The 72089-nt window shown below is 48.7% G+C and overlaps 2 long non-coding RNA genes across 4 annotated transcripts; both read right to left on the bottom strand.

Moving 5' to 3' along the window:
- Window positions 1-36361: 36361 nt before the first annotated feature.
- LOC131086514 (uncharacterized) lies at window positions 36362-37034 on the bottom strand. Its single transcript, XR_009114762.1, has 3 exons — window positions 36730-37034; window positions 36591-36634; window positions 36362-36489 (listed from the first exon to the last, which is right to left on the bottom strand). It is a non-coding gene; the product is annotated as an uncharacterized LOC131086514 (long non-coding RNA).
- A 22200-nt stretch (window positions 37035-59234) lies between these two features.
- Window positions 59235-70637, bottom strand: LOC131086258 (uncharacterized). 3 transcript variants are annotated; one of them, XR_009114744.1, is made up of 4 exons: window positions 60986-61055; window positions 60312-60375; window positions 59558-59633; window positions 59235-59435 (listed from the first exon to the last, which is right to left on the bottom strand). It is a non-coding gene; the product is annotated as an uncharacterized LOC131086258 (long non-coding RNA). The 3 variants fall into 3 exon arrangements; XR_009114743.1 differs by lacking the exons at window positions 59558-59633; window positions 60312-60375; window positions 60986-61055 and adding exons at window positions 68274-68349; window positions 68499-69442; window positions 70053-70637 and having other exon boundaries at window positions 59238-59435; XR_009114742.1 differs by lacking the exons at window positions 59235-59435; window positions 59558-59633; window positions 60312-60375; window positions 60986-61055 and adding exons at window positions 68198-68349; window positions 68499-69442; window positions 70053-70637.
- Between the last annotated feature and the right edge of the window lie 1452 nt (window positions 70638-72089).

The following is a 72089-nucleotide window of genomic DNA, read 5'->3' as shown; positions in this document are numbered from 1 at the left end:
AACCCTAACCCTAACCCTAACCCTAACCCTAACCCTAACCCTAACCCTAACCCTAACCCTAACCCTAACCCTAACCCTAACCCTAACCCTAACCCTAACCCTAACCCTAACCCTAACCCTAACCCTAACCCTAACCCTAACCCTAACCCTAACCCTAACCCTAACCCTAACCCTAACCCTAACCCTAACCCTAACCCTAACCCTAACCCTAACCCTAACCCTAACCCTAACCCTAACCCTAACCCTAACCCTAACCCTAACCCTAACCCTAACCCTAACCCTAACCCTAACCCTAACCCTAACCCTAACCCTAACCCTAACCCTAACCCTAACCCTAACCCTAACCCTAACCCTAACCCTAACCCTAACCCTAACCCTAACCCTAACCCTAACCCTAACCCTAACCCTAACCCTAACCCTAACCCTAACCCTAACCCTAACCCTAACCCTAACCCTAACCCTAACCCTAACCCTAACCCTAACCCTAACCCTAACCCTAACCCTAACCCTAACCCTAACCCTAACCCTAACCCTAACCCTAACCCTAACCCTAACCCTAACCCTAACCCTAACCCTAACCCTAACCCTAACCCTAACCCTAACCCTAACCCTAACCCTAACCCTAACCCTAACCCTAACCCTAACCCTAACCCTAACCCTAACCCTAACCCTAACCCTAACCCTAACCCTAACCCTAACCCTAACCCTAACCCTAACCCTAACCCTAACCCTAACCCTAACCCTAACCCTAACCCTAACCCTAACCCTAACCCTAACCCTAACCCTAACCCTAACCCTAACCCTAACCCTAACCCTAACCCTAACCCTAACCCTAACCCTAACCCTAACCCTAACCCTAACCCTAACCCTAACCCTAACCCTAACCCTAACCCTAACCCTAACCCTAACCCTAACCCTTAATCCCTTAATCCCTTAATCCCTTAATCCCTTAATCCCTTAATCCCTTAATCCCCTAATCCCCTAATCCCCTAATCCCTTAATCCCTTAATCCCTTAATCCCTTAATCCCTTAATCCCTTAATCCCCTAATCCCTTAATCCCTTAATCCCTTAATCCCTTAATCCCTTAATCCCTAATCCCTTAATCCCTTAATCCCTTAATCCCTTAATCCCTAACCTCTAACCCTAGTTAAAGGAGACCCTAATTGGTAAAATTAATCGGTAAAACTAACCCTAATCCAAGATGGCGGCCCCCAGTGGTCACGTGATTTATTTTCAACATGGCGGCGGTCACGTGATGTGGGACAAAATGGCGGCGCCCGGCGGAATGACGTCACTTCCGGTAAAATGGCGGCCGTCCGGGGCCGGCCTGCTCTTTCGGGTTTCGGGGGGTTTTTGGGGGTTGCCGAGGGTCCCGGCGGCTGCGGACGGGTGTTCCGGCTGGCGTGCGGCCGGCGGCACGGCGGGGAGCGGCTTCTGGGGCGCGGGGCGGGTGCTGGGTTTCCAGTCGGGCGGTGGGTAGGGACGGCAGTGCCCTGGGGGCGGGCCTTCCCGGGGGTGTGTCGCTCTCCTGACGTCAGGTGGTACTCGCACTGTGTGTACATGCAGTGCGGCGCAGTGGACGGCAGGGGGCGCTGTTTCAGTGCTGTGCGGGCGTGGGTGCCTGCTAGCGGTAGGCGGCGCGCAGGGCAGGGGGGCGTGGCAGCTAGGGCTGGGCGGGGACAACAGGGGGTGGGTGCTTGGTTACGGGGGGTGGTGCATTGCTCGTGGTGGGGGTGGCCTCTGGGGAGTGGGTGGCCGCTGGGGTGGGGGAGTAATTAGTGGGTGGGTGCTTGGGTATGGTGTCTAGTGACAGGTGTGACTCATCAGGCTTGATTGGCAGCAGCTGGGGGTATGGTTCCTATATACTATATATAAAAAGAAGAAAAACTATATGTCTGGTGCAGCAGTAGAAAATTTCAGGCTCCCGGGGAGTAAAGGCTTTGTTTTATAATTTTTTTTTTTTTTTTTTTTTGCTTTACTCCTAGGGAGCCTGAAATTTTCTACTGCTGCTTTTTTTAAACTAAAGCTAGAAAGGAAAACAAAGTTAGAAATAGAGAGAGAGAGAAAAAAAAAAGAGAGAAGAGAGAGAGAGAGAGAAGAGAAAGAGAAGAGACAGAAAAAAAAGATTAAGAGAGACAAGAAAAAAGTCAGAGAGAAGACAGAAAAGAAAGAGAGAAAAATAGAGAGACAAAAGAGAAAATCAGACAAAAGAGAGAAAAGAGAAAGAGAGAGAAAAGAAAGGAGATGGAGAAAAAGGAGAGAATAAAGAAAATAGAGAAGAGAGAGGCACAAAAGAAGACAGAGAAAGACAAACAGACAGAAGAAAAGACAAAGAAAAAAGAACACAGAGGAAAAAAAAGAAGACAGAGAGACAGAGGAGAAGAAAACAGAGAGAGAGAAACCAAGACAGAGACAGAAAAGAAAAGGAGGGTGGAAAAACTGAAGAACAGGAGTTAAAAGGGAAAAAAAGTGGTTAGTATTAGAGTTACAGCAAAAACTCAGGCTAGAGTGAAAAAGGAAAAGACTAAGAGCAAAAAAAGACAAACCAAGGAAAAGGAGAATGCAGACAGAAAAAGAAGCAAGGAGAGCACAGGTGAAAGATATAAAGGAAAAGAAATAAGGTCCAAAGTAAAGAGACAAAGAGAACAGAGTTAGAGGAGCAAGACAGCATGAGAAAGAGTGAGATACAGAAACAGAGGGTGGGAGACAGATGGAAGTTAAGTGAAAAATAGAAAAGGAAAGTAAGGAGCAAAAGGAAGAAACACAGAGCAAAAAAAATGACAAACCACACCAAAAAAAAACAGGAGCCGTGGGGGAAAGGGGGGGGTTTAGGGAAGGGCAGGGGGTATCTTTATTAGGGGTGATTCAACTTTATTACATGAAATCAGCAAAAGACATAGACATAGAAACAGTGCATACAAATGCAAGCACAGACACAATCCATAGACACAACGATAAAATCTAATTCACGTACAAAGCAGTACAAAGCAGTACAAAGCAGTACAAAGCAGTACAAAGCAGTACAAAGCAGTACAAAGCAGTACAAAGCAGTACAAAGCAGTACAAAGCAGTACAAAGCAGTACAAAGCAGTACAAAGCAGTACAAAGCAGTACAAAGCAGTACAAAGCAGTACAAAGCAGTACAAAGCAGTACAAAGCAGTACAAAGCAGTACAAAGCAGTACAAAGCAGTACAAAGCAGTACAAATATTAACACAAACATATAACCTTTTCCTATTTCCATTACATGTTAATCTATGGTTACAGGAAACCCAAAACAACAAAACCACAGAGAAAACAACAACACTCACCCACCACAGACGCTCGCTTCAAATAGCACACAAACCCACCAGCCCTCTCACCAAAACTACTAAATTAAACCCCAGCAATCATTGGTCCACGGGAACGTGGTTCCCGGGAGCCCCCAAAAAATCCTCCTGCCTGACAAAAACCCCGGTCCCTGGCCATTCCGTGCCCAAACTTTGGCGATGAACGTCGCCTCGCGGACCGACCGGGACCGAGGAAAAAAAAACCCAGCCGGGGGGAAAAAAAAAAAAACCCCCCCAGCTGGGGATTTTTTATTCTAATTTTAAAAATGAGTTGAAAAACCTGAAAAGCAAACAGCATACAAGGTTACAACCCTACAGATCTTCAACAGGCACACACACACACATACACACACTTCAGCTTACACACAAACACACACTACCTCCCACATCAACCGCTCACCTAACCCTCAGCACACATTCACACCGCTCCTCGGGAACGTGGTTCCCGGGAGCCCCCAAAAAATCCTCCTGCCTGACGAAAACCCTGGTCCCTGGCCGTTCCGTGCCCAAACTTTGGCGATGAACGTCGCCTCGCGGACCGACCGGGACCGAGGAAAAAAAAACCCAGCCGGGGGGAAAAAAAAAAAAAAACCCCCCGGCTGGGGATTTTTTATTCTAATTTTAAAAATGAGTTGAAAAACCTGAAAAGCAAACAGCATACAAGGTTACAACCCTACAGACCTTCAACAGACACACACACACACATACACACACTTCAGCTTACACACAAACCCACACTACCTCCCACATCAACCGCTCCGCTAACCCTCAGCACACATTCATACCGCTCCTCGGGAACGTGGTTCCCGGGAGCCCCCAAAAAATCCTCCTGCCTGACGAAAACCCCGGTCCCTGGCCGTTCCGTGCCCAAACTTTGGCGATGAACGTCGCCTCGCGGACCGACCGGGACCGAGGAAAAAAAAACCCAGCCGGGGGGAAAAAAAAAAAAACCCCCCGGCTGGGGATTTTTTATTCTAATTTTAAAAATGAGTTGAAAAACCTGAAAAGCAAACAGCATACAAGGTTACAACCCTACAGACCTTCAACAGGCACACATGCACACACTTCAGCTTACACACAAACCCACACTACCTCCCACATCAACCACTCAGCTAACCCTCAGCACACATTCACACCGCTCCTCGGGAACGTGGTTCCCGGGAGCCCCCAAAAAATCCTCCTGCCTGACAAAAACCCCGGTCCCTGGTCGTTCCGTGCCCAAACTTTGGCGATGAACGTCGCCTCGCGGACCGACCGGGACCGAGGAAAAAAAAACCCAGCCGGGGGGAAAAAAAAAACCCCCCAGCTGGGGATTTTTTATTCTAATTTTAAAAATGAGTTGAAAAACCTGAAAAGCAAACGTCACACACACAAGGTTAAATCCACTCACCCTGTGCTCACACACACAGAGACAAGCACACACAGACAAACACAGCCACAGGCTCTCACACATGCTCACACGCTCTGCCCGCTTACACGCTCGCTGCAGCCCTTACCTGAGACGCTGAAGAACATGCTTCGACGCATCTTCTGGCTGCCCCTCCCTGACATCAAATGGTAGATTAGGGAAATCGGTAGCCTCGGGGACCTGTGAGACAACAGAAAGTGGTCAGCAAGTGCCAATCTGACAGCCGGGAATTGTCCCTGCTCTGAACCGATAAGTTTTCTACCCAAAACCCCACAAAACACAAAGCAACAGGAAAATTTCTATAACTGTTCCACCTAACTATGACTAGCTGCCAGGGCAGGGCAGCTCCGACCATAAGTGGTACAACATAGGTACGCATAATATAAGCCAATGCACAAAGTGCCAGTACGGACAATAAAATGCAATGCACTTACATACATTATAAGTACATACAGTATAAGCCAACACAGGTACACACAATATAATCCAAGACAGGTACAAGCAAGATAAGTACATACAGTATAAGCCAACACCAGTACATGCTAGATAAGCCAACAGAGACATGCAACATAAGTACATACAGTATAAGCCAACACAGGTACATGCAACCTAGAGTGCATACAGTAAAAGCTGACACAAGTACATGCAATATAAGCCAACACAGGTACATACAATATAAGTACATACAGTATAAGCCAACACAGGTACATGCAAGATAAATACATAGACTATAAGCCAACACAGGTACATGCAAGATAAACCAACACATGTACATGCAACATAGAATACATACAGTATAAGCCGACACAGGTACACGCAACCTAAGTGCATACAGTAAAAGCTGACACAAGTACATACAGTATAAGCCAACACAAGTACATACAATATAAGTACATACAGTATAAGCCAACACAAGTACATACAATATAAGTACATACAGTATAAGCCAACACAGGTACATGCAACATAAGTACATACAGTATAAGCCGACACAGGTACACGCAACCTAAGTGCATACAGTAAAAGCTGACACAAGTACATACAGTATAAGCCAACACAGGTACATACCATATAATTACATACAATATATGCCAACACAGGTACATACAATATAGGTAGATAGATACAATACAAACAGGACTTAAGATCACTCTGGAAGATGAATTGCTGAGACCTATACCCTTTCAGAAGATGGAACCCATAGAACTACTGCAGTCACGTCAGGAGGGTATAAGACACTGCTCTAGAAGTCAAAGAAAATGTCATTGGGAAAAAAGGCACTACCGAAGCTGGTAGTGAGAAGGAAGACGGATGAGAACATCTTCACTAATCCTACCTGGCTCAGAGTAAAAAGATAAAGAGGGCAGAATAAGAAAGATCCAGAAAGGCACATGAGTAGAATATAGGCAATATAGCACACATTAGTGCCGACAAAGCGTCGAGACGTAAGAAAGGCCTTAGGCGTGAAAGACAATGGACGCACACAACATAACACGGACGCAGATGACCTAACGCAAAGGCAAGCGGGAACTTTCCCCTTAGGGATCTGATATTGCAAACACAAGATGAGCCACAGGAAAGGAAGACCTGTGATGATGGCACGTGATGATGAAATGTAGCTCGCAAAAAGAAGTTAGTGTCAAAGCAGTTAGGAAGACCCTCCAGACGCTCGGCCGGCCGACGGAAGGAAGCGGACTGCCGGATGACCGTGGCGAGAGCTGCGGACCCGAAGGCGAGCCCCTCGGGGGAAACGGCCGTGACTATGCCTAGTCGAGGAAAGCTGACGACGCAAAGTCCACGAGAACGTGGAGATGGGTCGGAACTGCCCTGCCCGGCAAAGGCTCTCGTGAGGCTGAGGACAAACCCTCTCTCTTTAATTGCAAAGAGCCCATCCCACTACAGACCTCTCAGCTAAGCTGACGTGAAACTGCCCCCTGTGATAGTAAAGGCTTTTCCCCTTCTCCCGACCGCCGCCCCGACACTTAGCTTTTGAAAGACGAGCGGACAAAATCCATCCTCGGTCGGACGTGCGCGTTGAGATGTTCTCGATGTGTGTGATTCGGTGCTGCCGCTTCCCAGCTGTGGCTACGAGCCTGCTCAGGGTACCTAAGATACAACAGAAAATGTGACTATTGCCCTCAAAAACAGTAATCCCTGCAACTCCTCCGCACCGCAGGCCCAGCTCACCTCAAAACTTGATTTGACTCAGGAGGCATCCCAGAAGACACCTGCAAAAAGAAAATGTACACACTTAGGGTGCTGCTGCATAACCCTCCACTATGACTCACCCTGCCTAAACACCAACTCACCTGCCCTCCTCTGTTCCTTGGTCATGCTTAGGGCAGCGACAGCACCTGCAAGGAAACAAAGCAAAAAACCATGCTGAAATACTGGGAAAACACAACCTCCCTACCGTGACAAGTATGCCACACCGATACCTTAGGCTTGCACCCGCCTCGCATGAGCATCCTCGGCCGGGATAGATCACAAGTGGACCACCTAAAAGAATAAAAAAAAAGAAAAAAAACAAGAGGAGACAGTTAGAGCTGCGCCAGAAACTGAGACCTCAGCAATAAAACTGCGTGTGTACGCTACGCAATGCTCACCTTGCCCGCTGGCCTGGACTGCAGCTCTCTGCCTTGACTTCCTAAAAGGAAAGGCAAAAGAGCTGTGACAGCCATAATTTATGCTTCCTCTACAGAGAAAACAGTGACTGACCTGCTTGGGGGAAGCCCCTCACCCTAGATGCAGGGCTCGGCCCTGGATTTGATCCTTCTGCATCTGAAAGACAGTTAGGAGAAAAGTCAAAGGGCTGCAGGATAACTTAGAGGCTCCAGACATGTCATGTCCATTTACAAATCCCATCTAGAGGCCAACTAGACCCCACATTACAAATTACAAGCCCCCGAGACGCCTCCGATTGCACCCGGCTACGGGGCAGGGCAGAGCAGCTCCGGCACAAATGTGTGCGGACACCCGTGACACGGGACAGGACGAGACAAACAACGAGGACAAAACACACACAGAAACCTGTAGGCAAGGAAAATGACTGCAAGGACTGATAAGATGAAAAATGAGATGACCAAAGTTAGACTGATGGTGAGCTGATGAGCCTCAGAGATGCCTGGCAAAAGAAAATGCTAAACTTAATGATTCAGTCCAAGAACTGCAAAGATGAATGCCCAGGAGCCCTAGAGTCACAATGCTCTAACTCAGCTCACATGCTCACAAGTGCTAATCAGCCATAACGGAACCTTGCAGGGTGCAAGTGTCCATACAGCTGAGAACAAGACCTGAAAAGACCTCTGACAGACTGCTTCTAAAAAGAGATGCAATTCTGATGCCTGTCTGGGCTCCCGGGTGAAGAGTTCCGTGGCACGGCTGCCAGGGCAAAGAACGCTGAGATCACGGATGCTAGGAAAGGTTACTGAGAGGCCCCTCATAGTGCTAAGATAAAGAGACATGACATATCCAGACAGACAACACACAAAAGACAAGGGACACAAGACACACCGGGACTGCTCTGCCCTGCTGCCAGCCTCAGCACCATAACCAAAACTGAGGCTTTGCTTTTGTGAGGCCTAAGGGGGCACATGTTGGCTACCCTCATCTCCAGAGCCAATTCAAACCCCCCACCCTGGGAGTCTGACCTAGCATCCCACTTTCATCCCCTCTGTGGTTCATAGCCCTCTACTTATCTCACAGACATCTGGCGATACTGCTCTGTATCGGGTGCGAAGGAAGGCGGCCTCAGCAGCTGCGGAGTTCCTGCTGCCACCGGGCTGGTGTCTCTCAGACACCTAGATTAAAGAAAACCAAACATCAGTGCCTGATCTTGGCACCGCATGGGCCAAAAGCCACAAGTCTGCTACTCACTGTTGTCCTACCAATGGCCGATCGCCTGGAGTCACACACATCACCATGCTGAGACACCGATGCCACCATCACAGAGTACACCTGCATGAAGAGGACAGGAGATGATGTGGGATTGCTCAAAACTGCATGGACCCACGCTCCTCATCCCTACTTGCCCGACTTACCGGAATTCCTCAGTGGATCCAGACACCTACCCAGAAGACAGGGCTGACAAAGTCAGCAAACCCAGTCCTTCATCTGGTGGGGGATGGCAGCTTGACGTGCTCAGAGCGGCTTGACTAAGGCACAAAAACAAGAATGGAGACTTAGACTGGCCCCGGAAAGTGAGACCTCAGCAACAAGGAAGGCTACTGGTCACTGCTCACCTTGCCTTCTTGAACTTGAGTGCTGAGATCCAGCTTTGCATCCTAAAAATAAAGACAAAGAACAGACCTGTAACAGGGTCACACTTAGCACACACCCTGCACAGACAACTGTTGACTAACCTGATTTCAGGAACCCCCTCACCCAGGATGGGATGCGCAGCCATGGATGCAATGCACCTGCACCTGAAAGAAAGTAAGAACATAGGTCAAATACCAGGAGGATAACTCAAAATCTGCAAAAACCTTCCATCAACCTAGGAATATCATCTAGAGTCGAAGTACACCCAACATTACAAATTCCAAGTCCGCAGGATTCATCCAATTACACCAGGCTAGGCAACAGGGCAGAGCAGCTCCGGCACAAATGTGTGCAGACACCCGTGACACAGGACAGGCAGGACAGGACAGACAACGGGGACACAACAAGAACAGAAATCTCTTGGCAAGGAAAATGGCTGCAAGGACTGAGAGAATGCAAAAGGAGATGACTGAGTTCAAACTGACGGTCAGCTGATGAGGCTCAGAGAACCCTGGAGGAAGAAGATGCTAACTGAAGGATTTATTCCAAGAACAGCAAAGATCGATGCCTAGGAATCCTATGGTCAGAATCCTCTGCCTGCCCTCACATTGTTACAAGTCCTAATCCACCACAATGGATCCAGGTGGGGCATAGCTGTCCGGACAGCTCAGAACAAGACCTGACAAGACACCTGACTGGATGCTTCCAAAGAGAGAACTTTTGACCAGGGAGCTCAGACAGGTATCAGAATCGCATCTATGGCCTGGGTGCCAGGCCACGGAATGCAAAGATCACAGATGCTAACAAGGATGCCAGGGTTTCTGACAGGCCCCCCTAAGGTAAAAGACATGGCATACACAAACAACACATAATGCACAACAGACAAAGGACACGAGACACACCGGGACTGCTCTGCCCTGCGCTCCTCAGCACTGGGACCAAAAGTGAGACGTCGCTTCTATGGTGCCTAAGGGGCCACTTCATGAACACCCCCCACCTCCAAATCAGACACAAAAACCCCTCCCAGTAATTCCCAAACCAGCACCATGCCTTCATCCCCTCTGTGGGTCACAGCCCTCTACTTATCTCTCAGACATCTGGGGATGCCGGTCTGTCTCAGGTGCAGAGAAAGGCCACCTCGTCACCTGGGAAGGTCCTGCTGGCAACGGGCTGGTGTCTCTCAGACAGCTAGATTAAAGAGAACCAAACATCAGTGCCTGACCTTGGCACCGCATCGGCCAAAACCCCACGACTCTGCTACTCACCGCGCTCCTAAGGAGGCCCGGCACCTCCTAACCCTGACCCTCTGCCACACCCGGAATGCATCTGCACCTGAAAGAAAGTTAGAACATATATCAAACACCACCAGGATAACTCAAAAGCAGCAAACACCTTATGTCAATCCAGGAAGAGCATCTAGAGCCCAAGTACAGGCCACATTACAAATTCCAACTCCCCATGGTTTCTCCTATTGCAGCAGGCCAGGCAGCAGGGCAAAAGAGCTCCGGCACAAATATGTGCAGACACCCGTGACACAGAACGTGACAAACAGGGGGACGTGAAACACGACACATCATGCTTGCGGTGAGGGCCTCCAGGGAAGAGGGAAAAAGGGACCCCAAAGACACACCAGGTAACAGGCACACGGCACAACACCAGACAAACCGGAGCTGTTCTGCACTGCCCGCCTAAAAGCTGCCATTAAAAGTAGAGTCTCTCCCTTCACTTGTCCTAACATGCCCTTGGACATGATTGCTTCTGCCTCCACTATTTGTTAAATCTGGCCCAAAAACTCCCAATCTCCTACACTCCCATCTCCAGGCCAAGGCCCCCGACTTATCTTTTGGATGATGAGTGATGGCAATCCACATTGGTCCTGAAATGAGTCTACATCGGAGGGCCCATGATAGCCTGTTAGCCTCTTGGTCAGCTACAAGAAAGAAAACCAAAACCAAAGTGTGAGTCCAGAATTATGGGGGACATACCCCAGCCAGTCAGCTACTTGCCCGTTCCTGAGTGTGCCTGGCTCCCTCAGGCTCCAGCTTCATCCTGATTCCAAGGCTGTGGCCTTCATTAGGGGTGGCACCTGGGTAAGAGAAAGGCAAAGTTAAAAGGCATTGCTGTGAGTGCAGTGGATGACCTTGGTGCTGCGAGACATGGGAATGCCTCTGCTAGGCTTCTGAACAGCCTTGTGTAGGGGGCCCTCAAATAAACACCCTTTCTCACCCTCCTGCCTGCAAACCCCCTCCCAACAACTCCTAACTCAATACCTGATCACCCACCCTCTCCCAGTCACAATCCTCAACTCACCTGAAGCCTCCATCTCAAACATCATCCTTGACACTGGGCAGATCTCTCTTGTGACATGATCCATCCGCTGAAATATTGTTGTTCTTGAGAGCTGAGCAATAACAAGCACTTCTCTCCGCTGCTCACCTAGGCTGCCGGTATCCAGATTTATTTCCTAAAAAGAAAGACAAAGAACAGTGCTGTAACACAGTCACCATACACACTTCTGCTGCAGAGACAAATGGGGCCTCACCTGCTCGGGGCAATCCCCTCAACGGGATGGGGCCCTCTGGCACAGATTTAATCCATCTGAATCTGAAAAAAAAGGTAGGACAAGAGTCAAACTGTTGCAGGATAACTGAGGAGCTCCAGATATCCTGTGTCCATCTACAAATCCCACCTAGAGTCCAACTACACCCCACATTACACATTCCAAGTCCCCGGGCCCTCTCCTATCGCACCAGGCTGTGCGGCAGGGCAGAGCAGCTGCGGCACATACGTGTGCTGACACCCGTGACACAGGACAGGCAGGACAGGACAGACAACGGGGACACAACAGGAACAGAAATCTCTTGGCAAGGAAAATGGCTGCAAGGACTGAGAGAATGCAAAAGGAGATGACTGAGTTCAAACTGACGGTCAGCTGATGAGGCTCACAGAACCCTGGAGGAAGAAGATGCTAACTGAAGGATTTATTCCAAGCACAGCAAAGATCTATGCCTAGGAATCCTATGCTCGGAATCCTCTACCTGCCCTCACATTCTTACAAGTCCTCATCCACCAAAATGGATCCAGGTGGGGCACAGCTGTCCCTACAGCTCCGAACAAGACCTGGCAAGACACCTGATTAGATGCTTCCAAAGACAGAAGAGAGTCTGATGCCTGTCTGAGCTCCCCAGTCAAAAGTTTTGTGGCCGGGCTGCCAGGCGAGGGAATGCAGTGATCACAGATGCTAACAAGGATGCCAAGGTTTCTGACAGGCCCCCCCCTAAGGTAAAAGACATGGCATACACAAACAACACATAATGCACAACAGACAAAGGACACAAGACACACCGGGACTGCTCTGCCCTGCTCTGCCCTGCCTCAGCACTGTGATCAAAAGTGAGATGTGGCTTTTATGGGGCCTAAGGGGCCACTTCATGAACACCCCCCACCTCCAAATCGGACTCAAAAACCCCTCCCAGTAATTCCCAAACCAGCACCATGCCTTCATCCCCTCTGTGGGTCACAGCCCTCTACTTATCTCTCAGACATCTGGGGATGCCGGTCCGTCTCAGGTGCATAGAAAGGCCACCTCGTCACCTGGGAAGGTCCTGCTGGCACCGGGCTGGTGTCTCTCAGACAGCTAGATTAAAGAGAACCAAACATCAGTGCCTGACCTTGGCACCGCATCGGCCAAAACCCCACCGCTCTGCTACTCACCGCGCTCCTAAGAAGGCCCGGCACCTCCTAACCCTGACCCTCTGCCACACCCGGAATGCAGCTGCACCTGAAAGAAAGTTAGAACATATGTCAAACACCACCAGGATAACTCAAAAGCAGCAAACACCTTATGTAAATCTAGGAAGAGCATCTAGAGCTCAAGTACATCCCACATTACAAATTCCAACTCCCCAGGGTTTGTCCTAATGCAGCAGGCCTGGCGGCAGGGCAAAAGAGCTCCGGCACAAATATGGGCAGACACCCGTGACACGGAACGTGACCAACAGGGGGACGTGAAACACGACACATCATGCTTGCGGTGAGGGCCTCGAGCGGAGAAGGCAAAAGGGACCCCAAAGACACACCAGGTAACAGGCACACGGCACAACACCAGACAGACCGGAGCTGTTCTGCACTGCCCGCCTAAAAGATGCCATTAAAAGTAGAGTCTCTCCCTTCACTTGTCCTAACATGCCCTTGGACAAGATTGCTTTTCCCTCCACTAGTTGTTAAATCTGGCCCAAAAACTCCCAATCTCCTACACTCCCATCTCCAGGCAAAGGCTCCCAACTTATCTTTTGGATGATGAGTGATGGCAATCCACGTTGGTCCTGAAATGAGTCTGCCTAGGAGGGCCCCTGATAGCCTGTTAGCCTCTTGGTCAGCTACAAGAAAGAAAACCAAAACAAAAGTATGAGTCCAGAATTATGGGGGACATATCCCAGCCAGTCAGCTACTTGCCCTCTCCTGAGTGTGCCTGGCTCCCTCAGGCTCCAGCTTCATCCTGATTCCAAGGCTGTGGCCTGCATTAGGGGCGGTACCTGGGTAAGAGAAAGGCAAAGTTAAATGGCATTGCTGTGAGTACCGTGGATGACCTTGTGTGCTGCGAGACATGGGAATGCCTCTGCTAGGCTTCTGAACAGCCTTGTGTGGGGGGGTCCTCAAATAAACAAATAAACACCCTTTCTCACCCTGCTGCCTGCAAACCCCCTCCCAAGAACTCCTAACTGAATACCTGAGCACCCTCTCTCTCCCAGTCACAACCCTCAACTCACCTGAAGCTTCAATCTCAAACATCATCCTTGACACTGGGCAGATCTCTCTTGCGACATGATCCATCTGCTGAAAAATTGTTGTGCTTGAGAGCTGAGCAATAACAACCACTTCTCTCCGCTGCTCACCTTGGCTGCTGGTATCCAGATTGACTTCCTAAAAAGAAAGACAAAGAACAGTGCTTTAACACAGTTACCATATACACTTCTGCTGCAGAGACAAATGGGGCCTCACCTGCTCGGGGCAACCCCCTCAACGGGATGGGGCCCTCTGACACATATTCAATCCATCTCAATCTGAATAAAAAGATAGGACAAGAGTCAAACTGTTGCAGGATAACTGAGGAGCTCCAGATATCCTGTGTCCATCTACAAATCCCACCTAGAGTCCAACTACACCCCACATTACACATTGCAAGTCCCCGGGCCCTCTCCTATCGCACCAGGCTGTGCGGCAGGGCAGAGCAGCTCCGGCACAAATGTGTGCTGACACCCGTGACGCAGGACAGACAGGACATGACAAACAAAGCACACAACACAGAGACAGAAATCTACCGGCAAAGAAAATGGGCGCAAGGACTGAGAGAATGCAGAAGGACATGACCGAGTTGAAACTGATGGTGAGCTGATGAAGCTCAGAGAACCCTGGAGGAAGAAGGTAACTGAAGGATTTATTCCAAGAACAGCAAAACCGGATGCCTAAGAATCCTATGGTCAGAATCCTCTGCCTGCCCTCACATTCTTACAAGCCCTAATCCACCAAAATGGATCCAGGTGGGGCATAGCTGTCCGGACAGCTCAGAACAAGACCTGACAAGACACCTGACTGGATGCTTCCAAAGACAGAAGAGAGTCTGATGCCTGTCTGAGCTCCCCAGTGCAAAGTTCTGTGGCCGGGCTGCCAGGCCAGGGAATGCAGAGATCACAGATGCTAACAAGGATGCCAGGGTTTCTGACAGGCCCCCCTAAGGTAAAAGACATGGCATACACAAACAACACATAATGCACAACAGACAAAGGACACAAGACACACCGGGACTGCTCTGCCCTGCGCTCCTCAGCACTGGGATCAAAAGTGAGACGTCGCTTCTATGGGGCCTAAGGGGCCACTTCATGAACACCCCCCACCTCCAAATCGGACTCAAAAACCCCTCCCAGTAATTCCCAAACCAGCACCATGCCTTCATCCCCTCTGTGGGTCACAGCCCTCTACTTATCTCTCAGACATCTGGGGATGCCGGTCCATCTCAGGTGCATAGAAAGGCCACCTCGTCACCTGGGAAGGTCCTGCTGGCACCGGGCTGGTGTCTCTCAGACAGCTAGATTAAAGAGAACCAAACATCAGTGCCTGACCTTGGCACCGCATCGGCCAAAACCCCACCACTCTGCTACTCACCGCGCTCCTAAGAAGGCCCGGCACCTCCTAACCCTGACCCTCTGCCACACCTGGAATGGAGCTGCACCTGAAAGAAAGTTAGAACATATGTCAAACACCACCAGGGTAACTCACAAGCAACAAACACCGTATGTAAATCTAGGAAGAGCATCTAGAGCCCAAGTACAGCCCACATTACAAATTCCAACTCCCCAGGGCTTGTCCTATTGCAGCAAGCTACACGGCAGGGCAGAACAGCTCCGGCACAAATATGTGCAGACACCCGTGACACGGAACGTGACAAACAGGGGAACGAGAAACACGAGACATCATGCTTGTTTTGAGGGCCTCTAAGGGGAGAAGGCAAAAGGCATGCCAAAGACACACTAGGGAACACGGCACAGTGGACAACATGACGCAGACCGGAGCTGTTCTGCGCTGCCCGCCGGAAAGCTGCCATCAAAAGTAGAGCCTCTCCCTTTAGCTGTCCTAAGAGGCCCTTGGACAAGATTGCTTTCCCCTCTGCTCATTTTCAAATCTGGCCCAAGAACTCCAAATGGGCTACTCTCCCATCTCCAGGCCGTGACCCCCGACTTATCTTTTCAATGATGGGTGATGGGAATCCACGTTGCACCTGAAATAAGTCTGCCTCCGAGGGCTTCGTAATGACCTGCGTGCCTCTCGGTCACCTACAATAAAGAAAACCAAAACCAAAGTGTGAGTCCAGAGTTATGTGGGCCAAATCCCAGCAAGGCAGCTACTTGCCCTCTCCTGAGTGGGCCTAGCTCCCTCAGGCTCCAGCTTCATCCTGACTCCAAGGCTGCGGCCTTTATTCAGAATGGCAACTGGGTTAAACAAAGGGAATGTCAAATGGCATTCCTGTGACTGCAGTGGATAACCTTGTGTGAGAAAGACATGAAAATGCCCATGCTATGCTTCTGAAAACCTTGGGTGGGGGAGCCCTCAAATAAACACCCTTTCACACCCTGCTGCCTACAAACCCCCCCCCCCAAGAACTCCCAACTGGATACCTACTCACCCTCACTTCACCTACTCTCAATTCTCAAATCCCCTGAATCCCCAATCTCATGCATCTTCTTGGACACAGGGACGATCCCTCTTATGACATGATTAATCTGCTGAAAAATGTACTGGAGTTGACACACCCTGGAATCTGTGAAAGCTGCCCTCCTACTAAAAACAATGGAAGAAAAAAAAAAAAAAAAAAAAAAACACAAGAACAAAACCAGGAACTACAAACATACTTCACCCCCCCTAAACACAAAACTCAAAACCACAAACCTAAATACTCCCTGTATTCCATGGCGTTTTCTTCACTGTATTTCCCAAGCCTCTGTTACTTTAGATGCCCAGAAACACCTGCTGAAAATCAGCTGAGATAAGCTAAAAGAGACTCTTCTCTGAAATGAGAGGAGAGCTCTTACCCCAGCAGTTCCCAGGGAGGGAATGAAGGCCCCTAGCCAAGGCTGGGGTTAATATACCCCTGATAGTGCCCGCCTCTTTTTCCCATGATGCCCTGGAAAAGGGAGGGGACTAATCCCACCAGGTATAAAAGCCCTCAGAAGAGCTGCAGCAGCTTGGCTCCTCTGACTCAGATTCAAGAGGAGCAAAGGGCTTGTTAAAGAAGAAAGCTCTTCATTGAAAAAACAGTGCTTTCCATTTTCGCAGCGACTACTTGCAGCAGAAGAACAGAAAACTGGTAAGACATTAAACTTTTTCTTAAGGTTACATAGATAGATACATTGGGTGATAAGCTGCTGCCTTACATAATTAGTCTTTGGTAATTGCTAAGTAGAACATCATGTAGGACTGAGTAGGGTGGAGAAGAAGGATAATGACATAAATAGTCTAACTCCCATTGGGACTCCTAATTATGCCTAACTGCATTAGAAATAAAAATGAGAAAAAAAACCTCCTGGGTGGCTTATGTGTTAAGTACACGCCGGGCTCGCTCTTCTCTAAGATACCGGCTCCAAAGGCACGGAAAAAAAGTGGCCAGAAATGAATACTTAAATCCTAAAAATGCTGAAAAAGACACAGCTTCCTTCAAGTGAACCCATAGAAATTAGACAGCGGGGCAGTTAGGTCCACTGAAACTGATAACGTGACAAATAAACTGATTCTACCCTATAATTCGTTCTCCAAAAATATTGTGAAACGAAGGGTTCTCCTCAATTTAAATTCCTCAAGCAATGAAAAAACAGAATTTTTTCTGTCAATCAAAACCCTTAACAACGAGGGACAGCTGGGGAAGGTTTGCAGGAGGCACTTAAGACTCACAAACTGACCTGACTTTCCGGTGGTGACGGCTTGTGTCTGTGAGACGTCTGGCGCGAGGCACGTTTTTCGGCAAGCGGCCGGCCGCTCTGGTCCGTAGACCTCTGAACGCCGGTGCTGGCCCTTTTCCCTAGCAATGACAGCTAACTAACTCAGATTCAAGATGGCGATTTGCAAGAGGCACTTGGCACTACCAAAGTACCTTGAGGTGTCCCTGGTGCCAGCTGGAATCTGGAAGGCATACTTCACAAAACAGAATTTCAGGAGACACCGCACCGCTCCGGGCTACAGGCCCGTGAACGCGAACACCGGCCCTTTCCCCTGGCAAACGAAACTCACCTGCCCGGGTTGGTTCAGAGGAGGCGCTTGGGACTGACTACGCAGCCTGATTTTGCAGAGGTGCCGGTGTGGGCTTGAGAGGCATCCTGTGCCATGCAAAATATGAGGAGCCGGCTGGGCACTCGTGGCAGCTGAGTCCTGACCAAAAATGCCACCCCGTTTCCTAGGTAAACAAAACTAACCGTTCCGGGTTCCTGGTGTCCCTTTGCAGAAGGCGCTTGTTATTGTTAATGCAGCCTGAGTGTTCACTGCTGCCGGCTTGGGTCTGCAAGGCATCTGACACAATGCAGAATTTTAGGAGCCAAACAGCCGCTCCAGGCCACGGGCACCCAAACACCAAAGCTAGGTCTTTTCCCTGGAAAGAAAATGCAACAGACTACGTTCCTGATGGCAGATTGCGGGAGCGCCTTAAGACACTCAAACCAGCCTGACCTGCAAGTTGTGCCAGCTTATGACCTGGAAGCATCCTGTGCAATAGGGAATTTCAACAGGCAGCGGAACATGCTGGGCCTGAGGCGCCTGAAAAAAAATGCTGACCCGTTGCCCTGGGAAACGACGCTCAACGGCGCAGGGTCCTGATGGCAGATTCCGGGAGACGCTGGGCGCTGCCAAAGTAGCCTGACTTTGCAGTGGTGGCAGCTAGAGTCCGGGAGGCATCCTCTGCAATGCAGAAGTTCAGCAGGCGATGGGCCTCTCCGGACAACTGGCCCCTCAACACAGAGACCGGCCTTTTCCCCTATCAATCCACACTCACCAGATCACATTCGAGATGGCAGATTACAGAAGCCACTTAGCACTGTGAAACCAGCTAGAGTTGGAACTGATTCCACCTGAGGTCTAGGGGGCACCTGCGCAAGGCAAAAGGTCAGTAGGCAGACAGCCCCTAGGACCTGAACACAATAGGCAGCCCTTTACACAGGGAAGTGTAACTCACCGGCCGAGGTTCCTGATGGCAGACGGCAGGAGACGCGTGCTGAGGAAAAAGCAGCTGGAGTTGGAACTCGTGCCACCTTGGCTCGAAGAGGCATATTTGGCAATACAGAACTTTCAGCAGGCAGCCAGCAACTCCGGGCAAGGCCTCCTGAACACCACTGCCGGCCCTTTCCCAGAAGAAGAAAACTCAGCATCCCAGGTTCCTGATGGAATATTGCTGGAGCCATTTGGGACCCTCAACCGAGACTGACTGTACGGTGGTGGCAGCTTGGGTCTGGGAGCCATCCTGCGCAATGCAGAATTTTAGCCGGCTGATGGCCACGAAGGGCCCCTGGGCCCTGAATGTGAACACCAGCCCTTTTCTCACGTAAGCGTGACTCAGCTGCCAGGTTCCTGATGGGAGATAGGAGACACGTGCCGAGGCCAAAGCGGCTGGTATTGGGACAGGGGCCAACTGGGTCTGGGAGGCAGATTGGGAAATGCAGAAGTTCAGAAGGCAAACAGCCGGCCACTCCGGGCCAAACGCCCCTGAACACTAATGCTGACCCTTTTCCCAGGTAAAGAAAACCGAGCAACCCGGGTTCCTGATTTCAAATTGCTGGAGGCGCTTAGGAGTCTCAAATCGTCTCGACTCAGCACCTGTGACAACTTGGATCTGGGAGGCATCCTGCGCAATGCGGAATTTCAGGAGCTAGCCGTCCACTAAGGGCCCCTGGCCCCTGAACGGGAACGCCAGCCCATTTCTCAGGGAAGCGTTACTCAACCACCCGGGTTCCTGATGGCAGACGGCAGGAGACACGTGCCGAGGGAAAAGGAGCTGGACTTGGAACTGGTGCCGGCTTGGGTCTGGGAGGCACATTTGGCAATGCAGAATTTCAGCAGGCAGTCAGCCGCTCGAGGCAAGGTCTCCTGAACAACGCCGGCCCTGTCCCAGAAAAAGAAAACTCAGCAGCCCAGGTTCCTGATGGAATATTGCTGGAGCTATTTGGGACCCTCAAACCAGCCTGACTTGGCGGCGGTGGCAGCTTGGGTCCGGGAGGGATCCTGTGCGATACAGAATTTCACCAGACAGCCGTCCACAAAGGGCCCCTGCGCCCTGGACACAAATGCCGCCCGTTACCCCAGGTAAGTGTAACTCACCAGCTCGGGTTCTTCATGGAAGATTGCTGGGGACATTCTGATCCTTCAAACCAGCCTGACTTTGCGGTGCAGGGAGCTAGGGTCTGGGAGGCATACTGTGCGTTGCAGAATTTCAGATGGCAGACAGCCAGCCCCTCTGGACCAGAGGCTCCTAAACACTAGTGCTGTCCCTTTTCCCAGGTAAGCAAAACTCAGTCCCCCAGGTTCCTTGTTGCAGATTAGTGGAGGCACTTGGGACTCTCAAATGAGCTCGACGCGAGTGAGGTGGCAGCTTTGGTCGGGGAGGCATCCTGAGCGATGCAGAACTTCAGCAGGCAGACGGCCGGCCGCTCCAGGCCACGGGATCCTTAAAATTAGTCCTGTCCCTTTTCCCAGATAAGGAAAACTCAGCCACCCAAGTTCCTGGTGGCATATTGTTCGAGGCGCTTGGGACTCTCAAAAAGATCAACTAGGCACAGGTGGCAGCTTGGGGCTGGGACGCATCCAGACCAATGCAGAATTTCAGGACGCAGCAGGCCACTACGGGCCACTAAGGGCCCGGGACACCAATGCTGCCCATTACACAGGGAAGTGTAACTCAGCAGCTCAGGTTCCTGAAGGAAGATTGCTGGAGCCACTTGAGACTCCCAAACCAGCTTGACTTTGCGGTGGTGGCAGCTGGGGTGCGGGAGGCATCCTGCCCGATGCGGAATTTCACCGGCCGGCCGGCCGCTAAGGGCCCCTGGGCACTGGACAAAAATGCCGCCCATTACGCAGGGAAATGTAACCCAGCCACCTGGGTTCCTGATGGCAGATGGCAGGAGACACGTGCCGAGGACAAAGCAGCTGGAGTTGGAACTGGTGCCGGCTTCGGTCTGGGAGGCACGTTTGGCAAAGCAGAAATATCAGCAGGCAGCCAGCCAATCCAGTCAGGGCCTCCTGAACACAAATGCCAGCCCTGTCCCAGAAGAAGAAAACTCAGCACCCCAAGTTCCTGATGGGAGATTGCTGAAGCCATTTGGGAGCCTCAAAGCCTCCTCACTCTGCAGCGGTGGCAGCTTGGGTCAGGGTGGCATCCTGCGTAATGCAGAAATTCAGCACGCAGCAGGTCACTAAGGGCCCCTGGGCCCTGAAAAAAGATGCTGCCCTTTACACAGGGAAGTGTAACTCACCAGCTTAGGTTCTTGATGGCAGATTTCTGGGGCCATTCGGGACCCTCAAACCAGCCTGACTCTGCGGTGGAGGCACCTTGGTCCGGCAGGCATCCTGCGCAATGCGGAATTTCAGCAGGCAGACAGCCACTCCAGGCAAGACCTCCGGAACACCACTGCCAGCCCTTTCCCAGAAGAAGAAAACTCAGCAGCCCAGGTTCCTGATGGCATATTGCTGTAGGAGCTTGGGAGTCTCAAACAAGTTCGACTCAGGTGAGGTGGCAGCCTGGGTCTGGGAGGGATCCTGCGCATTGCAGAATTTCAGAATGCAACCGGCCACTAAAGGCCCCTGGGCCCTGTATACCAATAATGCCCTTTACACAGGGAAGTGGAACTCACCAGCTCCGGTTCCTGATGTCAGATTGGTGGAGCCATTTGGGACCCTCAAACCAGCCTGACTTTGCGGTGGTGGCAGCTTGGGTCTGGGAGGCATCCTGTGCAATGTGAAATTTCAGCAGACATCCGGCCACTCCTGTCCCCAGCCTCCTGAAGACACATGCTGACCCTGTACCCAGGTGAGCAAAACTCAACCCCCAGGTTCCTTGTTGCAGATTGGTGGAGGCGCTTGGGACTCTCAAACCAGCTTGACTCGGCTGAGGTGGCAGTTTGGGTCTGGGAGGCATCCTGCGCAATGTGGAATTTCAGAAGTCAGCCGGCCACTAAGGGCCCCTGGGCCCTGAAAACCAAAGCCGCCCTTTACACAGGGAAGTGTAACTCACCAGCTCAGGTTCTGGATGGCAGATTGCTGGGCCCATTTGGGACCTTCAAACCAGCCTGACTTTGCGGTGGCGGCAGCTTTGGTCGGGGAGGCATCCTGCGCAATCTTAAATTTCAGAAGACAGCCGGCCCCTCCGGTCCCCAGGCTCCTGAACAGTCATACTGACCCTTTCCCCAGGTAAGCAAAAGTCGGCAGCCCAAGTTCCTGGTGGCATATTCCTCGAGGCGCTTGGGACTCTCAATCGAGCTCAACTCGGCTGCGGCAGCAGCTTGGGTCTGGAAGGCATCCTGCGCAATGTGGAATTTCAAAAGTCAGCTGGCCACTAAGAGCCCCTGGGCCCTGAAAAGCAAAGCCGCCCTTTACACAGGGAAGTGTAACTCACCAGCTCAGGTTCCTGATGGCAGATTGCTGGGCCCATTTGGGACCTTCAAACCAGCCTGACTTTGCGGTGGTGGCAGCTTTGGTCGGGGAGGCATCCTGCGCACTGCAGAATATGAAGAGCCAGCCGGCCACTAAGGGCCCCTGGGCACTGGAACCAAATGCCGCCCATTACACAGGGAAGTGTAACTCACCAGCACAGGTTCCTGATGGCAGATTGCTGGAGTTACTTGGGACTCTCAAATCAGCCTGACTTTACGGTGGGGGCAGCTTGGGTCTGGGAGGCATCCTGCGCAATGTGGAATTTCAGAAGTCAGCTGGCCACTAAGGGCCCCTGGGCCGTGAAAACCAAAGCTGCCCTTTACACAGGGAAGTGTAACTCACCAGCTCAGGTTCTGGATGGCAGATTGCTGGAGGCACTGGGGACCCTCGAACCAGCTTGACTTTGCGGTGGTGGCAGCTTTGGTCGGGAAGGCATCCTGCGCAGTCTTAAATTTCAGAAGACAGCCGGCCCCTCTGGTCCCCAGGCTCCTGAACTGTCATGCTGACCCTTTCCCCAGGTAAGCAAAAGTCAGCAGCCCAAGTTCCTGGTGGCATATTCCTCGAGGCGCTTGGAACTCTCAATCGAGCTCAACTCGGCTGCGGCAGCAGCTTGGCTCTGGGCGGCATCCTGCGCAATGTTGAATTTCGGAAGTCAGCCGGCCACTAAGGGCCCCTGGGCCCTGACAACCAAAGCCGCCCTTTACACAGGGAAGTGTAACTCACCAGCTCAGGTTCCTGATGGCAGATTGCTGGGCCCATTTGGGACCTTCAAACCAGCCTGACTTTGCGGTGGCGGCAGCTGGGGTCGGGGAGGCATCCTGCGCACTGCAGAATATGAAGAGCCAGCCGGCCACTAAGGGCCCCTGGGCACTGGAACCAAATGCCGCCCATTACACAGGGAAGTGTAACTCACCAGCACAGGTTCCTGATGGCAGATTGCTGGAGTTACTTGGGACTCTCAAATCAGCCTGACTTTACGGTGGGGGCAGCTTGGGTCTGGGAGGCATCCTGCGCAATGTGGAATTTCAGAAGTCAGCTGGCCACTAAGGGCCCCTGGGCCGTGAAAACCAAAGCTGCCCTTTACACAGGGAAGTGTAACTCACCAGCTCAGGTTCTGGATGGCAGATTGCTGGAGGCACTGGGGACCCTCGAACCAGCTTGACTTTGCGGTGGTGGCAGCTTTGGTCGGGAAGGCATCCTGCGCAGTCTTAAATTTCAGAAGACAGCCGGCCCCTCTGGTCCCCAGGCTCCTGAACTGTCATGCTGACCCTTTCCCCAGGTAAGCAAAAGTCAGCAGCCCAAGTTCCTGGTGGCATATTCCTCGAGGCGCTTGGAACTCTCAATCGAGCTCAACTCGGCTGCGGCAGCAGCTTGGCTCTGGGCGGCATCCTGCGCAATGTTGAATTTCGGAAGTCAGCCGGCCACTAAGGGCCCCTGGGCCCTGAAAACCAAAGCCGCCCTTTACACAGGGAAGTGTAACTCACCAGCTCAGGTTCCTGATGGCAGATTGCTGGGCCCATTTGGGACCTTCAAACCAGCCTGACTTTGCGGTGGCGGCAGCTGGGGTCGGGGAGGCATCCTGCGCACTGCAGAATATGAAGAGCCAGCCGGCCACTAAGGGCCCCTGGGCACTGGAACCAAATGCCGCCCATTACACAGGGAAGTGTAACTCACCAGCACAGGTTCCTGATGGCAGATTGCTGGAGTTACTTGGGACTCTCAAATCAGCCTGACTTTACGGTGGGGGCAGCTTGGGTCTGGGAGGCATCCTGCGCAATGTGGAATTTCAGAAGTCAGCTGGCCACTAAGGGCCCCTGGGCCGTGAAAACCAAAGCTGCCCTTTACACAGGGAAGTGTAACTCACCAGCTCAGGTTCTGGATGGCAGATTGCTGGAGGCACTGGGGACCCTCGAACCAGCTTGACTTTGCGGTGGTGGCAGCTTTGGTCGGGAAGGCATCCTGCGCAGTCTTAAATTTCAGAAGACAGCCGGCCCCTCTGGTCCCCAGGCTCCTGAACTGTCATGCTGACCCTTTCCCCAGGTAAGCAAAAGTCAGCAGCCCAAGTTCCTGGTGGCATATTCCTCGAGGCGCTTGGAACTCTCAATCGAGCTCAACTCGGCTGCGGCAGCAGCTTGGCTCTGGGCGGCATCCTGCGCAATGTTGAATTTCGGAAGTCAGCCGGCCACTAAGGGCCCCTGGGCCCTGAAAACCAAAGCCGCCCTTTACACAGGGAAGTGTAACTCACCAGCTCAGGTTCCTGATGGCAGATTGCTGGGCCCATTTGGGACCTTCAAACCAGCCTGACTTTGCGGTGGCGGCAGCTGGGGTCGGGGAGGCATCCTGCGCACTGCAGAATATGAAGAGCCAGCCGGCCACTAAGGGCCCCTGGGCACTGGAACCAAATGCCGCCCATTACACAGGGAAGTGTAACTCACCAGCACAGGTTCCTGATGGCAGATTGCTGGAGTTACTTGGGACTCTCAAATCAGCCTGACTTTACGGTGGGGGCAGCTTGGGTCTGGGAGGCATCCTGCGCAATGTGGAATTTCAGAAGTCAGCTGGCCACTAAGGGCCCCTGGGCCGTGAAAACCAAAACTGCCCTTTACACAGGGAAGTGTAACTCACCAGCTCAGGTTCTGGATGGCAGATTGCTGGAGGCACTGGGGACCCTCGAACCAGCTTGACTTTGCGGTGGTGGCAGCTTTGGTCGGGAAGGCATCCTGCGCAGTCTTAAATTTCAGAAGACAGCCGGCCCCTCTGGTCCCCAGGCTCCTGAACTGTCATGCTGACCCTTTCCCCAGGTAAGCAAAAGTCAGCAGCCCAAGTTCCTGGTGGCATATTCCTCGAGGCGCTTGGAACTCTCAATCGAGCTCAACTCGGCTGCGGCAGCAGCTTGGCTCTGGGCGGCATCCTGCGCAATGTTGAATTTCGGAAGTCAGCCGGCCACTAAGGGCCCCTGGGCCCTGAAAACCAAAGCCGCCCTTTACACAGGGAAGTGTAACTCACCAGCTCAGGTTCCTGATGGCAGATTGCTGGGCCCATTTGGGACCTTCAAACCAGCCTGACTTTGCGGTGGCGGCAGCTGGGGTCGGGGAGGCATCCTGCGCACTGCAGAATATGAAGAGCCAGCCGGCCACTAAGGGCCCCTGGGCACTGGAACCAAATGCCGCCCATTACACAGGGAAGTGTAACTCACCAGCACAGGTTCCTGATGGCAGATTGCTGGAGTTACTTGGGACTCTCAAATCAGCCTGACTTTACGGTGGGGGCAGCTTGGGTCTGGGAGGCATCCTGCGCAATGTGGAATTTCAGAAGTCAGCTGGCCACTAAGGGCCCCTGGGCCCTGAAAACCAAAGCCGCCCTTTACACAGGGAAGTGTAACTCACCAGCTCAGGTTCTTGATGGCAGATTGCTGGAGGCACTTGGGACCCTCAAACCAGCCTGACTTTGCGGTGGTGGCAGCTTTGGTCGGGGAGGCATCCTGCGCAATCCTAAATTTCAGAAGACAGCCGGCCCCTCCGGTCCCCAGGCTCCTGAACACTAATGGTGACCCTTTCCCCAGGTAAGCAAAAGTCAGCTGCCCAAGTTCCTGGTGGCATATTCCTCGAGGCGCTTGGGACTCTCAATCGAGCTCAACTCGGCTGTGGCAGCAGCTTGGGTCTGGGAGGCATCCTGCGCAATGGAGAACTTCAGCAGGCAGACGGCCGGCCACTCCAGACCACAGGCCCCTGATCATTAGGGCTGACCCTTTCCCCACGTAAGCAAAAGTCAGCAGCCCAAGTTCCTGGTGGCAGATTGCTCAAGGCGCTTGGGACTCTCAAATGAGCTTGACTCAGGTGAGGTGGCAGCTTGGGTCTGGGAGGCATCCTGCATAATGTGGAATTTTAGAAGTCAGCCGGCCACTAAGGGCCCCTGGGCCCTGAAAACCAAAGCCGCCCTTTACACAGGGAAGTGTAACTCACCAGCTCAGGTTCCTGATGGCAGATTGCTGGGCCCATTTGGGACCTTCAAACCAGCCTGACTTTGCGGTGGCGGCAGCTGGGGTCGGGGAGGCATCCTGCGCACTGCAGAATATGAAGAGCCAGCCGGCCACTAAGGGCCCCTCGGCCCTGAAAACCAAAGCCGCCCATTACACAGGGAAGTGTAACTCACCAGCTCAGGTTCTTGATGGCAGATTGCTGGAGGCACTTGGGACTCTCAAACCAGCCTGACTTTACAGTGGGGGAAGCTTGGGTCTGGGAGGCATCCTGCACAATCTTAAATTTCAGAAGACAGCCGGCCACTCTGGTCCCCAGGCTCCTGAACAGTAATGCTGACACTTCCCCCAGATAAGCAAAACTCAGATGCCCAGGTTCCTTGTTGCAGATTGCTGGTGGTGCTTGGACTCTCAAACGAGCTCGACTCGGCTTAGGTGGCAGCTTACGTCTGGGAGGCATCCTGCGCAATGCGGAATTTCAGAAGGCACACAGACAGCCACTCCGGGCCACAGGCTCCTGAAAACTAATGATGACCCTTTCCCCAGGAAAGCAAAAGTCAGCAGCCCAAGTTCCTGGTGGCATATTCCTCGAGGCGCTTGGGACTCTCAAACAAGCTCGACTCAGCTGAGGTGGCAGCTTGGATCCGGGAGGCATCCTGCGCACTGGAGAACTTCAGCAGGCAGACGGCCAGCCACTCAGACCACAGGCCCCTGATCATTAGGGCTGACCCTTTCCCCACGTAAGCAAAAGTCAGCAGCCCAAGTTCCTGGTGGCAGATTGCTCAAGGCGCTTGGGACCCTCAAATGAGCTTGACTCAGGTGAGGTGGCAGCTTGGCTCTGGGAGGAATCCTGCGCCATGTGAAATTTCAGCAGGCAGCCGGCCCCTCCAGGCCGCAGGTTCCTGAAAACTAATGCTGCCCCTTACCCAGGTAAGAAAATCTCAGCCCCCCATGTTCCTAGTTGCAGATTGGTGGAGGCGCTTGGGACTCTCAAACGAGCTCGACTCGGCTGAGGTGGCAGCTTGGCTCGGAGAGGCAGCCTGCGCAATGCAGAATTTCAGCAGACAGCCTGTCACTAAGGGCCCCTGAGTCCTCAACACCAATGCTGCCCTTTACACAGGTAAGTGTAACTCACCAGCTCAGGTTCCTGATGGCAGATTGCTGGACACATTTGGGGGCCCTCAAAGCAGCCTGACTCTCCAGTGCTGGCAGCTTGGGTCTGGGAGGCATACTGCGCAATGCAGAATTTCAGCAGGCAGACGGCTGGCCACTCCGGGCCACAGGCTCCTGAACACTAGTCCTGTCTCTTTTCTCAGGTAAGCCAAACTCAGCCGCCCAGGTTCCTTGTTGCAGATTGCTGGTGGTACTTGGGACTCTCAAATGAGCTCGATTTGGCTGAGGTGGCAGCTTACATCTAGGAGGCATCCTGTGCAAGGCAGAATATCAGAAGTCACACAGACAGCCACTCCGGGCCACCGGCTCTCTAAAACTAATGCTGACCCTTTGCCCAGGTAAGCAAAACTCAGCCCCCCAGGTTCCTTGTTGCAGATTGATGGAGCTGCTTGGGACTCTCAAACGAGCTCGTCTCAGGTGAGGTGGCAGCTTGGGTCTGGGAGGCATCCAGGTGTTCCCCCCGACCCTGTGAGAAGCTCTCGCAGTCCTTCCATGAGACAGTGCCGGGAGCGGCCCATAAACCCCTCCACTCAGCAGCTCCATGCAAAAGGGAGCTGAGGCAAAGCCTCCCCCTAAAACAGCCTCGCCCCGGCAGGAGCCACCCCCTCATCATCCTCACACTCACACCTGGGCTGCTCCCAGCCCCCATCATATATTTTTCATATTTATATTCACATGTATATTTAGAATTTATATTACTGTATAATAAAAATTATATTATATATTGCATCTCTTCATGTTACTTACATAGATTTCTATTTCTATTTCCATTCATAGTTTGGTATTATATAATAAATATATAGAGATATAAAGATATATTTCTGTATGTCGATTTACATTTCTATAGTACTTATATTATTTAAAATAAAACCCCTGCCTCTAATGACATAAAAAGCTAAGACACCCCTTTCTTTAAAACACATTTAAAATTTTAAAAATAATTTTGTTTGTCATAATTCTATTCACATCTATATTTGTAATTTTCATTTGTTATATTTATAGATATATATATTGGAGAGAATACCTTTTTATATAATAATAGATACATTCTTTTGACACAATATATTTCTTTTACTTATATAAATATATATTAAATATTTATTGATATCGACATATATCTGATATATTTGCATTTCTAGTTTTATATTTTTTATGAAATCTCCAGCCCATACCCCAATAAAAGCCAAACAATCCCCAATTCATTTAAACTGTATTTAGACATAAATCCTGTCACAGCTGCGTTGCTCAGCAGTGCCCCAAGCTAATCTGACACTTGTTCATCTCCTGGACCTGAATCTGAACCCGCTCACCTTGATCGCACCTGGCAGAACCATTTTCGTACCTTTTTCTGGCATGTCTTGTTTTTGTTTTTTTTTGTCTTGAGTTTTTGTGCCCTTTATTGCCTCTCTTTCTTGCCTTGTTTCTTGGGGCTTTTACTCCCTTTTTCCTTGATTTTTTTCTGGCATTTCTTGGGTTTTTTTCTTCGTTTCTTCTTGCCCATTTTGGTGTTTATTCTGGTTTTTCCTTGCCCCCCTTGGGGGTATTTTTTCAGTTTGTTTATTTTTTTTTTTTTCTTCCCCATCTTGGTTTTTTGTTGTGATTTTGTTTCTTGCCCATCTTGGGGTTTTTCTCTGGTCTGTTTTCAGGGATTTTTCTTGCCCATCTTGGTTTTCTTCTGTGGGTTTGTTTTTTGTTGTTTTTTTTTTTTCTTTTCTTTTTCTTTTTTTCCCCCCTAGGTTTCTCCTTGCCCTCCTTGTTTTTGGTTTTTTTTGTCTGTCTTCCTTCCTTCCTTCTTTCTTCCTTTCAGTTCCTTTCCTTATTTTCTTTTTTTCTTTCTCTTCCTTTCTTTCTTTCTTTCCCTGTATTTCTAATCTTGGTTTTCATTTCTAGCTTTAGAATAAAAAAGCAGCAGTAGAAACTTTCAGGCTATCTGGGATTAAAAAAACTCCAAAATGAAAATGATTTAAAGAAAACTATTTATTTCCTGGGAACCTGAAATTTTCTACTGCTGCACGTGACATAGAGCGTTTATTCCTTCTTATAGATAGTTGATATTTCATACTTACTTTATACAGCGCTCCCTGCTGTGTGCACCGGCGCGCTGCAGGCACAGCGCCCCCTGCTGTCTGCACAGGCGCACTGCAGGCACAGCGGTGCGGCGACGTTCAGTTCTGTTTAATGAAACTCGGCTAGGTTCAGCTTGGTTCGGCTCTTGGTCTAAACTCATTTAAGTTCGGCTCTTCGGAACAATTCGCACAGTAACGCTTTACGGCACCTTTTACGACAGTCGCGCTTTACGGCACCTGTTACGACAGTCGCGCTTTACGGCAGTCTTTACGACAGTCGCGCTTTACGGCCGTATTTACGACAGTCGTGCTTTACGACGTCTTTTACGACAGTCGCGCTTTACGACGTCTTTACGACAGTCGTGCTTTACGGCACCTTTTACGACAGTCGCGCTTTACGGCCGTATTTACGACAGTCGTGCTTTACGACGTCTTTTACGACAGTCGTGCTTTACGACGTCTTTACGACAGTCGTGCTTTACGGCACCTTTTACGACGGTCGTGCTTTACGACGTCTTTTACGACAGTCGTGCTTTACGACGTCTTTACGACAGTCGCGCTTTACGGCACCTTTTACGACAGTCGTGCTTTACGGCAGTCTTTACGACAGTCGTGCTTTACGGCACCTTTTACGACAGTCGTGCTTTACTACGTCTTTACGACAGTCGTGCTTTACGACGTCTTTTACGACAGTCGCGCTTTACGACACTTTTTACGACAGTCGCGCTTTACGGCACCTTTTACGACAGTCGCGCTTTACGGCAGTCTTTACGACAGTCGTGCTTTACGGCACCTTTTACGACAGTCGTGCTTTACGACGTCTTTTACGACAGTCGCGCTTTACGACGTCTTTACGACAGTCGTGCTTTACGGCACCTTTTACGACAGTCGCGCTTTACGGCCGTATTTACGACAGTCGTGCTTTACGACGTCTTTTACGACAGTCGTGCTTTACGACGTCTTTACGACAGTCGTGCTTTACGGCAGTCTTTACGACAGTCGTGCTTTACGGCACCTTTTACGACAGTCGTGCTTTACGACGTCTTTTACGACAGTCGTGCTTTACGACGTCTTTACGACAGTCGTGCTTTACGGCACCTTTTACGACAGTCGTGCTTTACGGCAGTCTTTACGACAGTCGTGCTTTACGGCACCTTTTACGACAGTCGTGCTTTACGACGTCTTTTACGACAGTCGTGCTTTACGACGTCTTTACGACAGTCGCGCTTTACGGCACCTTTTACGACAGAGGTGTTTTACGGCAGTCTTTACGACAGTCGTGCTTTACGACGTCTTTTACGACAGTCGTGCTTTACGACGTCTTTACGACAGTCGCGCTTTACGGCACCTTTTACGACAGTCGCGCTTTACGACACCTTTTACGACAGTCGCGCTTTACGGCAGTCTTTACGACAGTCGTGCTTTACGGCACCTTTTACGACAGTCGCGCTTTACGGCCGTATTTACGACAGTCCTGCTTTACGACGTCTTTTACGACAGTCGTGCTTTACGACGTCTTTACGACAGTCGTGCTTTACGGCACCTTTTACGACAGTCGTGCTTTACGGCAGTCTTTACGACAGTCGTGCTTTACGGCACCTTTTACGACAGTCGCGCTTTACGGCCGTATTTACGACAGTCGTGCTTTACGACGTCTTTTACGACAGTCGTGCTTTACGACGTCTTTACGACAGTCGTGCTTTACGGCACCTTTTACGACAGTCGCGCTTTACGGCAGTCTTTATGATAGTCGTGCTTTACGGCACCTTTTACGACAGTCGCGCTTTACGGCCGTATTTACGACAGTCGTGCTTTACGACGTCTTTTACGACAGTCGTGCTTTACGACACCTTTTACGACAGTCGCGCTTTACGGCACCTTTTACGACAGTCGTGCTTTACGGCACCTTTTACGACAGTCGCGCTTTACGGCAGCTTTTACGACAGTCGCGCTTTACGACGTCTTTTACGACAGTCGTGCTTTACGACGTCTTTACGACAGTCGTGCTTTACGACGTCTTTACGACAGTCGTGCTTTACGACGTCTTTACGACAGTCGCGCTTTACGACGTCTTTACGACAGTCGTGCTTTACGGCACCTTTTACGACAGCCGCGCTTTACGGCCGTATTTACGACAGTCGCGCTTTACGGCACCTTTTACGACAGTCCGGCTATACGGCAGTCTTTACGACAGTCGCGCTTTACGACGTCTTTTACGACAGTCGTGCTTTACGACGTCTTTTACGACAGTCGTGCTTTACGGCACCTTTTACGACAGTCGTTCTTTACTACGTCTTTACGACAGTCGTGCTTTACGACGTCCTTACGACAGTCGTGCTTTACTACGTCTTTACGACAGTCGTGCTTTACGGCACCTTTTACGACAGTCGTGCTTTACGATGTCTTTCACGACAGTCGCGCTTTACAGCAGTCTTTACGACAGTCGCGCTTTACGACGTCTTTTACGACAGTCGTGCTTTACGACGTCTTTACGACAGTCGTGCTTTACGGCAGTCTTTACGACAGTCGTGCTTTACGGCACCTTTTACGACAGTCGTGCTTTACGACGTCTTTTACGACAGTCGTGCTTTACGACGTCTTTACGACAGTCGTGCTTTACGGCACCTTTTACGACAGTCGCGCTTTACGACACTTTTTACGACAGTCGCGCTTTACGGCACCTTTTACGACAGTCGCGCTTTACGGCAGTCTTTACGACAGTCGTGCTTTACGGCACCTTTTACGACAGTCGTGCTTTACGACGTCTTTTACGACAGTCGCGCTTTACGACGTCTTTACGACAGTCGTGCTTTACGGCACCTTTTACGACAGTCGCGCTTTACGGCCGTATTTACGACAGTCGTGCTTTACGACGTCTTTTACGACAGTCGTGCTTTACGACGTCTTTACGACAGTCGTGCTTTACGGCAGTCTTTACGACAGTCGTGCTTTACGGCACCTTTTACGACAGTCGTGCTTTACGGCAGTCTTTACGACAGTCGTGCTTTACGGCACCTTTTACGACAGTCGTGCTTTACGACGTCTTTTACGACAGTCGTGCTTTACGACGTCTTTACGACAGTCGTGCTTTACGGCACCTTTTACGACAGTCGTGCTTTACGGCAGTCTTTACGACAGTCGCGCTTTACGGCACCTTTTACGACAGTCGCGCTTTACGGCAGTCTTTACGACAGTCGTGCTTTACGGCACCTTTTACGACAGTCGCGCTTTACGGCCGTATTTACGACAGTCGTGCTTTACGACGTCTTTTACGACAGTCGTGCTTTACGACGTCTTTACGACAGTCGTGCTTTACGGCACCTTTTACGACAGTCGCGCTTTACGGCAGTCTTTATGATAGTCGTGCTTTACGGCACCTTTTACGACAGTCGCGCTTTACGGCCGTATTTACGACAGTCGTGCTTTACGACGTCTTTTACGACAGTCGTGCTTTACGACACCTTTTACGACAGTCGCGCTTTACGGCACCTTTTACGACAGTCGTGCTTTACGACGTCTTTACGACAGTCGCGCTTTACGGCAGCTTTTACGACAGTCGCGCTTTACGACGTCTTTTACGACAGTCGTGCTTTACGACGTCTTTACGACAGTCGTGCTTTACGACGTCTTTACGACAGTCGCGCTTTACGGCAGCTTTTACGACAGTCGCGCTTTACGACGTCTTTTACGACAGTCGTGCTTTACGACGTCTTTACGACAGTCGCGCTTTACGACGTCTTTACGACAGTCGTGCTTTACGGCACCTTTTACGACAGCCGCGCTTTACGGCCGTATTTACGACAGTCGCGCTTTACGGCACCTTTTACGACAGTCCGGCTATACGGCAGTCTTTACGACAGTCGCGCTTTACGACGTCTTTTACGACAGTCGTGCTTTACGACGTCTTTTACGACAGTCGTGCTTTACGGCACCTTTTACGACAGTCGTTCTTTACTACGTCTTTACGACAGTCGTGCTTTACGACGTCCTTACGACAGTCGTGCTTTACTACGTCTTTACGACAGTCGTGCTTTACGGCACCTTTTACGACAGTCGTGCTTTACGATGTCTTTCACGACAGTCGCGCTTTACAGCAGTCTTTACGACAGTCGCGCTTTATGGCACCTTTTACGACAGTCGCGCTTTACGGCAGACTTTACGACAGTCGCGCTTTACGGCACCTTTTACGACAGTCCGGCTATACGGCAGTCTTTACGACAGTCGCGCTTTACGACGTCTTTTACGACCGTTTTTTTTCTTCCCAATTTGGAGTTTTTCCTGGGGTTTTTTTGCCAGTCTTGCGGGGTTTTTTCCAGATTTATTCTTGCCCATCTTGAATTTTTTTTTCTGGGTTTTTTTCTGGGTTTTTTCTTGCCCATCTTGGTGGTTTTTTTCCCTTTTTTTTTTTTCCTTTTTTTTTTTTTTTCCTTGGTTTTTTCAGATTTTTTTCTGGTCCATCTTGCTTTTTTTCTTGCCCATCTTGGGGGGATTTTCTGTGATTTTTCTGGGTTTTTTGAGGATCTTCTCCTTGCTCATCTTGGTTTTTTTTTTTTGCGTTTTTTTCCTGCCAGTCTGGGGTTTTTGTTCTTGGTTTTTTTCTGGGTTTTTCCTTGCCCATCTTGGGATTTTTTTTCCGTTTTTTTTTCCTGGTTTATTTTTCCTGGTTTTTCCTGCGTTTTTTCTGGTCCATCTTGTGGGGGTTTTTTGGGATTCTTCTTGCCCATCTTGAGGTTTTTTTCCTGGTTTTCTGTGGGTGTTTTCTGCCGTTTTTCTTGCCCATCTTGGGGTTTTTTTCTGGGTATTCTCGCCCATGTTTGGGTTTTTTCCTTGGTTTTTTCTGGGCTTTTCTTGCCCATCTTGGTTTTTTTTTCCTGGTTTTTTCTTGCCCATCTTGGGGTTTTTAGCTTTTTTTCCCAGGTTTGCTCTTGCCCCTCTTGAGATTTTTTCCCTGGGATTGTTCTGGGTTTTTTCTTGATTTTTTTCTTCCCCATCTTGCAGTTTTTTTCCTGGATTTTTGTGGGGTTTCTTTGTTGCCCATTTTGGGGTTTTTTCTGCTTTTTTCTGGGTTTTTCTTGCCCATCTTGGGTTTTTTTACTGGGTTTTTTGGGCCTTTTCTAGCCTATCTTGGAGTATTTTTCTGGGTTTTTACTTGGCCGGGACCAAAAAAAAAAAAGCAGCCAGGGTGGAAGGCAGCTGGGGATTTTTTATTCTCAATTTAACAATGAGTTGCAAAACCTGAAAAGCAAAAGTCATATACACAAGGTTAAATCCAGTCAGCATGCGCTCACACACGCAGAGACGAGCAGACAGACACAGCCACGTGCTCTCACACACACTCCTTCTTACACGCTCACTGTGGCCCTTCTCTGAGATGCTGAAGAAGGTGCTTTGTCACATCTTCTGGCTGCCGCTCCTTGAGCTAAATGGCAGATCCTGGGGAAAGCAGCAGCCTCGGCGACCTGTGAGACAACAGGAAGGGTCAACAAGTGGCTATCTGACAGCTAGGACTTGTCCCCACTCTGGACTGATGAATTTTCTACCCAAAATCCCACAAAAGACAGATGAACAGTAAAGTTGTTATAACTGTTCTACCTAACTGTGACTATGTGCCAGGGCAGGGCAGCTCCGATCATAAGTGGTACAGTCTACACACAATATAAGCTGACGCATACAGTGCAAGTGTACACAGAGTGTAAGTACACACAATATAAGGCGACATGCTTACATGCAGTGTAAGTACAGACAATATAAGGCGATGCACTTACATTGCATGTACCTATGCTGGCTTATACTGTACGTACTTATACTGTATGTAAGTACATACAATATAAGCCAACATAGGAACATACAATATAAACCACGACTTAAGAAAACTCTCTGGAAGATTACTTATTGAGCCCTGTATCCTTTGAGAAGATGGAACCTATAGAACTACTGCAGTCACGTGAGGAGGGTGTAAGATGCTCCCTCTAGAAGTTCAAGAAAATGGAAAAAAAACCACTACCAAAGCTGATAGTGAGAAGGAAGATGGATGAGAACATCTTGTCCCTGTGAGACATTCCTGTCTCAAAGAGTAAAAATGTAAAGATGCTGGAATAAGGGATATCCGGCAAGGAATGTGAGTAGAACATGGCACAGAAGAGAGCCGATAAAGCATTGAGATGTAACAAAGGCCTATGCCGTGGAAGACAATGGACACACACACCATAACATAGACACAGATGACATAACACAGAGACAAGTTGCAACTGCTTGGCACTTTCCCTTTAGGGACCCGAGAGTCCTAGCACAAGACGAGCCAAAGGCCAATGAGGCCAAGGGAAAGGAAGCCCTATGACAACAGCACGTGATGATGAAATGCAACTCATTAAAGGAAGTTAGGGCCAAAGCAGTTAGGAGGATGCTCGAGAGGCTCAGCAAGCCTAGAGAAGGAAGCGGACTGCCAGGTGACTGCGGCTACAGCTCCGGACCTGAAGGCAAGCTCCACGGGGGAAAGAGCCGTGACGACTTCAAGTCGAGGAAGGCAGATGACGCAAAGTTCACGAGAATGTGGAGATGGGTAGGAACTGCCCTGCCCGGCAAAGGCTCTGGTGAGGCTGAGGAGAAACCCTCTCCCTTTACTTCCAGGGAGCCTGTCCCACTACAGACCTCTCCGCTAAGCTGACATCAGATTGCCTCCTCTGATAGTAAAGGCTTTTCCCCTTCTCCCAACCACTGGCCCCGACACTTAGCTTTTGGAAGACAAGCAGACAAAATCCATCCTCGGTCGGACGTGGACGTTGAGACGTTCTCAATGTGTGCGCTTCGGTGCTGCCGCTTCCAAGCTGTGGCTACAAGCCTGCCCAGGGTACCTAAGGCAAAACAGAAAACGTGACTATTGCCCTCAAAAACAGTAATCCCCGGGACTCCTTCGCACCCCTGCCCCAGCTCACCTCAAGTCTTGATTTGACTCCAGAGGCCGCCTGGAAGATACCTGCAAAAAGAAAATGTACACACTTAGCATGCTGCTGCATAACGCTCACCTAGGAATCAGCCCGCCTAAACTCCGAGTCACCTGCCCTCCTCTCTTCCCCGGCATGCCTAGGGCAGCGACAGCACCTGCAAAGAAACAAAGCAGAAAAGCATGCTGAGATACTGTGAAAACACAACCTCCCAACCCTGACAAGTATGCCACACTGCTACCTTAAGCTTGAACCCACCTGGCATGGGCATGCTGGGCTAGGATAGATGGCAAGCAGTCCATCTAAAATAAAAAGAGGAATAATACATACCTAGAGCTGCACCAGAAACTGAGACCTCAGCAATAACAACTGTTTCGGTACCCTACTGAATGCTCACCTTGCCCACTCAGCCTTGACAGCTGCTCTCTGCCTTGACTTCCTAAAAATAAAGACAAAGAGCAGAGCTGCAGCAGCCACAATTTATGCTTCCTCTGCAGAGACAAACAGTGACTGACCTTCACAGGGGAATCCCCTCACCCAGAATGGGGGGCTCTGCCCTGGATTTATCCTTCTGCAACTAAAAGAAAGTTAGGATGAAAGTGAAAGGGCTGCAGGATAACTTATGGGCTCCACGTATCCTGTGTCCATCTACAAATCCCATCTAGAATCCAACTACACATTACAAATTCCAAGTCCCTGAGACTTCTCATATTGCAGCAGGGCAGAACAGCAGCTCCAGCACAAATGTGTGCAGACACCCGTGACACAGGACAGACAAGACGTGACAAACACTGGGGACACAACAGGAACGGAAATCTCTTAGCAAGGAAAATGGCTGCAAGGACTGAGAGAATGCAAAAGAAGAAGAGTTGAAGCTGATGGTGAGCTGATGAGGCTCAGAGAACCCTGGAGGAAGAAGATGCAAACAGAATGATTTATTCCAAAAACTGCAAAAATGGATGCCCGAGAATCCTACAGTCAGAATCCTCTCCCTAACCTCACATCCTTACAAGTCCTACTCTGCTATAATGGATCATTGCGCAGCATGGCTGTCCGTACAGCTCAGAACAAGACATGACAAGACATTTGACTGGACGCTTCTAAAGAGAGATGCATTTCTGATGCCTGTGTGAGCTCCCCAGTCAAAAGATCTATGGCATGGGTGCCAGGGCGAGGAACGCTGAGATCACGGATGCTAGGAAAGATTTCTGAGAGGCCCCTCACAGGGCTAAGATAAGAGACATGAGATATCCAGGAAAACACACAATACACAAGTGACACAAGACACACCAGGACTGCTCTGCCCTGCTGCGCACCTCAGCACTGTGACCAAAAGGGAGACTTTGCTTTTATGGGGCCTAAGGGGCAACATCTTGGCTAACCTCATTGCCAGAGCCAACTCAGACCCCCACCTCAGGGAGTCCTGACAAAGCACCCCACGTTCATCCCCTCTGAGGGTTGCAGCCCTCTGCTTATCTCTCAGACATCAGGGGATGCCTGTGTCAGGTGCAAAGAAAGGCCACCTCGTCACCTGGTAAGGTCCTGCTGGCACCGGGTTGGTGTCTCTCAGACAGCTAGATTAAAGAGAACCAAACATCAGTGCCTGACCTTGGCACCGCATCGGCCAAAACCCCACCACTCTGCTACTCACCATGCTCCTAGGAATGCCCAGCACCTCCTAACCCTGACCCTCTGCCATGGATGCAATGCATCCACACCTGAAAGAAAGTTAGAACATATGTCACACACCTCCACAATAACTTTAACTTTCAAGCTGGAAACACCTTATGTAAACCTAGGAATAGCACCTAGTGCCCAAGTAGAGCCCACATTCAAATTTCAACTCCCCAGGCTTGTCCCATTGCAGCACGCCATGCGGCAGGGCAGAACAGCTCCGGCACAAATACCTGCAGACACCCGTGACACAGAACGTGACAAACAGGGGGACACCAAACACAACACATCATGCTTGTGGTGAGGGCCTCGAGGGAAGAGGGCAAAAGGGACCCCAAAGACACACTAGGGAACACAGCACACCAGACAACAGGACACAGACCGGAGCTGTTCTGCACTGCCCGCCTGAAAGCTGCCATCAAAAGAAGAGCCTCTCCCTTTAGCTGTCCTAACAGGCCCTTGGAGAAGAATGCTTTTCCCTCTGCTGCTTTTTAACTCTGCCCCAAGAACTCCCAACCTGCTACACTCCCATCTCCAGGCCGTGGCCCCCAACTTATCTTTTGGATGATCGGCGATGTGGATCCACGTTGCACCTGAAATGAGTCTGCCTCGGAGGGCTCTGTGATGGCCTGTGAGCCTCTCGGTCAGCTGCAATAAAGAAAACCAAAACCAAAGTGTGAGTCCAGAGTTATGCGGGCCAAATCCCTGCAAGGCAGCTACTTGCCCTTTCCTGAGTGTGCCTGGCTCCCTCAGGCTCCAGCTTCATCCTGATTCCAAGGCGGTGGCCTGCATTAGGAGTGGCACCTGGGTTAGAGAAAGGCAAAGTTAAATGGCATTGCTGTGACTGCAGTGGATGACCTTGTGTGCTTTAAGACATGGCAATGCCTCTGCTAGGCTTCTGAACAGCCTTGTGTGGGGGGGAGCCCTCAAATAAACAAATAAACACCCTTTCTCACCCTGCTGCCTGCAAACCCCCTCCCAAGAACTCCTAACTGGATACCTGAACACCCTCCCTCTCCCAGTCACAATCCTCAATCACCTGAAGCCTCAATCTCAAACATCATCCTTGACACTGGGCAGATCCCTCTTGTGACACGATCAATCTGCTGAAAAATTGTTGTGCTTGAGAGCTGAGCAATAACAACCACTTCGCTGCCCACCTTGGCTGCTGGAATCCAGATTTATTTCCTAAAAAGAAAGACAAAGAACAGAGCTGTAACACAGTCACCATACACACTTCTGCTGCAGAGACAAATGGGGCCTCACCTGCTCGGGGCAATCCCCTCACCCGGGATGGGGCCCCCTGGCACAGATTTAATCCATCTGATTCTGGAAAAAAAGTTAGGACAAGAGTCACACTGTTGCAGGATAACTGAAGAGCTCCAGATATGATGTGTCCATCTACAAATCCCATCTAGAGTCCAACTACACCCCACATTACAAATGCCAAGTCCCCAGGACTTCTCCTATTGCACCAGGCTGTGCGGCAGGGCAGAGCAGCCCCGGCACAAATGTGTGCAGACACCCGTGACACAGGACAGGCAGGACAGGACAGACAACGGGGACACAACAGGAACAGACATCTCTTGGCAAGGAAAATGGCTGCAAGGACTGAGAGAATGCAAAAGGAGATGACTGAGTTCAAACTGACGGTCAGCTGATGAGGCTCAGAGAACCCTGGAGGAAGAAGATGCTAACTGAAGGATTTATTCCAAGAACAGCAAAGATCGATGCCTAGGAATCCTATGGTCAGAATCCTCTGCCTGCCCTCACATTCTTACAAGTCCTAATCCACCATAATGGATCCAGGTGGGGCATAGCTGTCCGGACAGCTCAGAACAAGACCTGACAAGACACCTGACTGGATGCTTCCAAAGACAGAAGAGAGTCTGATGCCTGTCTGAGCTCCCCAGTCAAAAGTTCTATGGCCCGGGTGCCAGGCCAAGGAATGCAGAGATCACAGATGCTAACAAGGATGCCAAGGTTTCTGACAGGCCCCCCTAAGGTAAAAGACATGGCATACACAAACAACACATAATGCACAACAGACAAAGGACACGAGACACCCCGGGACTGCTCTGCCCTGCACACCTCAGCACTGCGTTCAAAAGTGAGACTTTGCTTTTATGGGGCCTAAGGGGCCACTTCATGAACACCACCCACCTCCAAATTGGACTCAAAAACGCCTCCCGGTCATTCCCAAACCAGCACCATGCCTTCATCCCCTCTGTGGGTCACAGCCCTCTACTTATCTCTCAGACATCTGGGGATGCCGGTCCCTGTCAGGTGCAAAGAAAGGCCACCTCGTCACCTGGGAAGGTCCTGCTGCCACCAGGCTGGTGTCTCTCAGACAGCTAGATTAAAGAGAACCAAACATCAGTGCCTGACCTTGGCACCGCATCGGCCAAAACCCCACCACTCTGCTACTCACCGCGCTCCTAAGAAGGCCCGGCACCTCCTAACCCTGACCCTCTGCCACACGTGGAATGCATCTGCACCTGAAAGAAAGTTAGAACTTATGTCAAACAAAACCAGGGTAACTCACAAGCTGCAAACACCTTATGTCAATCTAGGAAGAGCATCTAGAGCCCAAGTACAGCCTACATTACAAATTTCAACTCCCCAAGGCTTGTCCTACTGCAGCAGGCCATGGGCAGGGCAGAACAGTTCCGGCACAAATACCCGCAGACACCCGTGACACAGAACGTGACAAACAGGGGGACATGAAACACGACACATCATGCTTGTGGTGAGGGCCTCGAGGGAAGAGGGCAAAAGGGACCCCAAAGACACACTAGGGAACACGGCACACACCGGAGCTGTTCTGCACTGCCCACCTGAAAGCTGCCATCAAAAGTAGAGCCTCTCCCTTTACCTGTCCTAAGAGGCCCTTGGAGAAGAATGCTCTTCTCTTTGCTAATTTCTAAATCTGCCCCAAGAACTACCAACCCACTATTCTCTCATCTCCAGGCCCTGGCCCCCAACTTATCTTTTGGATGATCGGCGATGTGGATCCACGTTGCACCTGAAATGAGTCTGCCTCGGAGGGCTCTGTGATGGCCTGTGAGCCTCTTGGTCAGCTACAATAAAGAAAACCAAAACCAAAGTGTGAGTCCAGAGTTATGCGGGCCAAATCCCTGCAAGGCAGCTACTTGCCCTTTCCTGAGTGTGCCTGGCTCCCTCAGGCTCCAGCTTCATCCTGATTCCAAGGCGGTGGCCTGCATTAGGAGTGGCACCTGGGTTAGAGAAAGGCAAAGTTAAATGGCATTGCTGTGACTGCAGTGGATGACCTTGTGTGCTTTAAGACATGGCAATGCCTCTGCTAGGCTTCTGAACAGCCTTGTGTGGGGGGGGAGCCCTCAAATAAACAAATAAACACCCTTTCTCACCCTGCTGCCTGCAAACCCCCTCCCAAGAACTCCTAACTGGATACCTGAACACCCTCCCTCTCCCAGTCACAATCCTCAATCACCTGAAGCCTCAATCTCAAACATCATCCTTGACACTGGGCAGATCCCTCTTGTGACACGATCAATCTGCTGAAAAATTGTTGTGCTTGAGAGCTGAGCAATAACAACCACTTCGCTGCCCACCTTGGCTGCTGGAATCCAGATTTATTTCCTAAAAAGAAAGACAAAGAACAGAGCTGTAACACAGTCACCATACACACTTCTGCTGCAGAGACAAATGGGGCCTCACCTGCTCGGGGCAATCCCCTCACCCGGGATGGGGCCCCCTGGCACAGATTTAATCCATCTGATTCTGGAAAAAAAGTTAGGACAAGAGTCACACTGTTGCAGGATAACTGATGAGCTCCAGATATGATGTGTCCATCTACAAATCCCATCTAGAGTCCAACTACACCCCACATTACAAATTCCAAGTCCCCAGGACTTCTCCTATTGCACCAGGCTGTGCGGCAGGGCAGAGCAGCCCCGGCACAAATGTGTGCAGACACCCGTGACACAGGACAGGCAGGACAGGACAGGACAGACAACGGGGACACAACAGGAACAGACATCTCTTGGCAAGGAAAATGGCTGCAAGGACTGAGAGAATGCAAAAGGAGATGACTGAGTTCAAACTGACGGTCAGCTGATGAGGCTCAGAGAACCCTGGAGGAAGAAGATGCTAACTGAAGGATTTATTCCAAGAACAGCAAAGATCGATGCCTAGGAATCCTATGGTCAGAATCCTCTGCCTGCCCTCACATTCTTACAAGTCCTAATCCACCATAATGGATCCAGGTGGGGCATAGCTGTCCGGACAGCTCAGAACAAGACCTGACAAAACACCTGACTAGATGCTTCCAAAGACAGAAGAGAGTCTGATGCCTGTCTGAGCTCCCCAGTCAAAAGTTCTATGGCCCGGGTGCCAGGCCAAGGAATGCAGAGATCACAGATGCTAACAAGGATGCCAAGGTTTCTGACAGGCCCCCCTAAGGTAAAAGACATGGCATACACAAACAACACATAATGCACAACAGACAAAGGACACGAGACACCCCGGGACTGCTCTGCCCTGCGCTCCTCAGCACTGTGATCAAAAGTGAGACGTGGCTTTTATGGGGCCTAATGGGCCACCTCATGAACAGCCCCCCCCCTCCAAATTGGACTCAAAAACCCCTCCCAGTAATTCCCAAACCAGCACCATGCCTTCATCCCCTCTGTGGGTCACAGCCCTCTACTTATCTCTCAGACATCTGGGGATGCTGGTCCCTGTCAGGTGCAAAGAAAGGCCACCTCGTCACCTGGGAAGGTCCTGCTGCCACCGGGCTGGTGTCTCTCAGACAGCTAGATTAAAGAGAACCAAACATCAGTGCCTGATCTTGGCACCGCATCAGCCAAAACCCCACCACTCTGCTACTCACCGCGCTCCTAAGAAGGCCCGGCACCTCCTAACCCTGACCCTCTGCCACACGTGGAATGCATCTGCACCTGAAAGAAAGTTAGAACTTATGTCAAACAAAACCAGGGTAACTCACAAGCTGCAAACACCTTATGTCAATCTAGGAACAGCATCCAGAGCCCAAGTACACCCCACATTACAAATTCCCACTCCCTATGGTTTGTCCTACTGCAGCAGGCCATGGGCAGGGCAGAACAGCTCCGGCACAAACGTGTGTACACACCCGTGACAGAGAACGTGACAAACAGGGGGGACAAGAAACACGACACATCATGCTTGTGGTGAGGGTCTCGAGGGGAGAAGGCAAAAGGGACCCCAAAGACACACCAGGTAACACGGCACACGAGACAACACCAGACAGACCAGAGCTGTTCTGCACTGCCCGCCTGACATCTGCCATCAAAAGTAGAGCCTCTCCCTTTACCTGTCCTAAGAGGCCCTTGGAGAAGATTGCTTTTCCCACTGCCAATTTTTAAATCTGGCGCAAGAACTCCCAACCTGATACTCTCCCATCTCCAGGCCGTGGCCCCCGACTTATCTTTTGGATGATCGGCGATGTGGATCCACGTTGCACCTGAAATGAGTCTGCCTCGGAGGGCTCTGTGATGGCCTGTGAGCCTCTCGGTCAGCTGCAATAAAGAAAACCAAAACCAAAGTATGAGTTCAGACTTATGTGGGCCAAATCCCACACAGGCAGCTACTTGCCCTTTCCTGAGCGTGCCTGGCTCCCTCAGGCTCCAGCTTCATCCTGATTCCAAGGCGGTGGCCTTTATTAGGAGTGGCACCTGGGTTAGAGAAAGGCAAAGTTAAATGGCATTGCTGTGACTGCAGTGGATGACCTTGTGTGCTTTAAGACATGGCAATGCCTCTGCTAGGCTTCTGAACAGCCTTGTGGAGGGGGGAGCCCTCAAATAAACAAATAAACACCCTTTCTCACCCTGCTGCCTGCAAACCCCCTCCCAAGAACTCCTAACTGGATACCTGAACACCCTCCCTCTCCCAGTCACAATCCTCAATCACCTGAAGCCTCAATCTCAAACATCATCCTTGACACTGGGCAGATCCCTCTTGTGACACGATCAATCTGCTGAAAAATTGTTGTGCTTGAGAGCTGAGCAATAACAACCACTTCGCTGCCCACCTTGGCTGCTGGAATCCAGATTTATTTCCTAAAAAGAAAGACAAAGAACAGAGCTGTAACACAGTCACCATACACACTTCTGCTGCAGAGACAAATGGGGCCTCACCTGCTCGGGGCAATCCCCTCACCCGGGATGGGGCCCCCTGGCACAGATTTAATCCATCTGATTCTGGAAAAAAAGTTAGGACAAGAGTCACACTGTTGCAGGATAACTGAAGAGCTCCAGATATGATGTGTCCATCTACAAATCCCATCTAGAGTCCAACTACACCCCACATTACAAATGCCAAGTCCCCAGGACTTCTCCTATTGCACCAGGCTGTGCGGCAGGGCAGAGCAGCCCCGGCACAAATGTGTGCAGACACCCGTGACACAGGACAGGCAGGACAGGACAGACAACGGGGACACAACAGGAACAGACATCTCTTGGCAAGGAAAATGGCTGCAAGGACTGAGAGAATGCAAAAGGAGATGACTGAGTTCAAACTGACGGTCAGCTGATGAGGCTCAGAGAACCCTGGAGGAAGAAGATGCTAACTGAAGGATTTATTCCAAGAACAGCAAAGATCGATGCCTAGGAATCCTATGGTCAGAATCCTCTGCCTGCCCTCACATTCTTACAAGTCCTAATCCACCATAATGGATCCAGGTGGGGCATAGCTGTCCGGACAGCTCAGAACAAGACCTGACAAAACACCTGACTAGATGCTTCCAAAGACAGAAGAGAGTCTGATGCCTGTCTGAGCTCCCCAGTCAAAAGTTCTATGGCCCGGGTGCCAGGCCAAGGAATGCAGAGATCACAGATGCTAACAAGGATGCCAAGGTTTCTGACAGGCCCCCCTAAGGTAAAAGACATGGCATACACAAACAACACATAATGCACAACAGACAAAGGACACGAGACACCCCGGGACTGCTCTGCCCTGCACACCTCAGCACTGCGATCAAAAGTGAGACGTGGCTTTTATGGGGCCTAAGGGGCCACTTCATGAACACCACCCACCTCCAAATTGGACTCAAAAACGCCTCCCGGTCATTCCCAAACCAGCACCATGCCTTCATCCCCTCTGTGGGTCACAGCCCTCTACTTATCTCTCAGACATCTGGGGATGCCGGTCCCTGTCAGGTGCAAAGAAAGGCCACCTCGTCAGCTGGGAAGGTCCTGCTGCCACCGGGCTGGTGTCTCTCAGACAGCTAGATTAAAGAGAACCAAACATCAGTGCCTGACCTTGGCACCGCATCGGCCAAAACCCCACCACTCTGCTACTCACCGCGCTCCTAAGAAGGCCCGGCACCTCCTAACCCTGACCCTCTGCCACACGTGGAATGCATCTGCACCTGAAAGAAAGTTAGAACTTATGTCAAACAAAACCAGGGTAACTCACAAGCTGCAAACACCTTATGTCAATCTAGGAACAGCATCCAGAGCCCAAGTACAGCCCACATTACAAATTTCAACTCCCCAAGGCTTGTCCTACTGCAGCAGGCCATGGGCAGGGCAGAACAGTTCCGGCACAAATACCCGCAGACACCCGTGACACAGAACGTGACAAACAGGGGAACATGAAACACGACACATCATGCTTGTGGTGAGGGCCTCGAGGGAAGAGGGCAAAAGGGACCCCAAAGACACACTAGGGAACACGGCACACACCGGAGCTGTTCTGCACTGCCCACCTGAAAGCTGCCATCAAAAGTAGAGCCTCTCCCTTTACCTGTCCTAAGAGGCCCTTGGAGAAGAATGCTCTTCTCTTTGCTAATTTCTAAATCTGCCCCAAGAACTACCAACCCACTATTCTCTCATCTCCAGGCCCTGGCCCCCAACTTATCTTTTGGATGATCGGCGATGTGGATCCACGTTGCACCTGAAATGAGTCTGCCTCGGAGGGCTCTGTGATGGCCTGTGAGCCTCTTGGTCAGCTACAATAAAGAAAACCAAAACCAAAGTGTGAGTCCAGAGTTATGCGGGCCAAATCCCTGCAAGGCAGCTACTTGCCCTTTCCTGAGTGTGCCTGGCTCCCTCAGGCTCCAGCTTCATCCTGATTCCAAGGCGGTGGCCTGCATTAGGAGTGGCACCTGGGTTAGAGAAAGGCAAAGTTAAATGGCATTGCTGTGACTGCAGTGGATGACCTTGTGTGCTTTAAGACATGGCAATGCCTCTGCTAGGCTTCTGAACAGCCTTGTGTGGGGGGGGAGCCCTCAAATAAACAAATAAACACCCTTTCTCACCCTGCTGCCTGCAAACCCCCTCCCAAGAACTCCTAACTGGATACCTGAACACCCTCCCTCTCCCAGTCACAATCCTCAATCACCTGAAGCCTCAATCTCAAACATCATCCTTGACACTGGGCAGATCCCTCTTGTGACACGATCAATCTGCTGAAAAATTGTTGTGCTTGAGAGCTGAGCAATAACAACCACTTCGCTGCCCACCTTGGCTGCTGGAATCCAGATTTATTTCCTAAAAAGAAAGACAAAGAACAGAGCTGTAACACAGTCACCATACACACTTCTGCTGCAGAGACAAATGGGGCCTCACCTGCTCGGGGCAATCCCCTCACCCGGGATGGGGCCCCCTGGCACAGATTTAATCCATCTGATTCTGGAAAAAAAGTTAGGACAAGAGTCACACTGTTGCAGGATAACTGATGAGCTCCAGATATGATGTGTCCATCTACAAATCCCATCTAGAGTCCAACTACACCCCACATTACAAATTCCAAGTCCCCAGGACTTCTCCTATTGCACCAGGCTGTGCGGCAGGGCAGAGCAGCCCCGGCACAAATGTGTGCAGACACCCGTGACACAGGACAGGCAGGACAGGACAGGACAGACAACGGGGACACAACAGGAACAGACATCTCTTGGCAAGGAAAATGGCTGCAAGGACTGAGAGAATGCAAAAGGAGATGACTGAGTTCAAACTGACGGTCAGCTGATGAGGCTCAGAGAACCCTGGAGGAAGAAGATGCTAACTGAAGGATTTATTCCAAGAACAGCAAAGATCGATGCCTAGGAATCCTATGGTCAGAATCCTCTGCCTGCCCTCACATTCTTACAAGTCCTAATCCACCATAATGGATCCAGGTGGGGCATAGCTGTCCGGACAGCTCAGAACAAGACCTGACAAAACACCTGACTAGATGCTTCCAAAGACAGAAGAGAGTCTGATGCCTGTCTGAGCTCCCCAGTCAAAAGTTCTATGGCCCGGGTGCCAGGCCAAGGAATGCAGAGATCACAGATGCTAACAAGGATGCCAAGGTTTCTGACAGGCCCCCCTAAGGTAAAAGACATGGCATACACAAACAACACATAATGCACAACAGACAAAGGACACGAGACACCCCGGGACTGCTCTGCCCTGCGCTCCTCAGCACTGTGATCAAAAGTGAGACGTGGCTTTTATGGGGCCTAATGGGCCACCTCATGAACAGCCCCCCCCCTCCAAATTGGACTCAAAAACCCCTCCCAGTAATTCCCAAACCAGCACCATGCCTTCATCCCCTCTGTGGGTCACAGCCCTCTACTTATCTCTCAGACATCTGGGGATGCTGGTCCCTGTCAGGTGCAAAGAAAGGCCACCTCGTCACCTGGGAAGGTCCTGCTGCCACCGGGCTGGTGTCTCTCAGACAGCTAGATTAAAGAGAACCAAACATCAGTGCCTGATCTTGGCACCGCATCAGCCAAAACCCCACCACTCTGCTACTCACCGCGCTCCTAAGAAGGCCCGGCACCTCCTAACCCTGACCCTCTGCCACACGTGGAATGCATCTGCACCTGAAAGAAAGTTAGAACTTATGTCAAACAAAACCAGGGTAACTCACAAGCTGCAAACACCTTATGTCAATCTAGGAACAGCATCCAGAGCCCAAGTACACCCCACATTACAAATTCCCACTCCCTATGGTTTGTCCTACTGCAGCAGGCCATGGGCAGGGCAGAACAGCTCCGGCACAAACGTGTGTACACACCCGTGACAGAGAACGTGACAAACAGGGGGGACAAGAAACACGACACATCATGCTTGTGGTGAGGGTCTCGAGGGGAGAAGGCAAAAGGGACCCCAAAGACACACCAGGTAACACGGCACACGAGACAACACCAGACAGACCAGAGCTGTTCTGCACTGCCCGCCTGACATCTGCCATCAAAAGTAGAGCCTCTCCCTTTACCTGTCCTAAGAGGCCCTTGGAGAAGATTGCTTTTCCCACTGCCAATTTTTAAATCTGGCGCAAGAACTCCCAACCTGATACTCTCCCATCTCCAGGCCGTGGCCCCCGACTTATCTTTTGGATGATCGGCGATGTGGATCCACGTTGCACCTGAAATGAGTCTGCCTCGGAGGGCTCTGTGATGGCCTGTGAGCCTCTCGGTCAGCTGCAATAAAGAAAACCAAAACCAAAGTATGAGTTCAGACTTATGTGGGCCAAATCCCACACAGGCAGCTACTTGCCCTTTCCTGAGCGTGCCTGGCTCCCTCAGGCTCCAGCTTCATCCTGATTCCAAGGCGGTGGCCTTTATTAGGAGTGGCACCTGGGTTAGAGAAAGGCAAAGTTAAATGGCATTGCTGTGACTGCAGTGGATGACCTTGTGTGCTTTAAGACATGGCAATGCCTCTGCTAGGCTTCTGAACAGCCTTGTGGGGGGGGGAGCCCTCAAATAAACAAATAAACACCCTTTCTCACCCTGCTGCCTGCAAACCCCCTCCCAAGAACTCCTAACTGGATACCTGAACACCCTCCCTCTCCCAGTCACAATCCTCAGTCACCTGAAGCCTCAATCTCAAACATCATCCTTGACACTGGGCAGATCCCTCTTGTGACACGATCAATCTGCTGAAAAATTGTTGTGCTTGAGAGCTGAGCAATAACAACCACTTCTCTCCGCTGCCCACCTTGGCTGCTGGAATCCAGATTTATTTCCTAAAAAGAAAGACAAAGAACAGAGCTGTAACACAGTCACCATACACACTTCTGCTGCAGAGACAAATGGGGCCTCACCTGCTCGGGGCAATCCCCTCACCCGGGATGGGGCCCCCTGGCACAGATTTAATCCATCTGATTCTGGAAAAAAAGTTAGGACAAGAGTCACACTGTTGCAGGATAACTGAAGAGCTCCAGATATGATGTGTCCATCTACAAATCCCATCTAGAGTCCAACTACACCCCACATTACAAATGCCAAGTCCCCAGGACTTCTCCTATTGCACCAGGCTGTGCGGCAGGGCAGAGCAGCCCCGGCACAAATGTGTGCAGACACCCGTGACACAGGACAGGCAGGACAGGACAGACAACGGGGACACAACAGGAACAGACATCTCTTGGCAAGGAAAATGGCTGCAAGGACTGAGAGAATGCAAAAGGAGATGACTGAGTTCAAACTGACGGTCAGCTGATGAGGCTCAGAGAACCCTGGAGGAAGAAGATGCTAACTGAAGGATTTATTCCAAGAACAGCAAAGATCGATGCCTAGGAATCCTATGGTCAGAATCCTCTGCCTGCCCTCACATTCTTACAAGTCCTAATCCACCATAATGGATCCAGGTGGGGCATAGCTGTCCGGACAGCTCAGAACAAGACCTGACAAGACACCTGACTGGATGCTTCCAAAGACAGAAGAGAGTCTGATGCCTGTCTGAGCTCCCCAGTCAAAAGTTCTATGGCCCGGGTGCCAGGCCAAGGAATGCAGAGATCACAGATGCTAACAAGGATGCCAAGGTTTCTGACAGGCCCCCCTAAGGTAAAAGACATGGCATACACAAACAACACATAATGCACAACAGACAAAGGACACGAGACACCCCGGGACTGCTCTGCCCTGCACACCTCAGCACTGCGTTCAAAAGTGAGACTTTGCTTTTATGGGGCCTAAGGGGCCACTTCATGAACACCACCCACCTCCAAATTGGACTCAAAAACGCCTCCCGGTCATTCCCAAACCAGCACCATGCCTTCATCCCCTCTGTGGGTCACAGCCCTCTACTTATCTCTCAGACATCTGGGGATGCCGGTCCCTGTCAGGTGCAAAGAAAGGCCACCTCGTCACCTGGGAAGGTCCTGCTGCCACCAGGCTGGTGTCTCTCAGACAGCTAGATTAAAGAGAACCAAACATCAGTGCCTGACCTTGGCACCGCATCGGCCAAAACCCCACCACTCTGCTACTCACCGCGCTCCTAAGAAGGCCCGGCACCTCCTAACCCTGACCCTCTGCCACACGTGGAATGCATCTGCACCTGAAAGAAAGTTAGAACTTATGTCAAACAAAACCAGGGTAACTCACAAGCTGCAAACACCTTATGTCAATCTAGGAAGAGCATCTAGAGCCCAAGTACAGCCCACATTACAAATTTCAACTCCCCAAGGCTTGTCCTACTGCAGCAGGCCATGGGCAGGGCAGAACAGTTCCGGCACAAATACCCGCAGACACCCGTGACACAGAACGTGACAAACAGGGGGACATGAAACACGACACATCATGCTTGTGGTGAGGGCCTCGAGGGAAGAGGGCAAAAGGGACCCCAAAGACACACTAGGGAACACGGCACACACCGGAGCTGTTCTGCACTGCCCACCTGAAAGCTGCCATCAAAAGTAGAGCCTCTCCCTTTACCTGTCCTAAGAGGCCCTTGGAGAAGAATGCTCTTCTCTTTGCTAATTTCTAAATCTGCCCCAAGAACTACCAACCCACTATTCTCTCATCTCCAGGCCCTGGCCCCCAACTTATCTTTTGGATGATCGGCGATGTGGATCCACGTTGCACCTGAAATGAGTCTGCCTCGGAGGGCTCTGTGATGGCCTGTGAGCCTCTTGGTCAGCTACAATAAAGAAAACCAAAACCAAAGTGTGAGTCCAGAGTTATGCGGGCCAAATCCCTGCAAGGCAGCTACTTGCCCTTTCCTGAGTGTGCCTGGCTCCCTCAGGCTCCAGCTTCATCCTGATTCCAAGGCGGTGGCCTGCATTAGGAGTGGCACCTGGGTTAGAGAAAGGCAAAGTTAAATGGCATTGCTGTGACTGCAGTGGATGACCTTGTGTGCTTTAAGACATGGCAATGCCTCTGCTAGGCTTCTGAACAGCCTTGTGTGGGGGGGGAGCCCTCAAATAAACAAATAAACACCCTTTCTCACCCTGCTGCCTGCAAACCCCCTCCCAAGAACTCCTAACTGGATACCTGAACACCCTCCCTCTCCCAGTCACAATCCTCAATCACCTGAAGCCTCAATCTCAAACATCATCCTTGACACTGGGCAGATCCCTCTTGTGACACGATCAATCTGCTGAAAAATTGTTGTGCTTGAGAGCTGAGCAATAACAACCACTTCGCTGCCCACCTTGGCTGCTGGAATCCAGATTTATTTCCTAAAAAGAAAGACAAAGAACAGAGCTGTAACACAGTCACCATACACACTTCTGCTGCAGAGACAAATGGGGCCTCACCTGCTCGGGGCAATCCCCTCACCCGGGATGGGGCCCCCTGGCACAGATTTAATCCATCTGATTCTGGAAAAAAAGTTAGGACAAGAGTCACACTGTTGCAGGATAACTGAAGAGCTCCAGATATGATGTGTCCATCTACAAATCCCATCTAGAGTCCAACTACACCCCACATTACAAATTCCAAGTCCCCAGGACTTCTCCTATTGCACCAGGCTGTGCGGCAGGGCAGAGCAGCCCCCGCACAAATGTGTGCAGACACCCGTGACACAGGACAGGCAGGACAGGACAGGACAGACAACGGGGACACAACAGGAACAGACATCTCTTGGCAAGGAAAATGGCTGCAAGGACTGAGAGAATGCAAAAGGAGATGACTGAGTTCAAACTGACGGTCAGCTGATGAGGCTCAGAGAACCCTGGAGGAAGAAGATGCTAACTGAAGGATTTATTCCAAGAACAGCAAAGATCGATGCCTAGGAATCCTATGGTCAGAATCCTCTGCCTGCCCTCACATTCTTACAAGTCCTAATCCACCATAATGGATCCAGGTGGGGCATAGCTGTCCGGACAGCTCAGAACAAGACCTGACAAAACACCTGACTAGATGCTTCCAAAGACAGAAGAGAGTCTGATGCCTGTCTGAGCTCCCCAGTCAAAAGTTCTATGGCCCGGGTGCCAGGCCAAGGAATGCAGAGATCACAGATGCTAACAAGGATGCCAAGGTTTCTGACAGGCCCCCCTAAGGTAAAAGACATGGCATACACAAACAACACATAATGCACAACAGACAAAGGACACGAGACACCCCGGGACTGCTCTGCCCTGCGCTCCTCAGCACTGTGATCAAAAGTGAGACATGGCTTTTATGGGGCCTAATGGGCCACCTCATGAACACCCCCCCCCTCCAAATTGGACTCAAAAACCCCTCCCAGTAATTCCCAAACCAGCACCATGCCTTCATCCCCTCTGTGGGTCACAGCCCTCTACTTATCTCTCAGACATCTGGGGATGCTGGTCCCTGTCAGGTGCAAAGAAAGGCCACCTCGTCACCTGGGAAGGTCCTGCTGCCACCGGGCTGGTGTCTCTCAGACAGCTAGATTAAAGAGAACCAAACATCAGTGCCTGATCTTGGCACCGCATCGGCCAAAACCCCACCACTCTGCTACTCACCGCGCTCCTAAGAAGGCCCGGCACCTCCTAACCCTGACCCTCTGCCACACGTGGAATGCATCTGCACCTGAAAGAAAGTTAGAACTTATGTCAAACAAAACCAGGGTAACTCACAAGCTGCAAACACCTTATGTCAATCTAGGAACAGCATCCAGAGCCCAAGTACACCCCACATTACAAATTCCCACTCCCTATGGTTTGTCCTACTGCAGCAGGCCATGGGCAGGGCAGAACAGCTCCGGCACAAACGTGTGTACACACCCGTGACAGAGAACGTGACAAACAGGGGGGACAAGAAACACGACACATCATGCTTGTGGTGAGGGTCTCGAGGGGAGAAGGCAAAAGGGACCCCAAAGACACACCAGGTAACACGGCACACGAGACAACACCAGACAGACCAGAGCTGTTCTGCACTGCCCGCCTGACATCTGCCATCAAAAGTAGAGCCTCTCCCTTTAGCTGTCCTAATAGGCCCTTGGAGAAGATTGCTTTCTCCTCTGCTCATTTTTAAATCTGTCCCAGGGATTCCCAACGTGCTACTCCACCATCTCCAGGCCGTGGCCCCAAACTTATCTTTTGGATGATCAGTGAGGGGAATCCACGTTGCACCTGAAATGAGTCTGCCTCGGAGGGCTCTGTGATGGCCTGTGAGCCTCTCGGTCACCTCCAATAAAGAAAACCAAAACCAAAGTGTGAGTCCAGAGTTATGTGGGCCAAATCCCACACAGGCAGCTACTTGCCCTTTCCTGAGCGTGCCTGGCTCCTTCAGGCTCCAGTTTCATCCTGATTCCAAGGCTGTGGCCTTCATTAGGGGTGGCACCTGGGTTAGAGAAAGGCAAAGTTAAATGGCATTGCTGTGAGTACAGTGGATGACCTTGTGTGCTGCAAGACATGGGAATGCCTCTGCTAGGCTTCTGAACAGCCTTGTGGGGGGGGGGGGGGGGGCCTCAAATAAACAAATAAACACCCTTTCTCACCCTGCTGCCTGCAAACCCCCTCCCAATAACTCCTAAACTGGATACCTGAACACTCTCCCTCTCCCAGTCACAATCCTCAACTCATCAGAAGCCTGAGTCTCAAACATCATCTTGGACACTGGGCAGATCCCTCTGAAGACATGATGAATCTGCTGAGAATCTGTTGTGCTTGACACAGCTTGGAATTTCAGGGAGTCTCACTCCTCCATTAAAGAAAAAAAAACCAAAAAAAAAAACAATAACAACAACAACAACAACAAAAAACTAAACCAGAAAACAAAAATAAAAAAACCCAAAACACCTAAATCCCCACAAAAAAAAAAATACAGAAACTACCAAAAAATCAAAGAAAGCAATGAAAACCAACCAAAAACCCCAAAAAGAAAACCTAAGAAACAAAAAATTCCACCAAAAAAAAATCCAACCAAAAAAAAAAAAAACAGTGCAAAACCAAAAATTTCAAAGGCACTTTACCACCCCTAAACACAAAACCCAAAATCACAAACCTAAATATTCCCTGTGTTCTATGCTGTTTTCTTCACAGAATCTTCCAAGCCTCTGTGCTTTAGATGCCCAGAAACACCTGCTGAAAATAAGCTGAGACGAGCTGAAAGAGCCTCTTCCCTGAAATGAGAGGAGAGCTCTTACCCCAGCACATCCCCAAGAGGGAATGAAGCCCCTCAGCCACGGCTGGGGTTAATATACCCCTGATGGTGCCCGCCTCTCGTTCCCATGGCACCCAGGAAAAGGGAGGGGGCGAATCCCACCAAGCCCTCAGAGCAGCTGCAGCTGTTTAGCTCCTCTGACTCACATTCAAGGGCAGTAAAGGGCTTGTTATAGAAGAAAACTCTTCAGAAAAGTAACCGTGCTTTCTTTTTTGCAACAACTACTTGGAGCAGAAGAACAGAAAACTGGCAAGATATAAAACTTTGTGGTAAGGTTACATAGCTGGATAAATTGGGTGATTGGGTAATTTGCTGTTACCTTACATAATTATTCTGTGTTTAACAAAAGCCATCTAATAAATTCACACCCAAAACTCCAGCAGCCCAGCTGGCCCTACCAAATCTCTATGTTTATGCATACAGTAAACAAAACCAAAATCCCAGTAATACCTATGAGAACTCTGTGAAAGAAACCTATTGAAATTGATCCTACCTCAAATACAAAACAACCCATCCAAAGTTAGCTTCACTCAAAAAACAATTTACACAGAGTTAATAATACCAAGAAATAAAACAACACACCATATATCACCAATGAATATAACAGTGAAGAAAAAAAAAACACTTTTTTTTTTGTTTTTTAAACTAACTTCTTTTATTAGCTAGAACAAAAGATTTTGCCAGGACTGTAACAACAACTTCTTCTCCTTCTGAAATGTCCCTTCTTCTTCCCAAATTCCTTACAACTTCTGAATTTACATCCAAGCAAAAAGCAAAATTCGTGCACTTGTGCATTCGATGCTCCTGTCAGATTCTCTGTTTCCCTCCACATCTTCTTACACTTTCAGTCTTCACGCTGTCCTGCCGTGATGAGTTTGACGGAAGAATTGGTAAACGTTAAGAGAGGATTTCCCTGCCTCCCTCCCCAGAGCTGGTTTCCTTAGCGCATTTCACTCAATCCCAAGCCGGCAACGATGCACGCTCACCTCAAGGCTCACAGCTGCTCGGCTAAACTCGGCTCTAGTCGGCTAAACTCGGCCATTGTCATCTGCATTCGGCTGGACTCGACCCTTCGGCACGGCTCGGCTCCCTTCGGCCGGACTCGGAGCTGTTCTGTGCGCTCGGGGCGCCTCGGCTCGCTTCGGCCGAACTCGGAGCCGATCAGTGCGCTCAGCGCGGCTCGGCTCGCTTCGGCAGAACTCGGAGCCGATCAGTGCGCTCAGCGCGGCTCGGCTCGCTTCGGCAGAACTCGGAGCCGCTCTGTGCGCTCGGCGCGGCTCGCCTCGCTTCGGCCGAACTCGGAGCCGCTCTCTGCGCTCGGGGCGCCTCGGCTCACTTCGGCAGAACTCGGAGCCGCTCTGTGCGCTCGGCGCGGCTCGCCTCGCTTCGGCCGAACTCGGAGCCGCTCTGTACGATCGGCGCGGCTCGGCTCGCCTCGCTTCGGCCGAACTCGGAGCCGCTCTGCGCGCTCGGTGCGGCTCGGCTCGCCTCGCTTCGGCCGAACTCGGAGCCGCTCTGTGCGCTCGGCGCGGCTCGGCTCGCCTCGCTTCGGCCGAACTCGGAGCCGCTCAGTGCGCGCGGCTCGGCTCGCCTCGCTTCGGCCGAACTCGGAGCCGCTCAGTGCGCTCGGCGCGGCTCGGCTTCATTCGGCCGAAATCGGAGCCGCTCTCTGCGCTCGGCGCGGCTCGGCTTCATTTGGCCGAACTCGGAGCCGCTCTCTGCGCTCGGCGCGGCCCGGCTCGCTTCGGCCCAACTCGGAGCCGCTCTGTACGTTCGGCGCGGCTCGGCTCGGCTCGGCTCCCTGACGGCGGGCAAGCGGCGCCGCCTCACGTTAAACTCGCCCGGCTCGGGGCTCTCCTGCTGCCGCGTCCCGCGGGCGGCCCGGCCATCGCACGGACACGATCGGGAGCGCGGCGTTGCACAGGAGCTCATTGGGCTGTGACCGCACTCGCGCTAATTAGCGCGCACGAGAGCAGCGGGCTCGGTTCGGCTGGGCTCGGTTCACGCAGCCTCGCAAGCCTGGCCTCGGTTCGCTCGAGGCCGTCAGACTCCGCCGGTCTCGCCTTGGTTCGGCTGAGCTCGTTCCATTAGGCCGGAGGAGGCGTCGTTCGCTCGTGTTTTTTACAAATATCTTTCCATATTGACTGTATATTTCTATATTTAGTTTTATACTTCTATAATACTTCCATTATTTCAAATAAAAACCCCGTCTCTAACCAAATAAATAAAAAAAACCCTTCTTTTAAAGGATATTGAAATATTTTTTATTTATACTTTGTATAATTATACATTCATATTTTAATTTATCGTTTCTTTGGATGTATTACATTAATAATGATATATTATATATATAAAATTTTAAAATAGATTTAAATTAGTATTTAAATTATGTATAATATCTACTGCTACAACTAATTTTTTCTTATATTTTTAATTTTTATATTTATCTGTATGTATTTATTATATATTTCTAAACTTAGATTTCTACCTTTATATTATTTGTATTTATAATTTTTACTATCAAAACCCTGCCTATTGACCAATAAAGAAAACCCGCTTTATTTAAGTATTTTAAAAATATTTTCATGCTTATAATTGTCATATTTATATTTATAATTTGTTCATTATTAGATGAGAACACACCTGCTCCTGCACCCCAGTGGGGCTCCTTCTCCTTGGGACCTTGGGGTGCCCCAACGGCATCAGAGCCCCGAGTCTTCATCCCCTTCTCCTCTATTTAGAAACTACACTACAACTTTTTTCTGGAAACAAAGACATTACCTAAATCCTCTCCCCGTGTCCCAGACAGATGGATATTCAGTTATTAGTTGGCTGGGCAGCAGTTTCTTAAATATAATGATAAACAAGATGTGAACATTTTAGCTACAAGCAAATAGGCAAATCTGAACAAGGTACTGATGGCCAGCCACTGAAGTTATTTTGAAGGAATTTTTTAAACAATAAAATACTGATACCACAAAAATAAAGCAAAAAGCTAACTACTGGCTAAGAAAAAATTAACTTTTGACAGCAACAACATTCTAACCACACAGGCTTTTTCCCGATGTCATACCTTATAACTACCTCTCTTGGGAATTCTCATCATGTATCCCAAAAGGAATAAATACCTTAGAGCGTCCTAAAGCAAAACGTAGCACACATGAGCTCCTCACACTCCCGGGAGGCCAGCACAGCGTGCACTGAGTCTGCAATGAATTCTGCTCAGTGAGGGTCTGCAAACAAAGGTTCAACTGATGAATTTAACTGATTTTAAAGGGAGGTTTTCTAAGCACTGAGGCACAACAAAGAACAAGAAACAACAATTCTTAAAAAAATCTGCAAGTTTTATTTAGCATATATGCGACTGATTTCCACGCTGTTGCTTCTCACTTTGATTCGTCTGTAGGTTCAGGAAGATGACAATGCACACTCTGCCTTCCGTGAGCCCCCCACAGCAGCTGAGCGCTGCTCCGTGTGCTCAGATCATCAGGAACTGGATTACACGTGCCCGGATGGACTGGAACTGCTCTGCTGCAGATTCAGGAGACGATGGCAGAGAGGGGCTGGCCGAGGCGTCGTCCCAATTCCATTTCTGTGTGACGAGAAGCGGTTTGTTCCCAACAGCTGCAACAATCCCCAGCTCCCTTCCGTGGTGAGTACTGATGGCACACAAATGGCAGCCTGAGGAAATCGTGTTCTGGGCTCTAAGTGGGTGGGACAGGGTCTGATTTTTTGTTTTGTACTTGTATGATGATTAGTACAGCAGGGCTCTGATGGATGACATGGCAACACAGAACTAAAAACTCCTCGATAGGATTACATCGACTTCTAGGAAAAGACAAAAGCTTAGGACCCTTCTGAAATCTACTTTTAATCCAAAGCACGGGGATTGTCAGCATGCTGCACCTTCCAGCTTTTCAAAGCAGCTTACCTCTGAAGACCAGGAAACATTGATTTCTACAGAAACAATGGGCAACCCCCAGGCTAATCTCAGCACTACTGTTTAATAGGGGACCTGCCAGCGTGCCAGTCCAGCTTCAAGAGTGCTTTACTTCAGTCTAACATCCTCACACAATTCTTCTCACACCTTCCAACCCTGAAATCTTATTTTCCCCTAAAGCTTCTCTTCATTAGCAATTTCCAAGTAACATGGTATTTTTACAACATTCAAAAATGTCATGCTGGACTGTGCTAGAGAGTACTCTGCAAATATAAGCTTAGCAAAGTTTGAATTGACTTGTCCAGAGAAAAAACCTACAAGTGAACACCTACACCTGCCTACAAAGAGCTAACAAGCCCCCGGCAGCTGCCAGCATCAAAGCACAGCGGATGTTTCTAATACAGGGTAAGGATAACAATATCACCTTTTGTTCTCTCCAGCTTCTTTTCCCTGCAGTCATATTTTGCTTCTTATGATTTTTTTAGTCTCTGTATCTTCTTGGACAGCACCGAGCCCGACGACAAGGATACGAGAGTCTTTCCCTGCCATAGGGAGAGAACCAGGAAAACAGTTAAAATAAGAACAGGGCAGTTTGAAATTCATACTTGCAACGAGAAGCAGCGCCTAACTAACAGAACAAAAGTAAACAAAGCACGACACCTCCCTGGGGACAGAAGACTTATAAACACTCCAGGATTTACAATTCTAGCGACCATCCCCTTCAGGATAGCAGCCAAGTGTCCCATGGGGTGGTGCTGCACCAAAGAACCATCTGAGAGTGCCCAAAGAGTGAAATGCACAATATTTTGCAAAGACAAAAAATCTTGCAAAATAACAAAAATACAATAGATGTAAACTACAGGGCAAGAGTACAAGTGTTACCTTTGGGAGCTGGAACCAACCAGGTGAGCACCTGATAACTGGATCCTCACCAGAGTTTGAACCCTTCAGGACACAGAAGGGTTTTCCCCAGAAACTTCACAGACTGAGTTTTGACAGAAGCACACTCGCCGGATCCTCAGAAACGTCGCCCATTCTCCAGGCGTCTGGAGAGAACTGCAAATGGCTCTCACGTAGTTGGAGCTGGTTCTGTAAGGTCTCAGGGTGAATTTCACCAGATGCAACCAAATTGGGCCACTCCCAGTGGGACAGAAGGAACCCAAAGCTTGGGTAAGCAGAGCTGCAGCAAATACTGAGGAAACAAACATAACAGCGTAAAAAATAATAAACCATCCTTTTTTTTTTCTCTTTCTTTTGTTTTTTCTTTTCTTAGTCAGATCAGCATAGCAATTAAAGAGAAGGTGAAAAACTCACCATTACTGAACATTTCATCATCGGTAAGCTGAGCATCCTTAGCACAGAGGACTCCAAAGTTAAAATTCACCGATCCCTGGGAAATAAAGCCAAATATCATATCGTAAACAATCAAACAGCAGACATAAAAATTTGTTTCCTCTCAGGACTTTCAGGTATGTATGTATCTTTGCATTACACATTAGAACATACACTTTATACCATCACCTAATACATAATAATTTACCTTTAAATTTTGATAGTATAGCATGAATTTTTAACTTAAACTGGTGATCTATCATTATTAAGTTGGTGCATAAAGTTATTTCTGCTGTCACATTCAAAAAAACATTAATTTTTTTTAACTGTAATGAGCAATTGATTTCGAAGTCATCACAAGCCCATCAAAATACAAAGCTGGGTTCACCGGACGGGTCTGTGAGCTAGAAGAAGTTAGGCTTGTTCTTCCAGAACCAATAAATCCTGTCAACAAAACCAGGATCTTTAGCCTGCTGCTGTGAAAGATTCTACAAGGATGATGGTTTGATTTGTGTTTAGAAGTTTTGATTTGAAATGGCCAGTCCAATGGATAAAGACAGTTTAAGTAGTATTACATTACTATTATTATTATTTCTATTATTATTTTTGCTAGCACTACTACTATTATTATCACCTGCTACTGGAAGAAACAAACCAGTAGCACCTATACTTAATTACTTTTATTTCCAGGAAATAATAAAGAAAAAGAACCAAACCAAAAAAAGTCACTTCCTACCTTTTATATCAAGGGATGAAAAATTTCTCTTGGGCTCTTCTCCAATTTATCAAGACTCATAGCACTGAAAGGCAAACAAAACAGTGCTTTATAGAAGGTCAAGTGCACGTTTCAAGGCTGAACCACCAACTGATTGCAGTGACAGCAGTTACAAAATGAATCCTTCCAAGGGCCTCTCTTAAATGGAATGTTCTGTGGAACTGCCATTTCTTTCCCAAAACACTAACTTCCAACACTTCCTAAACTTATTTTGCATTTTAAAAATAGAAATTAGTAAGACTCTGTGTGGAGGTCAGGTTTATTTCCTTCTAACGCACAGAGCTCTGTTCCATCACCCTTCCCTATGGCTCTACACTGAATCATGGTGAGCTTTTTAGGAGGGCTCAATAATCAATTCTATTTCTCTCTTTTCCTAGTTCTCTCTCTTCTTCAATAATTCAAGGCAAGTCAAATGAAAAATGACAAGTTCAGCATCAGAGTCACACTTTTCCCCTTTGTCTGCTCAAGAACAGGCTCTAAATCCACTTATTGCTGCCTTCAACGATTCAGACTTGCAAAACCATTCTTACATGTTTTACAGGTTTATCATAAAACCCACAGAACGCAAGCTCTGAATTACAGGAAAAGGTACACAGGCAAATATCTAAAGGGATCACTTAATTTTAAATACATACCTTGATAGAGAGCGCACTGAGAACCTTTCCGTGGGACTCTAAGGGACGCATGCTTTCTGAGCACCCTGTAAACAAGAAAAGCTACGATATGCTACAGGACATCTCCACTTTTTCCACATATTCAAATAGGATTTTTAATAAAAACAGTTCAGTTACAAAAGAAGGAAGAAAGCCAAGCTAATTTTACTCAGCTGTATTTACTGCCGATTTAGAGAAAAATGCCGGGCCGCGTCGCCCGTTGCGTCACACGCCGCGCCGGCAGCAGGGCCTGGCGGGAGCTGGAGTCTCGGGCTGACAGCCACTCATGTGCCGCGTCAGCCGTTGCGTCACACGCCGCGCCGGCAGCACGGCCTGCCGGGAGCTGTAGTCTCGGGCTGACAGCCACGGCTCCGTCCCCCGCCACCGGGAGTTGCAGTCCTTCCCGGGCATCAAATGGATCCTTCGCCCCCGGGCAGGGAAGGACCTGAGGCAGCACCGCTCCTCCCGAATGCCCTCTCTTTTTCCCTCCAACTCTTTTTCTTTTTTTAACTCTGTTTTTCACCCCTTTCCCTTTCCTTCCCTTCTGCTCTCCTGCTTTCTTTCCTTTCCTTTCCTTTTTTTTTTCCCCCCTTTTTTTTCCCTTTCCCTTTCTTTTTCTTGTATTTCTAATCTTGGTTTTCCTTTCTAGCTTTAGAATAAAAAAGCAGCAGTAGTAACTTTCAGGCTACCTGGGAGTAAAAAAAATCCCAAAACTATAATGACTGAAAGAAAACTATTTATTCCCTGGGAGCCTGAAATTTTCTACTGCTGCACATGACACAGAGCTTTTTATTCCTTCTTATATATAGTTGATATTTTATACTCACTTTATACACCGCCCCCTGTCGTCTGCACCGGCGCTGTGCAGGCAGAGCGCTGCGGCGTCGTTCGGTTCTGTTTAAATAAACTCGGCTAAATTAGGCTTGGTTCGGCTTAGGTCTAAAATCGTTTCGGTTAGGCTTTTCGTCTAAATTCGGCTTTTCCGGCTCTTCGGCAGAACTTCGGCCCGGTTGGGCTAAAGTCGGTCATATTCGGCTCTTTGCCTAAATGCGGCCAATGTCGGCTACACTCGGTACCGGTTACACTCGGCTATCATCGGCTCTTCGTCTCAAGTCGGCCGTGTTCGGCTACAGTCGGTTCTTCGTCTCAAGTCGGCTGTGTTCGGCTACACTCGGCTCTTCGGCTCAACTCGGCTATTTTCGGCTGCACTGGGCTCTTCGGTTCAAGTCGGTTATTGTCGGCTAAACTCGTCTCTTCGGCCCAACTCGGCTATTTTCGGCTGCACTGGGCTCTTCGGTTAAACTCGGCTGTTTCCGGCCACACTCGGCTCTTCGGGGAAACTCGGCTGTGTCCGGCCACACTCGGCTCTTCGGCTCTGCGGAACAATTCGGCCCGGCTCGGCTCCCTCGGGGCGGGAAGGCGGCCGTGAGAGGACCCCGGCACAGCGAGGCGTTTACCCAGATGCCTCTCACAAACCCGCCGAAACACGCCCGCCCGCGGCGCCGCTGAGACCACAGCATGTGTCGGGTACACTTGAAACGCCATAGAAAATACCACCGGGGCCGCGCCGGGGTCGGTATTCCATGCAGGCAGTCCAGTTACACCCACCCCGGTCCTCCACTTCCCCGCCCTTTTCGCCGCCCTGCTGAGAAGGTCAATTAAAAGTCCGCGACATCCGCGACGCGCCACTCCCAAGGTGGCGGCCTCTCGGTGCAGGGCTACAGTACCGCGCTCTGCCCACGAGATGGCAGCACTGCCGCCCGCCCCGGCCGGGGGCGCAGCGCGCCTCGGGGCTGCGGGCAGCGAAGGCGGCAAAAAAGAACAGGGGCGACCCCCGCCGAAAACTGCTCTGAAATAAACGCCCCAAAACAACCGGGAAGAGGAAAAATAAACTTCTGCCTCTAATCTAATAGGATAAAACAAAACAAAACCCCAACAATTTCTTTAAAATACAAAATTAAAAATTTTATAAATTGTTTTTTTCATATTCATATTCACATTTCTATTTAATAATGTATATTGTTCTACACTGTCCATTTATACATTTGTTTTTATGAATACATTTCTATTCCATATTGCATATATCCCTAAAACTTAAATTTATTTTTATATTTTTATACATATTTTTACATAGTAAGTATATATTTCTGTTAGGATTTTTACTTCTCTAACACTCACAGTACTCAAAATAAAACCCCTGCCTCTACCCCATACATGGCAAATAAAACCCCCTTTCATTTCAACTGTATTTAAATTTTTTTAAAAAATATTTTTCAAATTTATATTTAAAATGTTTACTGATGTATGATCGATTTTGCATTTATATTTAGCGATTTATTTATAAATTTATATTCTATGTTACATGTGTTCCTATTACTTATATTTTTATATACTTTTACTCATATCTTTATATATTTATTATATCTTTCTGTGTTAGGATTTTTACATCTGTAACACATTATTTAAAATAAAACCCCTGCCTCTACCCACATTAAAGCCAAAAAGAACCTCAGTCTTCTCAACTGTATTTAAATATTTTTTAAAATTCTATTTTCCAGGTTCATATTCACTTTTACATTTAAAATGCATACTAATGTATACTCTTATTTGTATTCTCCAATCCATCTCTTCCTATTATTTATATTTACTTATATTTTGTGTTTATATATATATTTATATCTTGATTTTATATCTCAATATTTAGAAATATATAACAATAATATCTACATTCATATTATTTAAAATAAAAACCCTGCCTCTAACCCAATAATAAAAAAGACCCAAACTCTTTCTTTTAAAAAATATTTAAATAGCTTTTATCCTTATGTCTGATTTTTACATTCCTATTTGTATTTATAATAATGTATGTTAATGTCTATTGCTTACTTATACATTTATCTTTAGCAATGTCAAGTTATGAATAAATTTACATTCTATATTACATCTGATGCGAGTAGTTATTTATATATTTTTATACATATTTTTATACATTGATTAAATATTTCTGCGTCAAGATTTTTACTTCTCTAACACTTATAATATTCAAAATAAAACCCCTGCCTCTACTTAAATAAAAGCCAAAACATTCCCTTTCTTTTAAACTATATTTACATATTTTTATATTTATATTCACGTATAATGTTATTTATATGCTATACTACAACTCTTCATATTACTTACATATATTTATATATAAATTTATAGTCATGCTTTAGCAATTTCTCTTTATATATTTATTATATATTCCTATCTTAAGATCCACATTTCTATATTCCTTATATTATTTAAAATAAAACTCCTGCCTCTAACCAAATAAAAACCAAGGACACCCCTTTATTTGAACCAGATTTAAAATGCAGGAAGTAAATTTATTTTTCAAAATTATAGTGATATTTATATGGATATTTTTATTTATTTTATTCATAGATATATATATATTAGAGAGAACCTTCTAATATAATAATAGATATATATTTTCTGTATTGTATATTTCTTTTACTCATATTTATTTAAATTAAATATTTATAGAGATTTGTATTTGTATATATATTTGTATATCTGAATTGATATTTTATTTCTGTCATTTATTTAAAAACCCCAGCCTATAACCTAATAACACCCCCAATTTATTTTAACTCTATTTAAATATTTTTATATTTACAATCTATATTTATTTATCTTTGTGTGTATATATATAAATATAAGAGACTATCATTTATCTATGTGATAATATGTTACAATTATATACCATGTATTATAGTTTTATGTATGTATCTGTTATCTATATTTATGTTTACCACTCTAATTTTAGATTTATTTTTAAATGTATATTTATTTCTATTTTCATCTCTATATTAAACCATAGAAGTTCATTAGCCCGACACACCAGAGCCACAACAATACTGTACCTTTGTCAGCACCGGCACGCAGCACACGCCCATCCCATCGCAGCACAGCAAAACAAAACCTGTTTCTATTACTAACGGAACAAATATCCCACAACGTCATTGAACCCTAATAAAAACTCAAATAAACCTAACTGTAAATAAATGTTAAATCCCACTATAAAGTGGCCCAAAACCTCCGCACATGCTCATCATAAACTTCCTCCTAAAATGATATCTCAAAAACCCCAAAAAACTCAAACACACCTTGAAAATGACACAACTGCTAATAAAAACTAACACCCAATAAAAATTAAATCAAACCAACTCACTAGACTCAAAACTGCACAACTGACCCTAAACATTACTAAAAAAAGTCCCCAAAGCTCTACCTTTATGCTAATGCACAAATAATAACCTATGATCTACCAAAGTTATTTGAAAAAATTTAAAAAAATAATTAAAACCATGAAAATAAAAAACCTAAACTATTAAAATACTAAAAAATATCACTACCTAAATTAAAAAACATATTGCCTATAAAAACCCACCATATAAATGCTCCTGTCCCAAAAAATAAAAATAAAAAAAACTATCCAACCAGAAAGAAATCAGAACTTAGGAACACCAAAACCATAATGTCCAAAAGGTCACACCACATCCCTTATCATACACCAACTACAAACAAGATAAAACAATACAATGAATTCTTAAAAACCACCTTAAAACCACTACACTGAAAAACATTTCAAAAATTAAAAACTGCATTTAACAAAAGCCATCTAATAAATTCACACCCAAAACTCCAGCAGCCCAGCTGGCCCTACCAAAGCTCTAGGTTCATACATACAGTAAACAAAACCAAAATCCCAGTAATACCCATCAGAAATCTATGAAAGAACCCTACTGAAATTAATCCTGCCTCAAATACAAACCAACCCATCCAGAAAGTCAGCTTCACTCAAAAAACAATTTACACAGAGTTAATAATACCAAGAAATAAAACAACACACCATATACCACCAATGCATATCATAGTGAAGGAAAAAAAAACCACTACATTTTTTCCTTTTTGTTTTTTAAACTAACTTCTTTTATTAGCTAGAACAAAAGCTTTTGCCAGGACTGTAGCAACAACAACAACTTCTTTTTCTTCTTCTCCTTCTGAAATGTCCCTTCTCACTCCCAAATTCCTTTCAACTCCTGAGTTTACATCCAAGCAAAAAGCAAAATTCGTGCACTCGTGCGTTCGCTGCTCCTGTCAGATTCTCTGTTTCCCTCCACATCTTCTTACACTTTCAGTCCTCACGCTGTCCCGCCGTGATGAGTCTGACAGAAGAATTGGCACATGTTAACAGAGCATTTCCCTCCCTCCCTCCCTCCCTCTGCTTTCCTCAGCGCATTTCAATCCATCCCAGGCCTGCAGTGATGCACGCTCACCCCAAAGCTCACAGCAAGCATGCAGCAGCTCAGGCTCACTCGGCTCCAGGGCCCAGAGCCTGCAGGCCCTGCAGCTGCCACACGGATGGACCTGGTTCCCTCCCCGGGTGCCCAGAGGGAAACCTGAGGGCAGGCGTCCACCCCAAGGGGGCACCCGCAGCCCCGGGCAGGCATGGAGTCGCCGGCTGCTCTCTGGGGACGACACCCTCCCTGCAGGCCACACTGCCTCGTCCTCTCCCTCCCTGGGGGACAGGCACCTCCAGGGTCTGTGACCAGCCCCCTTCCGTCAGCATCCAGGGGCTCTGTCAGAGCCAGAGGGCTCAATTCGTGGTGAGTACCGATGGCACACAAATGGCAGCCCGAGGAAATCGTGTTCTGGGCTCTAAGTGCTTGGGACAGGGTCTGATTTTTTGTTTTGTACTTGTATGATGATTAGTACAGCAGGGCTCTGATGGACGACATGGCAACACAGAACTAAAAACTCCTCGATAGGATTACATCGACTTCTAGGAAAAGACAAAAGCTTAGGACCCTTCTGAAATCTACTTTTAATCCAAAGCACGGGGATTGTCAGCATGCTGCACCTTCCAGCTTTTCAAAGCAGCTTCCCTCTGAAGACCAGGAAACATTGATTTCTACAGAAACAATGGGCAACCCCCAGGCTAATCTCAGCACTACTGTTTAATAGGGGACCTGCCAGCGTGCCAGTCCAGCTTCAAGTGTGCTTTACTTCAGTCTAACATCCCCACACAATTCTTCTCACATCTCCCAACCCTCACATCATATTTTCCCCTAAAGCTTCTCTTCATTAGCAATTTCCAAGTAACATGGTATTTTTACAACATTCAAAAATGTCATGCTGGACTGTGCTAGAGAGTAATCTGCAAATATAAGCTTAGCAAAGTTTGAATTGACTTGAACAGAGAAAAAAACTACAAGTGAACACCTACACCTGCCTACAAAGAGCTAACAAGCCCCTGGCAGCTGCCAGCATCAAAGCACAGCGGATGTCTCTAATACAGGGTAAGGATAACAATATCACCTTCTGTTCTCTCCAGCTTCTTTTCCCTGCAGTCATATTTTGCTTCTTATGATTTTTTTAGTCTCTGTATCTTCTTGGACACCACCGAGCCCGACGACAAGGATACGAGAGTCTTTCCCTGCCGGACAGAGAGAACCAGGAAAACAGTTAAAATAAGAACAGGGCAGTTTGAAATTCATACTTGCAACGAGAAGCAGCGCCTAACCAACAGAACAAAAGTAAACCAAGCATGATACCTCCCTGGGGACAGAAGACTTATAAACTCTCCAGGATTCACAATTCTAGCCACCAACCCCTTCAGGACAGCAGCCAAGTGTCCCATGGGGTGGTGCTGCACCAAAGAACCATCTGAGAGGTTCCAAAGAGTGAAATGCACAATATTTTGCAAAGACAAAAAATCCTGCAAAATAACAAAAATACAATAGATGTAAACTACAGGGCAAGAGTACAAGTGTTACCTTTGACAGCTGGAACCATCCAGGTGAGCACCTCATAACTGGATCCTCGCCAGAGTTTGAACCCTTCAGGACACAGAAGGGTTTTCCCCAGAAATTTCACAGACTGAGTTTTGACAGAAGCACGCTCGCCGGATCCTCAGAAACGTCGCCCATTCTCCAGGCGTCTGGAGAGAACTGCAAATGGCTCTCACGTAGTTGGAGCTGGTTCTGTAAGGTCTCAGGGTGAATTTCACCAGATGCAACTGAATTGGGCCACTCCCAGTGGGACAGAAGGAACCCAAAGCTTGTTTTACCCAAACCTTGGGTAAGCACAGCTCCAGCAAATACTGAGGAAACAGACATAACAGGGTAAAAATAATAAAACTATTGCTTTTTCTTTAATCTTGCCTTTTTTTTTTTTTTTATTCAGATGAGCAAAACAATGAAGGAGAAGGTGAAAAACTCACCATTACTGAACATTTCATCATCTGTAAGCTGAGCATCCTTAGCATAGAGGACTCCAGAGTTAAAATTCACTGATCCCTGGGAAATAAAACCAAATATATGACAAACAGTCAAACAGAAGGCGTAAAAATTTGTTTCCTCTCCGGACTTTCAAGTACGTATCTTTGTATATATCCTACACATTACAACATACACTTTACACCATCTCCTAATATATAATAATTTACCTTTAAACTTTGATAGTATAGTGTGGAGAAATGGCTCCATGACAGAGGTCACGCAGACATTCGCTCGTTAGCCGACCAGGAGTTGGGAAAGTACCGAACACAGGTATTTTTGAGTTTTGCACCTGCAAGATAGCGTGTGCCTGGGCCTAGCTGGGTAGGATAACAAGTAGACAGAGAGACGTGGGAAATAGGGAATGTAGGCCCAAAGGAATGAGGAAGAGTTGATGGTATAGTTTAACCAATAGATCGCTTGGCTTACAGAATATTCATAAGCTTATTATGTGCTGTATAAGTGTCTGATACTCTCTGCAATAAACATAGCTTGCTGATCTCATATTGAGTGTCCGAGTCTTCCCTCACCCAAGAGTATAGCATAAAATTATTAACTAAAATTGGTGATCTATTATTATTAAGTTGTGCTTAAAGTTATTTTTGCTGTCATGTTCAAAACAATTTTTTTTTTTTTTACTGTAATGAATGAGCAATTGATCTCAAAGTCATCACAAGCCCATCAAAAAAACAAAGCTCTATTCACCGGGCAGGTCTGTGAGCTAGAGGGTAGTTAGGCTTGTACTTACCTCTTGCTCTTCATGAACCAATAAATCCTGTCAACAAAACCAGGATCTTTAGCCCACTCCTATTAAAGATTCTACAAGGATGATGGTTTGATTTGTGTTTAGAAGTTTAGATTTAAAATGGCCAGTTCAATGGATAAATAAAGACAGTTTAAGTAGTATTACTTTACTCTTATTATTATTATTATTGGTATTAGTATTATCAGCTACTGGAAGAAACAAACCAGTAGTATCTATACTTAATTACTTCTATTTCCAGAAAACAATAAAGAAAAAGAACCAAACCAAAAAAAGTCACTTCCTACCTTTTGTATCTCAGGATGATGAATTTCTCTTGGGCACTTCTCCAATTTATCAAGACTCATAGCACTGAAAGGCAAACAAAACAGTGCTTTATAGAAGGCCAAGTGCATGTTTCAAGGCTGAACCACCAACTGACTGCAGTGACAGCAGTTACAACATGAATCAGTCCAAGGGCCTCTCTTAAATGGAATGGAATGTTTTGTGGAACTGCCATTTCTTTCCCAAAATACTAACTTCCAACACTTCCTAAACTTATTTTGCATTTTAAAAACAGAAATTAGTAAGACTCTGTGTGGACATCAGGTTTATTTCCTTCTAATGCACAGAGCTCTGTTCCATCATCCTTCACTTTGGCTCTACACAGAATCATGGTGAGCTTTTTAGGAGTGCTCAATAATCAATTCTATTTCTTTTCCTAGTTCTCTCTCTTCTTCAATAATTAAAGGCAAGTCAAATGAAAAATGACAAGTTCAGCATCAGAGTCACACTTTTCCCCTTTGTCTGCTCAAGAACAGCTTTAAATCCACTTATTGCTGCCTTCAACGATTCAGACTTGCAAAACCATTCTTACATGTTTTACAGGTTTATCATAAAACCCACAGAACACAAGCTCTGAATTACAGGAAAAGGTACACAGGCAAATATCTAAACTGATTACTTATTTGAAAACACATACCTTAATTCAGATTTCACCCAGAATGTTTCTGTGGGACACTAAGGGAGACATATTTTGTGAGTACCCTGTAAACGAGAAAAGCTAGCATAGATTACAGGACATACCCACTTTTTCTGCATATTCAAATAGAATTATTAATAAAAACAATTAAGTTTAAAAAGAAGGAAGATAACCAAGGTAATTTTACTCAGCTATATTTACTCCCGATTTAGAGAAAAAAAAAAAGGCCCGGGTGCTGCAAAGAAAAAAAAAGTGAACCACAAACGCTTACAGTAGAATTTTAAAACAATCGCTTGGATAAAAGAATCTTATGGAACGTGAAGTAGAAAAAAAGTGAAACCACTATCAGACCTGCCTATTTTCTCACCAGTGTACAAGAAAATCCTAAAAGCAGTATGAAGTCACTGCCTAAAACTGGTCATGGGACGTAACCAAGAACAATTTAGGCATTTGCTAATCTAGACAGAAACCTTTTCTGGATGCTAGTGTCAAATCACAAGTTTTGTCTTTCAGAAGCTCGACAATGCTGGAAAGCATTTTCCCCGGGGCTCGGGAGGGCAGGGGCGGAAGGGGGGGTGGCTTTGCAGCTCGCACCTGTGCCATCCGAAGCATACAGCCCGCCTGCTCCCTGCGCTGGGCATTCTCCCGGCCATCTCTGGCTTTACCGCCCAGCGCCGCTCCATCCGCTGTCACGGCACAAAGAGCCACGGGCACTAACGCAGGCAGCAGCCCCGTCATGCCGGCGATACCGCATCGCTCCCTGCTCGCAGCGCCCAACACGCGGCGGAGCCGCCTCCGCCCGCAGCACCGGCAGCAGCCCGAGGGAGACGGCTGCAGCTCGGGGGCTCCTCCGGCGCCTCCGCCAACCCGAGGGCGGCCGCCCCACCGGGACCGCGGCAGCGCCCGGCGCCGCTCGCCCGGGGCGGCTCCTGCAGCTCCCGGCCCGCGGCAGCAAAGCACCGCCTCGCCCTCCGCCATCGGCGGGCGGCAGCGCCCCCGCCCCCGGCACCGCTGAGGGAGGCCGAGGAACCGGGCGGACGCTCATTCCGCGCTGCTCAGCACCGGGCGGGCGGCCAGACGGAGGCTGCGCCCCTCCAGCGTCGCCGTCCCGCGCGGGAGAGGCGCCGGCAGCTGCCCGCGCACAGCCCCGCGCGACCGCCTGGCACGCCAGCCACTCATGTGCCGCGTCGGCCGTTGCGTCACACGCCGCGGCAGCAGCACGGCCTGCCGGGAGTTGTAGTCTCGGGCTGACAGCCACAGCTCCGTCCCCCGGGAGCCACCGGCAGCTGCAGTCCCTCCTGGGCATCAAACGGGTCCTTCGCCCCACGGCGGGGAAGCACCTGAGGCAGCACCGCTCCTCCCGAATGTCCTCTCTTTTTCCCTCCAACTCTTTTTACTTTTTTCACTCGGTTTTTTTTTTTCACCACTTCCCTTCCTTCTTGCTCTCCTGCTTCCTTTCCTTTCCTTTCCTTTCCTTTCCTTTCCTTTCCTTTCCTTTCCTTTCCTTTCCTTTCCTTTCCTTTCCTTTCCTTTCCTTTCCTTTCCTTTTCCCTTCCCCTTTCTTGTATTTCTAATCTTGGTTTACCTTTCCACCTTTAGAATAAAAAAGCAGCAGTTCTGTGTCACGTACAGCAGTAGAAACTTTCAGGCTACCCGGGAGTAAAAAAAAAAACTCCAAAACGAAAATGATTTAAAGAAAACTATTTATTCCCTGGGAGCCTGAAATTTTCTACTGCTGCACGTGACACAGAGCTTTTATTCCTTCTTATAGATAGTTGATATTTTATATAAATTTATAGTTTATATTGATGCATTATATTAATAACTATATATAATATGCACCTTGTTCAAAAAATATACGGGAATTATTTTTTAAATTATTTACCATATCTACTGCTACAACTTATTTTTCCTTATATTTCTAATTTTTATATAAATCTTTAATGTGTTTATGATATATTTCTATGCTTGTATTTCTACCTTTATATTATTTGTATTTGTAATTTTTACACGAAAACCCCTGCTTTGGCAAAGAAA

This window comes from Melospiza georgiana, chromosome 8 (assembly GCF_028018845.1).
Source record: "Melospiza georgiana isolate bMelGeo1 chromosome 8, bMelGeo1.pri, whole genome shotgun sequence".
In the NCBI taxonomy this organism is placed as follows: Eukaryota; Metazoa; Chordata; class Aves; order Passeriformes; family Passerellidae; genus Melospiza; species Melospiza georgiana.
The sequence above is the reverse complement of the archived record's forward strand: the minus strand, read 5'-3'. Positions and strand labels throughout refer to the sequence as shown.